Source organism: Pseudophryne corroboree, chromosome 12 (genome assembly GCF_028390025.1).
Source record: "Pseudophryne corroboree isolate aPseCor3 chromosome 12, aPseCor3.hap2, whole genome shotgun sequence".
In the NCBI taxonomy this organism is placed as follows: domain Eukaryota; kingdom Metazoa; phylum Chordata; class Amphibia; order Anura; family Myobatrachidae; genus Pseudophryne; species Pseudophryne corroboree.
The window spans coordinates 3,287,885-3,339,121 of record NC_086455.1 but is presented as its reverse complement, the minus strand read 5'-3'; the positions used below and the strand labels follow the sequence as shown (position 1 = coordinate 3,339,121).

The 51,237-nt window shown below is 47.2% G+C and overlaps 2 protein-coding genes across 5 annotated transcripts in view; one reads left to right on the top strand and one right to left on the bottom strand.

Annotated features, from left to right (window-relative positions):
• The window catches only part of CGN (cingulin), a 48,220-nt gene extending 37,842 nt beyond the window's left edge, over positions 1 to 10,378 (bottom strand). For 2 of the 3 annotated variants that reach the window (XM_063946682.1, XM_063946688.1), the window contains exon 1: positions 10,275 to 10,378. The gene's annotated coding sequence lies outside the window, so the exon portion shown is untranslated. The remainder of the gene's footprint in view (positions 1 to 10,274) is intronic. The other variant, XM_063946687.1, reaches the window with a different exon arrangement.
• An 18,912-nt stretch (positions 10,379 to 29,290) lies between these two features.
• Positions 29,291 to 50,815, top strand: POGZ (pogo transposable element derived with ZNF domain). 2 transcript variants are annotated; one of them, XM_063946681.1, is made up of 20 exons: positions 29,291 to 29,441; positions 30,062 to 30,115; positions 41,212 to 41,336; positions 41,644 to 41,787; positions 41,950 to 42,125; positions 42,294 to 42,411; positions 42,522 to 42,833; positions 43,193 to 43,396; positions 43,491 to 43,600; positions 43,680 to 43,999; positions 44,082 to 44,236; positions 44,362 to 44,462; positions 44,871 to 45,017; positions 45,189 to 45,320; positions 45,406 to 45,548; positions 45,947 to 46,087; positions 46,232 to 46,291; positions 46,377 to 46,492; positions 47,333 to 47,357; positions 48,080 to 50,815. In XM_063946681.1, the coding sequence occupies exons 3-20, from the start codon at positions 41,216 to 41,218 to the stop codon at positions 49,605 to 49,607; spliced, it is 4,053 nt and encodes a 1,350-aa protein (XP_063802751.1). In that variant the 5' UTR covers positions 29,291 to 29,441; positions 30,062 to 30,115; positions 41,212 to 41,215; the 3' UTR covers positions 49,608 to 50,815. The 2 variants fall into 2 exon arrangements, with proteins under 2 accessions (XP_063802751.1, XP_063802750.1); XM_063946680.1 differs by lacking the exon at positions 29,291 to 29,441 and adding an exon at positions 29,480 to 29,607.
• Positions 50,816 to 51,237: the final 422 nt, after the last annotated feature.

Genomic DNA, 51,237 nt, shown 5'->3' with positions numbered 1-51,237 from the left:
AGCAGCCAGAGAACGGACTGACCTGGGTTGGGCAAGTTTCACTGCACAGCAATTAGTTTCACTGTCAGAACAAACAGAATAGGAAGAGCCTGTTCAGCAGCCGCATGGGGCGACAATTACCCCCTCCATGCTGGTGCCAGCTCAGGCGGGACTCTGAGAAAGCACTGGGAACAATCCTGCAAAATAGGAAACCATACCTATCATGCTCATTTCTTTTTGTGTGGTGAGCTACAGAAAAATAAAAACGTCTTTGTAAGCAGCCGCTCATTGGAGCGTCTTTAAAAGTTCTTTTTATCTTCATGATGAAGCTCTTGCTTGTAAGTACGCTCACTGAAAGGCCTCACACAGACACCTGTATTTATTGCACAAACAAATGGACTGCACTAAATTATGAAACATGTTAGGATATCCGATTGCACCAGCTTAGGAGTTATCTGAGCAAAAAGTACAAATACTTGTAATCAATCACTGTGAACATACGCCAAAGAGGTGCAAACTTTTATAGCCACTGTCCCCAACTCACAAGTGGCAGAACCCCTGCATTTGTCAGGCAAAAACAGATAATGAGTCGCATGGTACCCCCACCCATGACAAACGTACAAGCGTTTTATACTAACTGGGTCCATATAATAACTGCCAGTTGTAATGTTATACAGACATGTATGCATATAACTGTCAGGTGTAATGTATACACGTGTCCATATAATAACTGTCAGGTGTAATGTAATGTATACGTGTGTCCATATAATAACTGTCAGGGGTAGTGTAATGTATACATGTGTCCATATAATAATTGTCAGGTGTAATGTATACATGTGTCTATATAATAACTGTCAGGTGTAATGTATACATGTGTCCATATAACAACTGTCAGGTGTAATGTAGTGTATACATGTGTCCATATAATAACTGTCAGGTGTAATGTATACGTGTGTCCATATAAGAACTGTCAGGTGTAATGTAATGTATACATGTGTCCATATAACAACTGTCAGGTGTAATGTATACATGTGTCCATATAACAACTGTCAGGTGTAATGTAATGTATACATAGTGTTCATTCTAGCACCCTGCACCTTTCAAAATCCATGCAGTTCTCCTTTCCTACCTGGGGTGTCGCTCTCTGCTCTGGTGCTTCTCAGAACGCTCTGGTCTGTATCTCGGCACTGAAATACAGACCTGAGTGTGCTGAGAAGCACCAAAGGAGAGAGCGACACCCCAGGCAGGAAAGAGGAACTGCACGTGTTTTGAAAGGTGCAGGGTGCTAGAATGAACACTATATACATGTGTCCATATAATAACTGTCAGGTGTAATGTATACATGTATCCATATAATAACTGGCAGGTGTAATGTATACATGTGTCCATATAATAACTGGCAGGTGTAATGTATACATGTGTCCATATAATAACTGTCAGGTGTAGTGTAACGTATACATGTGTCCATATAATAACTGTCAGGTGTAATGTAACGTATACATGTGTCCATATAATAACTGGCAGGTGTAATGTATACATGTGTCCATATAATAACTGTCAGGTGTAATGTAATGTATACATGTGTCCATATAATAACTGTCAGGTGTAATGTATACGTGTGTCCATATAATAACTGTCAGGTGTAATGTATACGTGTGTCCATATAATAACTGGCAGGTGCAATGTAATGTATACGTGTGTCCATATAATAACTGTCAGGTGTAATGTAATGTATACGTGTGTCCATATCATAACTGTCAGGTGAAATGTAATGTATACGTGTGTCCTTATAATAACGGTCAGGTGTAATGTAATGTATACGTGTGTCCATATAATAACTGTCAGGTGTAATCTATACGTGCATCCATATAATAACTGTCAGGTGTAATGTATACGTGTGTCCATATAATAACTGGCAGGTGCAATGTAATGTATACGTGTGTCCATATAATAACTGGCAGGTGTAATGTATACATGTGTCCATATAATAACTGTCAGGTGTAATGTATACATGTGTAAATATAATAACTGTCAGGTGTAATGTATACGTGTGTCCATATAATAACTAGCAGGTGTAATGTATACATGTGTCCATATAATAACTGTCAGGTGTAATGTATACGTGTGTCCATATAATAACTGTCAGGTGTAATGTATACGTGTGTCCATATAATAACTGTCAGGTGTAATGTAATGTATACATGTGTCCATATAATAACTGTCAGGTGTAATGTAATGTATACATGTGTCCATATAATAGCTGTCAGGTGTAATGTAATGTATACGTGTGTCCATATAATAACTGTCAGGTGTAATGTTATGTATACGTGTGTCCATATAATAACTGTCAGGTGTAATGTAACGTATACATGTGTCCATATAATAACTGGCAGGTGTAATGTATACATGTGTCCATATAATAACTGTCAGGTGTAATGTAATGTAATGTATACATGTGCCATATAATAACTGTCAGGTGTAATGTATACATGTGTCCATATAATAACTGTCAGGTGTAATGTAATGTATACGTGTGTCCATATAATAACTGTCAGGTGTAATGTATACATGTGTCCATATAATAACTGTCAGGTGTAATGTAATGTATACGTGTGTCCATATAATAACTGTCAGGTGTAATGTATACGTGTGTCCATATAATAACTGTCAGGTGTAATGTATACGTGTGTCCATATAATAACTGTCAGGTGTAATCTATACGTGCGTCCATATAATAACTGTCAGGTGTAATGTAATGTACACATGTGTCCATATAATAACTGTCAGGTGTAGTGTAACGTATACATGTGTCCATATAATAACTGTCAGGTGTAATGTAACGTATACATGTGTCCATATAATAACTGGCAGGTGTAATGTATACGTGTGTCCATATAATAACTGTCAGATGTAATGTATACATGTGTCCATATAATAACTGGCAGGTGTAATGTAATGTATACATTGAGTCCAGCTAATAACTGTCAGGTGTAATGTAATATATACGTGTCCATATAATAACTGTCAAGTGTAATGTAATGTATAGCAGGTACGTGCGGTGAGCTAAATAGCTCAGGAGGCACTGGCTAGCACAAGAGCCAGATTTACATGTAATATATGAGCCAAAGCGTACATCTGGGCATTATACACAGGTGCAGCAGTATATACATCTGGGCATTATACACAGGTGCAGCAATATACACTCCAGGAAATTTGGTGAGTTTTGATCAGAGATATACGGAAAAGATAGCCAGGTGAGACACTGCCTCCCCTGCCATAGACTTTTTACTCCAGAGTTTTGGCTATAATAATTAATAGAATAATGCAAAGAAGATATTTCAACCCTATTCTTTGTATTATTCATATACTTTACGCAGTCAAAACTCTGGCACAAAGATTATGACAGGAAAGGCTCTGCCTCACCTTACCACACGTCACTGATGTATACATGTGTCCATATAATAACTGGCAGGTGTAATGTATACATGTGTCCATATAATAACTGTCAGGTGTAATGTATACATGTGTCCATATAATAACTGTCAGGTGTAATGTATACATGTGTCCATATAATAACTGTCAGGTGTAATGTATACATGTGTCCATATAATAACTGGCAGGTGTAATGTATACATGTGTACATATAATAACTGTCAGGTGTAATGTATACATGTGTCCATATAATAACTGTCAGGTGTAATGTATACATGTGTCCATATAATAACTGTCAGGTGTAATGTATACATGTGTACATATAATAACTGGCAGGTGTAATGTATACATGTGTCCATATAATAACTGGCAGGTGTAATGTATACATGTGTACATATAATAACTGGCAGGTGTAATGTATACATGTGTCCATATAATAACTGGCAGGTGTAATGTATACATGTGTACATATAATAACTGGCAGGTGTAATGTATACATGTGTCCATATAATAACTGTCAGGTGTAATGTATACATGTGTCCATATAATAACTGTCAGGTGTAATGTATACATGTGTCCATATAATAACTGTCAGGTGTAATGTATACATGTGTCCATATAATAACTGTCAGGTGTAATGTATACATGTGTCCATATAATAACTGTCAGGTGTAATGTATACATGTGTACATATAATAACTGGCAGGTGTAATGTATACATGTGTACATATAATACCACCCCCCCCCCCCCCCCCTACCCCCAGTGACAGCTGTGAGGGAAGGAATATGCATTTATAATACCAGTGTAATACAGGGGATATATAATAATGCACACAGTATATATATATAATACCCTTAGTGACAGGTGTAATACAGGGAATATATAATAATGCACACAGTATATAATAACCCCCAGTGACCAGTGTAATACAGGGAATATGCATTTATAATACCGGTGTAATACAGGGAATATATTATAATGCACACAGTATATATAATAACAAACCCGAGTGACGGGTGTAATACAGGGAATATGCATTTATAATACCAGTCTAATACAAGGAATATATAATAATGCACACAGTAAATATAATACCACCCAGTGACAGGTGTGATGGGGGGAATGTGTATATATAATACAGGTGTAATACAGGGAATATATAATAATGCACACGATATTTTATATATATATAATAACCCCCAGTGACAGATGTCATACAGGGAATGTGTATCTATGATATACAAGTGCAATGCAGGGAAGGTATATATATATATATATATATATATATATATATATATATATATATATATATATATATATATATAATACAGGTAATATATAATAATGCACACAGAATATATGTAATACCACCAGTGACAGGTGTAATACAGGTAATACACAGGTTGAGTATCCCATATCCAAATATTCCGAAATACGGAATATTCCAAAATACGGACTTTTTTGAGTGAGATAGTGAAACCTTTGTTTTTTGATGGCTCAATGTACACAAACTTTGTTTAATACACAAAGTTATTACAAATACAGGTAGAGTATCTCATATCCAAATATTCCGAAATACGGAATATTCCGAAATACGGACTTTTTTGAGTGAGAGTGAGATAGTGAAACCTTTGTTTTTTGATGGCTTAGTGTACACAACCTTTGTTTAATACACAAAGTTATTAAAAATATTGTATTAAATGACCTTCAGGCTGTGTGTATAAGGTGTATATGAAACAAATGAATTGTGTGAATGTAGACACTCTATGTTTAATGCACAAAGTTAAAGAAAATATTGGCTAAAATGACCTTCAGGCTGTGTGTATAAGGTGTATATGTAACATAAATACATTCTGTGCTTAGACTTGGGTCCCATCACCATGATAACTAATTATGGTATGCAATTATTCTAAAATACGGAAAAATCCGATATCCAAAATACCTCTGGTCCCAAGCATTTTGGATAAGGGATACTCAACCTGTATAATGATGCACACAGTATATATAGCACACCCAGTGACAGGTGTAATACAGGTAATATATAATAATGCACACAGTATATATAGCACCCCCCAGTGACAAGTTTGATACAGGTAATATATAATGATGCACACAGTATATATAGCACCCCCCAGTGACAGGTGTGATACAGGTAATATATAATGATGCACACAGTATATTTAGCATCCCCCAGTGACAGGTGTGATACAGGTAATATATAATGATGCACACAGTATATATAGCACCCCCCAGTGACAGGTGCGATACAGGAAATATATAATGATGCACACAGTATATTTAGCATCCCCCAGTGACAGGTGTGATACAGGTAATATATAATGATGCACACAGTATATATAGCACCCCCCAGTGACAGGTGTGATACAGGTAATATATAATGATGCACACAGTATATATAGCACCCCCCAGTGACAGGTGTGATACAGGTAATATATAATGATGCACACAATGTATATATAGCACCCCCAGTGACAGGTGTGATACAGGTAATATATAATGATGCACACAGTATATATAGCACCCCCCAGTGACAGGTGTGATACAGGTAATATATAATGATGCGCACAGTATATTTAGCATCCCCCAGTGACAGGTGTGATACAGGTAATATATAATGATGCACACAGTATATATAGCACCCCCCAGTGACAGGTGCGATACAGGTAATATATAATAATGCACACAGTATATATAGCACCCCCCAGTGACAAGTTTGATACAGGTAATATATAATGATGCACACAGTATATATAGCACCCCCCAGTGACAGGTGTGATACAGGTAATATATAATGATGCACACAGTATATATAGCACCCCCCAGTGACAGGTGCGATACAGGTAATATATAATGATGCACACAGTATATTTAGCATCCCCCAGTGACAGGTGTGATACAGGTAATATATAATGATGCACACAGTATATATAGCACCCCCCAGTGACAGGTGTGATACAGGTAATATATAATGATGTGCACAGTATATATAGCACCACCCAGTGACAGGTGTGATACAGGTAATATATAATGATGCACACAGTATATATAGCACCCCCCAGTGACAGGTGTGATACAGGTAATATATAATGATGCACACAATGTATATATAGCACCCCCAGTGACAGGTGTGATACAGGTAATATATAATGATGCACACAGTATATATAGCACCCCCCAGTGACAGGTGTGATACAGGTAATATATAATGATGCGCACAGTATATATAGCACCACCCAGTGACAGGTGTGATACAGGTAATATATAATGATGTGCACAGTATATATAGCAGCACCCAGTGACAGGTGTGATACAGGTAATATATAATGATGTGCACAGTATATATAGCACCACCCAGTGACAGGTGTGATACAGGTAATATATAATGATGTGCACAGTATATATAGCACCACCCAGTGACAGGTGCGATACAGGTAATATATAATGATGCGCACAGTATATATAGCACCCAGGGGTGTATCTTCCTATTGGCCAGGATGGCACTCGCCAGGGGCGCCAGGCAAGGAGGGGGCGCCGCCTGGCTGTGCCACCCAAGTCCAAAGGATAGAAAAGCAGTACTGTCAGACTGTACCTGGTGAGAGTCTGTTACTACTGTTACTACTACTACTACTACTACTACTACTACTACTACTACTACTACTACTACTACTACTACTACTACAGTAACAGACTCTCACCAGGTACACAGCAATTATTAGATATTGTTAAGATAATAATAAAGTGTCAGTGTTTGGGAGAAGGGACTGTAGTACCTGGAAAACTACACGATTTTCATGTATGTTAGATGTACGTAAGTAGAAAGTAAATGAAAACTTTAACTTGTTGCGTGTAATAAAGAAAATACATATCTTACCTATTTCAAGGCCAGGTTCAAGGAAATGTATATCACTTAATTGTATAATTGATCATTTTATCTTGGAAGTGATGGCACCCTGATGTTTTTTTCTAACAGGAAACACTTCTACCACCCAACTAATGGTGTTTGGTTAATGGCTGGGTCAATTTGAGGCTCCTCTCACAGCATCTCATTAGCATTTCATTCAGGATGCAGTCAAGATGCCGGCATTTGGCATCCCGGCGGTCGGAAAGCTGACGCCAGCATCCCGAAACTGCTCAGAATGCTGATGCTGGCATCCCAACATAGATAGCGATGCAGAATGCCAAAATCCGGATCGAGTTGGTGCCAAAGTATCCACTGGCAAGCTACGTGGGAGGGTTAGGGTTAGGCTGCAAGGGCGGAAGGGCTAGGCTGCAGGGAGGGAGATTAGGAAGGGTGGGTTAGGGTTAGGCACCACTGAAGAAGCTTTTGGGGGAGGGGGGCAGGTTAAGGTCAGGCTGTGGGAAAGGTGGGTTAGGGGGGAGGGATGGTGTAACGTGAATACGAGACACTACTGCGGTGTAATGTGAATAAGGGACACTACTGTGTGGCATAATTTGAATTGTAAGTACTATTGTATCCACGTCCTTCCCCACAAGACCATGCCCCATTTCCAATACTCACACCTTATTCCAAATGTGTGTAGGGAGGGCGCCAGCTCCCTACTTTGCCAGGGGCGCTCGGACCCCTAGATACACCCCTGATAGCACCCCCCAGTGACAGGTGCGATACAGGTAATATATAATGATGTGCACAGTATATATAGCACCCCCCAGTGACAGGTGCGATACAGGTAATATATAATGATGCGCACAGTATATATAGCACCCCCCAGTGACAGGTGTGATACAGGTAATAAATAATAATGCACACAGTATATATAGCACCCCCAGTGACAGGTGCGATACAGGTAACATATAATGATGCGCACAGTATATATAGCACCCCCCAGTGACAGGTGTGATACAGGTAATATATAATGATGCGCACAGTATATATAGCACCACCACCCCCCCTCCCAGTGACAGGTGTGATACAGGTAATATATAATGATGCGCACAGTATATATAGCACCCCCTAGTGACAGGTGCGATACAGGTAATATATAATGATGCACACAGTATATATAGCACCCCCCAGTGACAGGTGCGATACAGGTAATATATAATGATGCACACAGTATATATAGCACCCCCAGTGACAGGTGTGATACAGGTAATATATAATGATGCGCACAGTATATATAGCACCCCCCAGTGACAGGTGCGATACAGGTAATATATAATGATGCGCACAGTATATATAGCACCCCCCAGTGACAGGTGTGATACAGGTAATATATAATGATGCACACAGTATATATAGCACCCCCCAGTGACAGGTGTGATACAGGTAATATATAATGATGCACACAGTATATATAGCACCCCCAGTGACAGGTGTGATACCGGTGATTTATAATCATGCACACAGTATATATAGCACCCCCATCGACAGGTGCGATACAGGTAATATATAATGATGCACACAGTATATATAGCACCCCCCAGTGACAGTTGCGATACAGGTAATATATAATAATGCACACAGTATATATAGCACCCCCCAGTGACAGGTGTGATACAGGTAATATATAATGATGCACACAGTATATATAGCACCCCCCAGTGACAGGTGCGATACAGGTAATATATAATGATGCACACAGTATATATAGCACCCCCAGTGACAGGTGTGATACAGGTAATATATAATGATGCGCACAGTATATATAGCACCCCCCAGTGACAGGTGCGATACAGGTAATATATAATGATGCGCACAGTATATATAGCACCCCCCAGTGACAGGTGTGATACAGGTAATATATAATGATGCACACAGTATATATAGCACCCCCAGTGACAGGTGTGATACCGGTGATTTATAATCATGCACACAGTATATATAGCACCCCCATCGACAGGTGCGATACAGGTAATATATAATGATGCACACAGTATATATAGCACCCCCCAGTGACAGTTGCGATACAGGTAATATATAATAATGCACACAGTATATATAGCACCCCCCAGTGACAGGTGTGATACAGGTAATATATAATGATGCATAGTGTATATATATAGCACCCCCCATTGACAGGTGTGATACAGGTAATATATAATGATGCGCACAGTATATATAGCACCCCCCAGTGACAGGTGTAATACAGGTAATATATAATGATGCATAGTGTATATATATATATATATATATATAGCACCCCCAGTGACAGGTGTAATACAGGTAATATATAATGATGCATAGTGTATATATATATATATATATATATATATCACCCCCAGTGACAGGTGTAATACAGGTAATATATAATGATGCATAGTGTATGTATATATATATATATATATATATATATATATATATATATATATACATACACTATGCATCATTATATATTACCTGTATCACACCTGTCACTGGGGGTGCTATATATACTGTGCGCATCATTATATATTACCTGTATCACACATGTCACTGGGGGTGCTATATATACTGTGTGCACCATTATATATTACCTGTATCACACCTGTCACTGGGGGTGCTATATATATATATATATATATATATATATATATATATATATATATATATATAGCACCCCCAGTGACAGGTGTGATACAGGTAATATATAATGATGCGCACAGTATATATAGCACCCCCAGTGACAGGTGTGATACAGGTAATATATAATGATGCATACAGTATATATATATATATATATATATATATATATATATATATATATACCCCCCAGTGCCAGGTGCGATACAGGGAATGGTTACATACTAGTAAGGCGCACATAATGCATACAATTACCACCTCCTTCCCCGGAGCAAGCGTCCACCCTCCGCCTCCCCAGTCCCGCTCCTCCCCGGTTCTCACCTCCGGAGCGCAGTCCCGTCTCCTGTACAGTCCAACCTGACACTGAGCGGCACCTCCAGCTGCATGCCGCACCTCCCTGTCACCCCGCCCCCTAGCTGCACCTTCACCAATCACACGCCCCCATCCCGCACACCGCTCTGCCTCCCCTGCGTCTCACTGGCTGCTGGTAGAAGGGGGCGGGGGCAGAAGGTGAGCACAGGCTCAACCTGGAAGGGAGCTGGTTTCTGTCACGTGATGGCTGACGAGCCGCCGCCATGTTTTTGGTTGTTAAGCAACTAGGACCGGTGACACCTGTACATGCATATATACAATGAGCCCCTATGGGTTGTCACTGACCCCTCTGTCCTGCCTTACACTGTGCTGGGGCAGTGCTGGTGCTAGCAGCTGTCAGTAAGTTACTGACAGGGAGAATGAGGCCAGTCAGTGTCACTTTCTGTGCAGCAGGAGTCACTTCATATTCTGTATGTAACCAATGCCCTGGTGGCTGCTGTCATATAGCCTCAGACCACAACATGGCCACCAATGCCCTGCGCACTTCCGCAACCATTATCCATTATTTTGTCGGTCGGCGACAAACATTGTAAAAATTCTGTCATCTCAGTGGAATAAAACATTTCTGTTTTCAGAAGAAAAAAATATATATATATCTATTTTACAGTTTATTTCTTTTTTGAGTCAGAGGGACTGTGCCCAATGGCAGAGAATGCCATGGCGGAGCTACGTCTGCCATCGCCGGTCCAGTATCGCTTCAGCTAAGATGCAGCAATCGGGGATATTGCTGCGGTAATAAAAAAAATCAATTACAGACATAAAAGAGGTACAGTAACAACAAAGAAGCACGTACAGGTTTTATGAATATGAGTGCCGGGCGGTTTAATGTTTTACCAGGGCACGAAGAGCTCTAGCGGGTCACCGAGCGGATTACTGCGCAGTCATATACTCCTGGCCGGCCGCTGGTAGGGATCGTCACTGGGATGGCATCTAGGTGTCACTGATAAATCAGAATTACTGGGAGATTATAGAAAGCGCACTGACTGACACAGAGATAGGCCTCAGAGGAAGCGTTCTGCCACACAAGCCATACTAATATCATATAGGGTGTGACAGTGGTAAAGGTCAGCATATAGTATTCAGCAATAAATTCATTCCAAAGAGGCAAAATCCACACTCTGTACAGGAAAACTTATAACATTGTATGTTACTGACTGCAAATCCACACTCTGTACAGGAAAACATATAACATTGTATGTTACTGACTGCAAATCCACACTCTGTACAGGAAAACATATAACATTGTATGTTACTGACTGAAAATCCACACACTGTACAGGAAAACATATAACATTGTATGTTACTGATTGCAAATCCACACACTGTACAGGAAACATATAACATTGTATGTTACTGACTGCAAATCCACACACTGTACAGGAAAACAAATAACATTGTATGTTACTGACTGCAAATCCACACAATGTACAGGAAAACATATAACATTGTATGTTACTGACTGCAAATCCACACAATGTACAGGAAAACATATAACATTGTATGTTACTGACTGCAGAGCTACACACTGTACAGGAAAACATAACATTGTATGTTACTGACTGCAAATCCACACACTGTAGAGGAAAACATATAACATTGTATGTTACTGACTGCAGAGCTACACACTGTACAGGAAAACATTTAACATTGTATGTTACTGACTGCAAATCCACACACTGTAGAGGAAAACATATAACATTGTATGTTACTGACTGCAGAGCTACACACTGTACAGGAAAACATTTAACATTGTATGTTACTGACTGCAGAGCTACACTCTGTACAGGAAAACATATAACATTGTATGTTACTGACTGCAAATCCACACACTGTACAGGAAACATATAACATTGTATGTTACTGACTGCAAATCCACACACTGTACAGGAAAACATAACATTGTATGTTACTGACTGCAAATCCACACACTGTACAGGAAAACATATAACATTGTATGTTACTGACTGCAGAGCTACACACTGTACAGGAAAACATATAACATTGTATGTTACTGACTGCAGAGCTACACTCTGTACAGGAAAACATATAACATTGTATGTTACTGACTGCAAATCCACACACTGTACAGGAAAACATATAACATTGTATGTTACTGACTGCAAATCCACACACTGTACAGGAAAACTTATAACATTGTATGTTACTGACTGCAAATCCACACACTGACTGTACAGGAAAACTTATAACATTGTATGTTACTGACTGCAGAGCTACACTCTGTACAGGAAAACATATAACATTGTATGTTACTGACTGCAAATCCACACGCTGTACAGGAAAAATTATAACATTGTATGTTACTGACTGCAAATCCACACTCTGTACAGGAAAACATATAACATTGTATGTTATTGACTGCAAATCCACACACTGTACAGGAAAACATATAACATTGTATGTTACTGACTGCAAATCCACACACTGTACAGGAAACATATAACATTGTATGTTACTGACTGCAAATCCACACACTGTACAGGAAAACATATAACATTGTATGTTACTGACTGCAAATCCACACACTGTAGAGGAAACATATAACATTGTATGTTACTGACTGCAGAGCTACACTCTGTACAGGAAAACATATAACATTGTATGTTACTGACTGCAAATCCACACGCTGTAGAGGAAAACATATAACATTGTATGTTACTGACTGCAGAGCTACACACTGTACAGGAAACATATAACATTGTATGTTACTGACTGCAAATCCACACACTGTACAGGAAAACATATAACATTGTATGTTACTGACTGCAAATCCACACACTGTACAGGAAAACATATAACATTGTATGTTACTGACTGCAAATCCACACACTGTACAGGAAAACATATAACATTGTATGTTACTGACTGCAAATCCACACACTGTACAGGAAAACATATAACATTGTATGTTACTGACTGCTAATTCACACACTGTACAGGAAAACATATAACATTTTATGTTACTGACTGCAAATCCACACACTGTACAGGAAAACATATAACATTGTATGTTACTGACTGCAAATTCACACACTGTACAGGAAAACATATAACATTGTATGTTACTGACTGCAAATCCACACACTGTACAGGAAACATATAACATTGTATGTTACTGACTGCAAATCCACACACTGTACAGGAAAACATATAACATTGTATGTTACTGACTGCAAATCCACACACTGTACAGGAAAACACATAACATTGTATGTTACTGACTGCAAATCCACACACTGTACAGGAAAACATATAACATTGTATGTTACTGACTGCAAATCCACACTCTGTACAGGAAACATATAACATTGTATGTTACTGACTGCAAATCCACGCACTGTACATGAAAACATATAACATTGTATGTTGCTGACTGCAGAGCTACACACTGTACAGGAAAACATATAACATTGTATGTTACTGACTGCAAATCCACACACTGTACACAAAACATATAACATTGTATGTTACTGACTGCAGAGCTACACACTGTACAGGAAAACATATAACATTGTATGTTACTGACTGCAAATCCACACACTGTACACAAAACATATAACATTGTATGTTACTGACTGCAGAGCTACACACTGTACAGGAAAACATATAACATTGTATGTTACTGACTGCAAATCCACACACTGTACAGGAAAACATATAACATTGTATGTTACTGACTGCAAATTCACACACTGTACAGGAAAACATATAACATTGCATGTTACTGACTGCAAATCCACACACTGTACAGGAAAACATATAACATTGTATGTTACTGACTGCAAATTCACACACTGTACAGGAAAACATATAACATTTTATGTTACTGACTGCAAATCCACACACTGTACAGGAAAACATATAACATTGTATGTTACTGACTGCAAATTCACACACTGTACAGGAAAACATATAACATTTTATGTTACTGACTGCAAATCCACACACTGTACAGGAAAACATATAACATTGTATGTTACTGACTGCAAATTCACACACTGTACAGGAAAACATATAACATTGTATGTTACTGACTGCAAATCCACACACTGTACATGAAAACATATAACATTGTATGTTACTGACTGCAAATTCACACACTGTACAGGAAAACATATAACATTGTATGTTACTGACTGCAAATCCACACACTGTACAGGAAAACATATAACATTGTATGTTACTGACTGCAAATCCACACACTGTACAGGAAACATATAACATTGTATGTTACTGACTGCAGAGCTACACACTGTACAGGAAAACATATAACATTGTATGTTACTGACTGCAAATCCACACACTGTACACAAAACATATAACATTGTATGTTACTGACTGCAGAGCTACACACTGTACAGGAAAACATATAACATTGTATGTTACTGACTGCAAATTCACACACTGTACAGGAAAACATATAACATTGCATGTTACTGACTGCAAATCCACACACTGTACAGGAAAACATATAACATTGTATGTTACTGACTGCAAATTCACACACTGTACAGGAAAACATATAACATTGCATGTTACTGACTGCAAATCCACACACTGTACAGGAAAACATATAACATTGTATGTTACTGACTGCTAATTCACACACTGTACAGGAAAACATATAACATTTTATGTTACTGACTGCAAATCCACACACTGTACAGGAAAACATATAACATTGTATGTTACTGACTGCAAATTCACACACTGTACAGGAAAACATATAACATTGTATGTTACTGACTGCAAATCCACACACTGTACAGGAAACATATAACATTGTATGTTACTGACTGCAAATCCACACACTGTACAGGAAAACATATAACATTGTATGTTACTGACTGCAAATCCACACACTGTACAGGAAAACATATAACATTGTATGTTACTGACTGCAAATCCACACACTGTACAGGAAAACATATAACATTGTATGTTACTGACTGCAAATCCACACTCTGTACAGGAAACATATAACATTGTATGTTACTGACTGCAAATCCACGCACTGTACATGAAAACATATAACATTGTATGTTGCTGACTGCAGAGCTACACACTGTACAGGAAAACATATAACATTGTATGTTACTGACTGCAAATCCACACACTGTACACAAAACATATAACATTGTATGTTACTGACTGCAGAGCTACACACTGTACAGGAAAACATATAACATTGTATGTTACTGACTGCAAATCCACACACTGTACACAAAACATATAACATTGTATGTTACTGACTGCAGAGCTACACACTGTACAGGAAAACATATAACATTGTATGTTACTGACTGCAAATCCACACACTGTACAGGAAAACATATAACATTGTATGTTACTGACTGCAAATTCACACACTGTACAGGAAAACATATAACATTGCATGTTACTGACTGCAAATCCACACACTGTACAGGAAAACATATAACATTGTATGTTACTGACTGCAAATTCACACACTGTACAGGAAAACATATAACATTTTATGTTACTGACTGCAAATCCACACACTGTACAGGAAAACATATAACATTGTATGTTACTGACTGCAGAGCTACACACTGTACAGGAAAACATATAATATTGTATGTTACTGACTGCAGAGCTACACTCTGTACAGGAAAACATATAACATTGTATGTTACTGACTGCAAATTCACACACTGTACAGGAAAACATATAACATTGTATGTTACTGACTGCAAATCCACACACTGTACAGGAAAACATATAAAATTGTATGTTACTGACTGCAAATCCACACACTGTACAGGAAACATATAACATTGTATGTTACTGACTGCAAATCCACACACTGTACAGGAAAACATATAACATTGTATGTTACTGACTGCAAATCCACACACTGTACAGGAAAACATATAACATTGTATGTTACTGACTGCAGAGCTACACACTGTACAGGAAAACATATAACATTGTATGTTACTGACTGCAGAGCTACACACTGTACAGGAAAACATATAACATTGTATGTTACTGACTGCAGAGCTACACACTGTACAGGAAAACGTATAACATTGTATGTTACTGACTGCAAATCCACACACTGTACAGGAAACATATAACATTGTATGTTACTGACTGCAAATCCACACACTGTACAGGAAAACATATAACATTGTATGTTACTGACTGCAAATCCACACACTGTACAGGAAACATATAACATTGTATGTTACTGACTGCAAATCCACACACTGTACAGGAAAACATATAACATTGTATGTTACTGACTGCAAATCCAGGATATATCACTATGTACCTGTCAGGGGGTAGATGGGACAGAGCAATGTTCTGCAGATCACTAGAGAGGTCAGTAATGTAATAATCTGCAGGATATATCACTATGTAGCTGTCAGGGGTTAGATGGGACAGAGCAATGCTCTGCAGATCACTAGAGAGGTCAGTAATGTAATAATCTGCAGGATATATCACTATGTAGCTGTCAGGGGGTAGATGGGACAGAGCAATGTTCTGCAGACCACTAGAGGGGTCAGTAATGTAATAATCTGCAGAATATATCACTATGTACCTGTCAGGGGGTAGATGGGACAGAGCAATGTTCTGCAGGTCAGTAGAGAGGTCAGTGATGTAATAATCTGCAGGATATATCACTAAGTACCTGTCGGGGTAGATGGGACAGAGCAATGCTCTGCAGGTCACCAGAGAGGTCAGTAATGTAATAATTTGCAGTATATATCAGTATGTACCTGTCAGGGGGTAGATGGGACAGAGCAATGTTCTGCAGATCACTAGAGAGGTCAGTAATGTAATAATCTGCAGGATATATCAGTATGTACCTGTCAGGGGGTAGATGGGACAGAGCAATGTTCTGCAGATCACTAGAGAGGTCAGTAATGTAATAATCTGCAGGATATATCAGTATGTACCTGTCAGGGGGTAGATGGGACAGAGCAATGTTCTGCAGATCACTAGAGGGGTCAGTAATGTAATAATCTGCAGAATATATCACTATGTACCTGTCAGGGGGTAGATGGGACAGAGCAATGTTCTGCAGATCACTAGAGAGGTCAGTAATGTAATAATCTGCAGGATATATCACTAAGTACCTGTCAGGGGGTAGATGGGACAGAGCAATGTTCTGCAGACCACTAGAGGGGTCAGTAATGTAATAATCTGCAGAATATATCACTATGTACCTGTCAGGGGGTAGATGGGACAGAGCAATGTTCTGCAGGTCACTAGAGAGGTCAGTAATGTAATAATCTGCAGGATATATCACTATGTAGCTGTCAGGGGTTAGATGGGACAGAGCAATGTTCTGCAGATCACTAGAGAGATCAGTAATGTAATAATCTGCAGGATATATCACTATGTACCTGTCAGGGGATAGATGGGACAGAGCAATGTTCTGCAGATCACTAGAGAGGTCAGTAATGTAATAATCTGCAGGATATATCACTATGTGGCTGTCAGGGGGTAGATGGGACAGAGCAATGTTCTGCAGATCACTAGAGAGGTCAGTAATGTAATAATCTGCAGGATATATCACTATGTGGCTGTCAGGGGGTAGATGGGACAGAGCAATGTTCTGCAGATCACTAGAGAGGTCAGTAATGTAATAATCTGCAGGATATATCACTATGTACCTGTCAGGGGGTAGATGGGACAGAGCAATGTTCTGCAGATCACTAGAGAGGTCAGTAATGTAATAATCTGCAGGATATATCGCTATGAACCTGTCAGGGGGTAGATGGGACAGAGCAATGTTCTGCAGATCACTAGAGAGGTCAGTAATGTAATAATCTGCAGGATATATCACTATGTGGCTGTCAGGGGGTAGATGGGACAGAGCAATGTTCTGCAGACCACTAGAGGGGTCAGTAATGTAATTTTCTGCAGAATACATCCTTATGAATCCAGGGGTAAGGGGCGGGTATTGCTTACATGGGCCTGGTCTTGCAGGAGTACCGCACGAGAATCTGAGCCACACGTCCAGGCTGCGGAGAGGTGACATCATACAGAGCGGCTGCATCACGCTGGGGGTGACAGCAGCCTGTATTAGCAGGTGATCTCCTATCTCAGGTTTCTCAGTGTGATTCCTTGTTTCACAGCCCTGTAAATGTAATTACTTGTACGGCTGATGGGCTATTAATCCTGTGAAATGAGATGAGTGAACCAACACTACAGCAGCATCATAATTAAGGTATTATAAAGTACCCTGTCTTATTTATTTCTGCAACAATTAATTGAAGGATCTAGTGTAATTTATAGCATCTCGTAATGTCTGTGCAGCCAGGTGTGGCAGCGTCATTCAATTACATCTCATTTAAATACAATAGAATATTTTAGGTCAAACAATATGAAGTGAATTTATATAACAATGGACATTAAAGGTGGTTGTATCAACCTAAGTTTCTGCTATTCCTGCAGAAGGTAACATACACATAGTGGAGGCAGGACTGGTGTGAGCTCAACCAGTGCTCATAAGTATTAATTCAGTGATGTCACTGGCTCCTAGTGACTGGATAGGCTGCACTCTCAGTGATGTCACTGGTTCCTAGTGACTGGATAGGCTGCACTCTCAGTGATGTCACTGGCACCTAGTGACTGGATAGGCCGCACTCTCAGTGATGTCACTGGTTCCTAGAGACTGGATAGGTTGCACTCTCAGTGATGTCACTGGTTCCTAGTGACTGGATAGGCTGCACTCTCAGTGATGTCACTGGCTCCTAGTGACTGGATAGGCTGCAATCTCAGTGATGTCACTGGTTCCTAGTGACTGGATAGGCTGCACCCTCAGTGATGTCACTGGTTCCTAGTGACTGGATAGGTTGCACTCTCAGTGATGTCACTGGTTCCTAGTGACTGGATAGGCTGCACTCTCAGTGATGTCACTGGCTCCTAGTGACTGGATAGGCTGCACTCTCAGTGATGTCACTGGTTCCTAGTGACTGGATAGGCTGCATCCTCAGTGATGTCACTGGTTCCTAGTGACTGGATAGGCTGCACTCTCAGTGATGTCACTGGCTCCTAGTGACTGGATAGGCTGTACTCTCAGTGATGTCACCTGGTTCCTAGTGACTGGATAGGCTGCACTCTCAGCGATGTCACCTGGTTCCTAGTGACTGGATAGGCCGCATTCTCAGTGACGTTACTGGTTCCTAGTGACTGGATAGGCTGCACTCTCAGCGATGTCACCTGGTTCCTAGTGACTGGATAGGCTGTACTCTCAGTGATGTCACCTGGTTCCTAGTGACTGGATAGGCTGCACTCTCAGCGATGTCACCTGGTTTCTAGTGACAGGATAGGCCGCACTCTCAGTGACGTTACTGGTTCCTAGTGACTGGATAGGCTGCACTCTCAGCGATGTCACCTGGTTCCTAGTGACTGGATAGGCTGCACTCTCAGTGATGTCACTGGCTCCTAGTGACTGGATAGGCTGCACTCTCAGTGACGTTACTGGCTCCTAGTGACTGGATAGGCCGCACTCTCAGTGACGTTACTTGTTCCTAGTGACTGGATAGGCTGCACTCTCAGTGATCTCACTGGCTCCTAGTGATTGGATAGGCTGCACTCTCAGTGATGTCACCTGGTTCCTAGTGACTGGATAGGCTGCACTCTCAGTGATGTCACCTGGTTCCTAGTGCCTGGATAGGCCGCACTCTCAGTGATGTCACTGGTTCCTAGTGACTGGATAGGCTGCACTCTCAGTGACGTTACTGGCTCCTAGTGACTGGATAGACTGCACTCTCAGTGATGTCACTGTCTCCTAGTGACTGGATAGGCCAGACTCTCAGTGATGTCACTGGCTCCTAGTGTTTGGATAGGCTGCACTCTCAGTGATGTCACTGGCTCCTAGTGACTGAATAGGCCGCACACTCAGTGATGTCACTAGTTCCTAGTGACTGGATAGGCCGCACTCTCAGTGATGTAACTGGTTCCTAGTGACTGGATAGGCCGCACTCTCAGTGACGTCACTGGCTCCTAGTGACTGGATAGGCCGCACTCTCCGTGATGTCACTGGTTCCTAGTGTTTGGATAGGCTACATTCTAAGGGAAGTCAGTTCCAGTTGCCTTCATGTAGGGGGCGCTATTCTTGCATTGTCTCCTATTTTAGTTTATCCTCTTTTTTTGCGCTCTTTTCTATACTCTCCAAACCACTTCACTGCTGATGACAACAAGGGAATGGTCCCAGCCATCCGTACAAATATGTAGTGAGGAAATTGCTGTGATCTGTGTGGCGTTTGGAGATCTGTAAATGATCGGAATGAAGAGAAAGGAGCGAGATCTTTGATGAATTAACTAACTATCAAAGCTGTTCCACTATGCATATGAAGAAAAAAAAGAACTATTATGCCCTTTAACTCCTTCACACAACTCACCAATGACAGGACTGCGCCTCTGGAAGCCCCGCCCTCTTTGGGTGTTTTGGTTGAAATTGGGGATTGTTCCCCCTGTGACAGACCCTCCTTCTCTCAGCTCATTTACTAAATGATTTCTCCACACTGCAGGTGCCTCTTATACCCTTCTGGAACTTATAAGGGTCACATAGAGACATGTACGCAATGTGTGGCCTGTGTGAGGTGCCGGAATAGAAAGTGATTCATTAAGGACTATATAAATATGTGTAACGTGCCTGTGTTGCTGTGGTTACCACTTATTTCCCTATTTTTATTTCCTGTCCTAGCACTTTAGTCCTTGTTGTTAATTAAACTTTTTATTTCATGCATATTATATATTTTCTTGTCCGGCCTGTTGGCCTGGCTCTGAGTTGGACACGCTGGAGATGCGGACGGATGTTGTGTATATACGCATACTGGGGGTCATTCCGAGTTGTTCGCTCGCAAGCTGCTTTTAGCAGCTTTGCACACGCTAAGCCGCCGCCTACTGGGAGTGAATCTTAGCTTCTTAAAATTGCGAACGAAAGATTCGCAATATTGCGATAAGACATCTCTGTGCAGTTTCTGAGTAACTCGAGACTTACTCGGCATCTGCGAACAGTTCAGTGCTTGTCGTTCCTGGTTTGACGTCACAAACACACCCAGCGTTCGCCCAGACACTCCTCCGTTTCTCCAGCCACTCCCGCATTTTTCCCAGAAACGGTAGCGTTTTTTCACACACCCATAAAACGGCCAGTTTCCGCCCAGAAACACCCACTTCCTGTCAATCACATTACGATCACCAGAACGAGGAAAAAAACGTGAGTAAATTTCCTAACTGCATAGCACATTTACTTGGCGCAGTCGCAGTGCGGACATTGCGCATGCGCACTAAGTGGAAAATCGCTGCAATGCGAAGAAATTTACAAAGCGAACAACTCGGAATGACCCCCACTGTGCAGGTGCTGTAATTTGTGATTGCTCCTGCGCGGACGGAGATTAGAAGTGCGCACGGCGGAGCACTCTTTTAGTGGGAGTTTGTGGGTGGTAACAGGCCGGTAACCACGTGGAGGCACGGGACTGTTTCGCCAGCTCGGAGTGTTATGGCAATGTAGGCTGACTCCCCTGCCCAGCCACAGCGTGTGGACGGAGATGGGGCGCCTGGTGCTGACAGATAATAATGGCGGCTGCAGCTGCGGATGTAACAAAACTGGGCGTGATAGGCTATCACATACCGGCGCACCGGGCTTTACATTACACAGGTAAGCAGGCTGTCGCAGTTCTATACAAAACTGAGGTTCCGGAGACCTCTAGGTTGACCAATGAATTAAACCTTAATTAAGTATACTCAGAGGGCCGTCACAGTACCTAGATATTAGAGAATAATTCTTTAATAGCTATTTAGCTATATGGAGTTTCTTGCCCAGATGTAAAAAGACACAAGAGTACTTGGCACAATTGTGCATGTGGGTGTCCTCACATTATATATTAGATTCCAATTAGGAAAGAGTTCATCACTTGCCGATTTTAGTATAAACGGTGCAGAGGTAGGCAGTAGAAAGATAGCTGTTACTCACAGACTGGACGGTGTTTTATTTTATTGTACCGCAATGGTACCGGCGTGCATAGCCGCTCTCTATCACCCTTAGCACGGGTGAGACATCCGTCAGCGGCAGGACTCGTCCGTGGCGTGAGCAGTTTGTAGCGTCAGCTGAAAGACCGCTCTCTCCTCCGTCAGAGTGTGAGTGTACCGGTACAGCGTGCTCCACCCCCAGTGCTGGTGGAATGATGTTCACCACAATAAATCACTAGGCGTTCCCAGTGTGATCCAAGGGACTAAATAAATCGGTCACGCTGAAGATGTAACAAATGCCGGCAGTAGTTTAGATGAGCTGCTGGGAGGACACACTTAAGTTCTTGTTGGCAATAGGTACTGGGGCTCCTTCTCTCTGTACCCTCAACGCGTTTCTCCGCACCCCAGGCGGCTTCTTCAAGAGGCAGAGTGTTCTGCCTCTTGAAGAAGCCGCCTGGGGTGCGGAGAAACGCGTTGAGGGTACAGAGAGAAGGAGCCCCAGTACCTATTGCCAACAAGAACTTAAGTGTGTCCTCCCAGCAGCTCATCTAAACTACTGCCGGCATTTGTTACATCTTCAGCGTGACCGATTTATTTAGTCCCTTGGATCACACTGGGAACGCCTAGTGATTTATTGTGGTGAACATCATTCCACCAGCACTGGGGGTGGAGCACGCTGTACCGGTACACTCACACTCTGACGGAGGAGAGAGCGGTCTTTCAGCTGACGCTACAAACTGCTCACGCCACGGACGAGTCCTGCCGCTGACGGATGTCTCACCCGTGCTAAGGGTGATAGAGAGCGGCTATGCACGCCGGTACCATTGTGGTACAATAAAATAAAACACCGTCCAGTCTGTGAGTAACAGCTATCTTTCTACTGCCTACCTCTGCACCGTTTATACTAAAATCGGCAAGTGATGAACTCTTTCCTAATTGGAATCTAATATATAATGTGAGGACACCCACATGCACAATTGTGCCAAGTACTCTTGTGTCTTTTTACATCTGGGCAAGAAACTCCATATAGCTAAATAGCTATTAAAGAATTATTCTCTAATATCTAGGTACTGTGACGGCCCTCTGAGTATACTTAATTAAGGTTTAATTCATTGGTCAACCTAGAGGTCTCCGGAACCTCAGTTTTATATTATAATTATTGTATTGTGGTCTTGTTTATTTTTATTTACTTTTATGTGTTTTTTGTTATCTGTTGTTAAATTATTTAATAAATTGGTTTAATTTTTTATCATTGTGTCCACCAATTGGTATTAAGCGCCTACCTGGTAATTTTTCCTAATTGCTCTGTTTGCTGAGGAGGCCGGCTACCTCCTCACCAGGTGGCAGCTAATCCCAGGGTGCACACACACACAGGCCTGCCAGCGCCATCATTACCTCTCTTTCCATTTTTGCTGTCGCAGTTCTATGGTAGATAGGCCTCGGATGCGTCCGACCCAAGAGCACGTCCTACATAAATACATTCTCTATCACTAGAGGTAACTGTGGGTGTGCGAGCGGCGCCGTCACACATGGCGCAGGGGGCGGTAGTGTCCACAGGGCCGTCTTAACAGCATTGTAGGCCCCTGGGCACAGCAATGCATTGGGCCCTTACCCATCCTCCAGCTTTGATGGGCCGCAGGCGGGAGGGGGTGTTCTATCTTCCGCTTAGCATGTAGGACCTGGAGCAGTAATTCTGCTAATTACTCCTTTACTGCACAGATGGGGCTAAACTCTCTCCTCATACAGACACTGCAATCCCTAGATCTTCAGGACGCAGCCCTCTCCATTGGGTCGGGTCACTGAATGCCTTTCTGCCATTTCATCCTGGATGACATCTCGCCACCTCAAACTTAATATTTCCAAACAGAATTAATGATATTTCCACCGGCCAATAGCAGTTACCAACCTGATATCTCTATCACTGTTGAGAACTCTACAATCACCCCTACCCCACAAGCTCGCTGCCTAGGTGACACCCTGACTCAGAATTGTCCTTTGCTCCCCACATTCAATCTGTCTCAAGATCATGTTACATACATCTAAAGGGCCCTACACATTGAGCGATCCGCCGCCGAGCTGCCCGACGGCGGATACGGCCGACCCAGCGGCAGGGAGGCAGTGACGGGGGGAGTGAAGTTTCTTCACTCCCCCCGTCACCCGACTCCATAGAAGTGCCGGCAAATATGGACGAGATCATCCATATTGGCCTGCATGCACAGGTGAGGGGGCACCAGCGATGAACCAGCGCGGGGACGCGTATCGTTCATCGCTGGTGCCTCCACACTCAAAGATATGAACGGTATCTCGTTCATTAATGAAAGAGATCGTTCATATATTTGAGTATTATCTGCCAGTGTGTAGGGCCTATAAGAAACATATCCAAAATGCAATCATATTTTACACAAGACACAGCAAACACTCTAATCCACGCTCTCATGATCTCCCGCATTGATTATTGCAATAGTCTTCTTACTGGTCTTACTAAGAAGAGACTCTCATCAGGAGGTGCTGGGGACACCTTTCAGGAGGTGCTGTGGACACCTTTCAGGAGGTATTGGGGACACCTTTCAGGAGGTACTGGGGACACCTTTCAGGAGGTGCTGTGGACACCTTTCAGGAGGTACTGGGGACACCTTTCAGGAGGTGCTGTGGACACCTTTCAGGAGGTACTGGGGACACCTTTCAGGAGGTGCTGTAGACACCTTTCAGGAGGTACTGGGGACACCTTTCAGGAGGTGCTGTGGACACCTTTCAGGAGGTACTGGGGACACCTTTCAGGAGGTGCTGTGGACACCTTTCAGGAGGTACTGGGGACACCTTTCAGGAGATACTGGGGACATCTGTCAGGAGGCACTGGGGACACCTTTCAGGAGGTACTGGAGACACCTTTCAGGAGGTGCTGTGGACACCTTTCAGGAGGTGCTGTGGACACCTTTCAGGAGGTACTGGGGACACCTGTCAGGAGGCACTGGGGACACCTTTCAGGAGGTATTGGGGACACCTTTCAGGAGGTACTGGGGACACCTGTCAGGAGGTACTGGGGACACATTTCAGGAGGTGCTGTGGACACCTTTCAGGAGGTACTGGGGACACCTTTCAGGAGGTGCTGTGGACACCTTTCAGGAGGTACTGGGGACACCTTTCAGGAGGTGCTGGGGACATCTTTCAGGAGGTGCTGTGGACACCTTTCAGGAGGTATTGGGGACACCTTTCAGGAGGTACTGGGGACACCTTTCAGGAGATACTGGGGACATCTATCAGGAGGCACTGGGGACACCTTTCAGGAGGTACTGGAGACACCTTTCAGGAGGTGCTGTGGACACCTTTCAGGAGGTGCTGTGGACACCTTTCAGGAGGTACTGGGGACACCTGTCAGGAGGCACTGGGGACACCTTTCAGGAGGTATTGGGGACACCTTTCAGGAGGTACTGGGGACACCTGTCAGGAGGTACTGGGGACACCTTTCAGGAGGTGCTGTGGACACCTTTCAGGAGGTGCTGTGGACACCTTTCAGGAGGTACTGGGGACACCTGTCAGGAGGCACTGGGGACACCTTTCAGGAGGTATTGGGGACACCTTTCAGGAGGTACTGGGGACACCTTTCAGGAGGTGCTGTGGACACCTTTCAGGAGGTACTGGGGACACCTTTCAGGAGATACTGGGGACATCTGTCAGGAGGCACTGGGGACACCTTTCAGGAGGTACTGGAGACACCTTTCAGGAGGTGCTGTGGACACCTTTCAGGAGGTGCTGTGGACACCTTTCAGGAGGTACTGGGGACACCTGTCAGGAGGCACTGGGGACACCTTTCAGGAGGTATTGGGGACACCTTTCAGGAGGTACTGGGGACACCTTTCAGGAGGTACTGGGTACACCTTTCAGGAGGTGCTGTGGACACCTGTCAGGAGGTGCTGGGGACACCTTTCAGGAGGTGCTGGGGACACCTTTCAGGAGATACTGGGGACACCTGTCAGGAGGTACTGGGTACACCTTTCAGGAGGTACTGGGGACACCTGTCAGGAGGTGCTGGAGACACCTTTCAGGAGACACTGGGGACACCTGTCAGGAGATACTGGGGACACCTTTCAGGAGGTACTGGGTACACCTTTCAGGAGGTACTGGGGACACCTGTCAGGAAGTGCTGGGGACACCTTTCAGGAGGTACTGGGTACACCTTTCAGGAGGTACTGGGGACACCTGTCAGGAAGTGCTGGGGACACCTGTCAGGAGGTACTGGGGACACCTGTCAGGAGGTGCTGGGGACACCTGTCAGGAGGTACGCAGGCTCAATCAGGCATAGGTAACAGCAATGTTTCAGTGCCCCCCTTTATTACTGGCACGGGCACGGAAATGTTGCCTGTTTGAGCCTGCGTTACTTAAGACACCAGGAGTGCTGCACCTGTCTGTATGTGTATATTCTTCCATTGTGCAGGTACCCGGCGCATTGTGACTTATACAGGGAGAGCCGGTCCTGCTCTATCTATCTATCTATCTATCTATCTATCTATCTATCTATCTATCTATCTATCTATCTATCTATCTACTGTATGTTTTACAGGTACACGGGATGCTGTCAGAATACCGATAGCAGCATCCTGTCTGTTGGAAGAGAGGCAGCGAGTCACCTGCGCTCGCAACGCCTTGGGTCCAGTGGCTCACTTCGCTCGTCACATGTTATATTCACACTCGGTTGGTGGCTTGGACCCACCAACCGAGTGGAATACCCTGTGGATGTCGGGATTCTGGCGTCGGTCTCCTGAACGGCAGGATCCCAACAGCCGGCATTTTAACTGCATCCCATACATATATAGAGAGAGACCCCCCACCCTGGATAAATCCTGCTTTTGCCCTTGCATACTATACATCTCCTCATTAGTACTGTCCTGAGAGGCCCACTGGTGAGGGTGTAATGTGAGACTGGGCCACTAGGGGGTGCCATGCAGACACTGCAGCTTTGTGTCCCTCTTACTTCCTGTGTGCACGCAGTACATCAGGAGAGGAAACAAGGGGGGGGGGCTCTTTATTGGTGTTCTGAATATGCCGTAAGGGGGCGGGTCAGTTGTTTTTGCGCGCTCAATCTCTTGTCTAAAATGACGGGAGATCACAGGGTGCAATTATAATTTTTTTTATGTGCGAATCGCACCCAGACAGATCTGGTGAAACCGCCGCGTAAAATGGCTAAACCCGACCAAAGTGTTGAGGGCGCAATGCAGAAAGTGCTCCAAACGGGTCACTTAGCACGTCTGCTCGCCAGCTCGGGGGGCTACAAGCAGAAATGCTGGCAGCGGGGGCTGTCCGAGCGGAGCAACAAATGAATTGCTTCATTGGGCGCCATCTAGTGTCAGCCGGCAACGATAAACAATTGAATTCACCCCATGACTGTATGAAATACTGGGATAATAAGCAATGATATAGTAACGTGGCTGGAGGTGGTATATACCTGACAGCACGGCACTGCCCACTGTGCCAGAGGCATCCCTGGTGGGGAACTGGGGGACACACAGATACCAATGCTCGCTCCACAGAACCCCGGTGATTTAGGGGGAACACCTGTTATATGAGCACTGGGGGGCATTGACCCCCCCCCCCCCCAGCACACAGACACCAGGCACATGTGAGCAGGACAGGGGGGTGACCTGGGGTTTAGGGGGCACCCCTATGCTGTTAGGGACAGTGACCCACCTGTGATTTGGGGGTACACCTGTTGTATGGGCACTGGGGGGTAGTGACCCCCCCACCCCCTGCAGCACAGACACCAGGCACATGTGATCAGGGCTGGGTGGGGTGAGCTGGGGTTTGGGGTCACGCCTATGCTGTTAGGGGCAGTGACCCCCCATGTGATTTGGGGGTACACCTCTTATATGGGCACTGGGGGGCAGGAGACCACACCCCCTGCAGCACACAGACACCAGGCACATGTGATCAGGGCTGGGTGGGGTGAGTTGGGGTTTTAATGGTCACTCATATGCTGTTAGTGACAGTGACCCCCCCCCTGTGATGTGGGGGTACACCTGTTATATGAGCACTGGGGGGCAGGTGACCCCCACCCCCTGCAGCACACAGGCACATGTGATCAGGGCTGGGTGGGGTGAGATGGGGTTTGGGGTCACTCCTATGCTGTTAGGGGCAGTGACCCCCCCCCCCCTGTGATTTGGGGGTACACCTGTTATATGAGCACTGGGGGGCCCCACACCCTGCAGCACACAGACACATGTGATCAGGGCTGGGTGGGGTGAGCTGGGGTTTGGGGTCACTCCTATGCTGTTAGGGGCAGTGACCCCCCTGTGATTTGGGGGTACACCTGTTATATGAGCACTGGGGGGGCCCGGGGGGGCCCCACCCCCTGCAGCACACAGACACCAGGCACATGTGAGCAGGGCTGGGTGGGGTGAGTTGGGGTTTAATGGTCACTCATATGCTGTTAGGGACAGTGTCCGCCCCCCCCCCCCCCCCCTGTGATTTGGGGGTACACCTGTTATATGAGCACTGGGGGGCCCCACACCCTGCAGCACACAGACACATGTGATCAGGGCTGGGTGGGGTGAGCTGGGGTTTGGGGTCACTCATATGCTGTTAGGGACAGTGACCCCCCCCCTGTGATTTGGGGGTACACCTGTTATATGAGCACTGGAGGGCAGTGACCCCCTCCCCTGCAGCACACAGACACCAGGCACATGTGAGCAGGGCTGGGTGGGGTGAGTTGGGGTTTAATGGTCACTCATATGCTGTTAGGGACAGTGCCCCCCCCCCCTGTGATTTGGGGGTACACCTGTTATATGAGCAATGGGGGGCAGGTGACCCCCACCCCCTGCAGCACACAGACAGCACATGTGAGCAGGGTGCTGGGGGATCAGCACTGGGGGATTATTTCCCAGGCACCGCCTTAATGGGGAGGAGCAACATACACAAGATGGCTGCCAGGGACGGACCATCAGTCCATGACGCCAGAGACCGCCCCCTCCGCTCGGCCAATGCGTGTCCGCCAAGGAAATTACGTCACTGTATCCATCCGCGCGAGTGTGTGCTGTGTCCCTCCGCTCGCCCCTCTTTGTACGCATCGCGCTCGGCAGCTGCTGTGATCCTGGGAGGGATCCCGGGGCGTGACCGGGCCTGTGACCGAGAGGGGTGATCCCGCGTCTAGAGGAGGTGAGCCGCCGGGACGGGTGCGGGGCTGGCGCCGCGCTCCACAAGGAGCATCCTGGGGGCTGAGGGAGACGGCCCGGCATGTAACCCTCCGCCCCTGCCGCCATGTTGCTCCTGGGGACTATTTTGTGTGGAGGAGCATGGTCGGGGGGGCCCCTGGGGTAGGAAGGTAAGGGCCCCATGTGTGAAGCATCCACAGACACCTTCTAAGCCTCAGCAGCACCTGATGGGGGACAGCAACCCCTGGTGGAGGGGATGGTGGGAGGGGACAGAACAATGGCATGGACTATAGACTGCTCATCTCTGTGTCAGGGGCCCCTGTGTCTCATTGTCACATGCTGGGGCCCCCAGAGTTATAGTGTTATATATAACACATACATATTACTCATATAGCGCCAGCAGCACTGTATATAGCGGGCACTGGAATGCCAGAGCCCCCATCCGGGGTGGTACCCAGCGCTAGCTCCTGCGATGCCTCCGCACCGCCTAGGATTGCAGCTGTTCCGCGCTGCGGAGACCCCGGTGCCGCCGACCCGCGTGCAGCGACCTGACGTTCCGTATACTGTACCTGTCACATAGTGATGCCGCTGCACTGACATTACTGTCACTTCTTCCTTTAACAGGTGTCTGAGAACCAGCATAACAGGCAGGGACGCCAGCGAGCGGCGACCAGAGAGGTAACGTACTAGTGCCACATTACACTATACATGGCGCCCACATTCCCCGGCGCGCTGCTCCCAAACATCCAACGCAGTAAGGAAGAGCAACTGATGGCGCTGACATAGGTCACCAATGTCACCGTGCAATTCAGCCATGACCTGGGTGAGGGGAGGAGTCATGTCAGGGGCAGGGAGGAATGTAGTGGGTGAGGGGAGGAGTCATGTCAGAGGCAGGGCGGAATGTACTGGGTGAGGGGAGGAGTCATGTCAGAGGCAGGGTGGAATATACTGGGTGAGGGGTGGAGTTATGTCAGGGGGCAGGGCGTAATGTACTGGGTGAGGGGAGGCGTTATATTAGGGGGCAGGGCATAATGTACTGGGTGGGGGAGGAGTCATGCCAAGGGGCAGGCGTAATGTACTGGGTGAGGGGAAGCGTCACGTCAGGGGGCAGGGCGCAGTGTACTGGGTGAGGGGAGGAGTCATGTCAGGGCGTAATGTACTGGGTGAGGGGAGGAGTCATGTCGGGGCAGGGCGTAATGTGCTGGGTGAGGGGAGGAGTCATTTAATGGGGCAGGGCGTAATGTGCTGGGTGGGGGGAGGAGTCGTGTCAGGGGACAAGGCATTGTGTACTGGGTGGGGGGGGGGGAGTCATATCAGGGGGCAGGGTGTAATTTAGTGGGGGGGGGGGTCATATCGGGGGGTGGGGGGGAAGGGCGCAGTGTGCTTTAATGAGAAGTCATGTTGAGAGGCTGGGCGTAATTTAGTGGGTGCAAGGGGAGGCAGGGCGCAGTGTACTGGGTGAGGGGAGGAGTCATGTCGGGACAGGGCAGAATGTACTGGGTGAGGGGAGGAGTCATGTCAGGGGTCAGGGCGGAATGTACTGGGTGAGGGGTGGAGTCATGTCACGGGGCAGGGCATAATGTACTGGGTGGGGGGGAGGAGTCATGTCAGGGGACAGGGCATAATGTACTGGGTGGGGTGGAGTCATGTCAGGGGGCAGGGCATAATGTACTGGGTGAGGGGAGGAGTCATGTAAGGGCATAATGTACTGGGTGGGGTGGAGTCATGTCAGGGGGCAGGGCATAATGTACTAGGTGGGGGGAGGAGTCATGCCAGGGTATAATGTACTGGGTGGGGAGGAGTCATGTCACGGGGCAGGGCGGAATGTACTGGGTGAGGGGAGGAGTCATGTCAGGGTGCAGGGCATAATGTACTGGGTGAGGGGAGGAGTCATGTCACGGGGCAGGGCGGAATGTACTGGGTGAGGGGAGGAGTCATGTCAGGGTGCAGGGCATAATGTACTGGGTGGGGGGAGGAGTCATGTCAGGGGGCAGGGTGTAATTTGGTGGGTGGGGGAAGTAAAGTCGGGGGGCAGGGCGCAATGTGCGTGAATGAGAAGTCATGTTGAGAAGCATGGGGTAATGTAGTAGGTGGGGGATGGGTCATGTTTAGAGTCAGGGTGTAGTGTAATGGCTGGAGGATGGGTTGTGTAGGAAGGCAGGGTGTAATGTAATGCCTGGAGGATGAGTTATGTAGGAAGGCAGGGTGTAGTGTAATGGCTGGAGGATGAGTTGTGTAGGAAGGCAGGGTGTAATGTAATGGCTGGAGGATGAGTTATGTAGGAAGGCAGGGTGTAGTGTAATGGCTGGAGGATGAGTTATGTAGGAAGGCAGGGTGTAATTTAATGGCTGGAGGATGAGTTATGTAGGAAGGCAGGGTGTAGTGTAATGGCTGGAGGATGAGTTGTGTAGGAAGGCAGGGTGTAATGTAATGGCTGGAGGATGAGTTGTGTAGGAAGGCAGGGTGTAATGTAATGGCTGGAGGATGAGTTATGTAGGAAGGCAGGGTGTAGTGTAATGGCTGGAGGATGAGTTATGTAGGAAGGCAGGGTGTAATGTAATGGCTGGAGGATGAGTTATGTAGGAAGGCAGGGTGTAATATAATGGCTGGAGGATGAGATATGTAGGAAGGCAGGGTGTAATGTAATGGCTGGAGGATGAGTTGTGTAGGAAGGCAGGGTGTAATGTAATGCCTGGAGGATGAGTTATGTAGGAAGGCAGGGTGTAGTGTAATGGCTGGAGGATGAGTTATGTAGGAAGGCAGGGTGTAGTAATATGGCTGGAGGATGAGTTGTGTAGGAAGGCAGGGTGTAATGTAATGGCTGGAGGATGAGTTATGTAGGAAGGCAGGGTGTAATGTAATGGCTGGAGGATGAGTTGTGTAGGAAGGCAGGGTGTAATGTAATGGCTGGAGGATGAGTTGTGTAGGAAGGCAGGGTGTAATGTAATGGCTGAAGGATGAGTTATGTAGGAAGGCAGGGTGTAATGTAATGGCTGGAGGATGAGTTGTGTAGGAAGGCAGGGTGTAATGTAATGGCTGGAGGATGAGTTATGTAGGAAGGCAGGGTGTAGTGTAATGGCTGGAGGATGAGTTATGTAGGAAGGCAGGGTGTAATGTAATGGCTGGAGGATGAGTTATGTAGGAAGGCAGGGTGTAGTGTAATGGCTGGAGGATGAGTTATGTAGGAAGGCAGGGTGTAGTGTAATGGCTGGAGGATGAGTTATGTAGGAAGGCAGGGTGTAGTGTAATGGCTGGAGGATGAGTTATGTAGGAAGGCAGGGTGTAGTGTAATGGCTGGAGGATGGGTTGTGTAGGAAGGCAGGGTGTAGTGTAATGGCTGGAGGATGAGTTATGTAGGAAGGCAGGGTGTAGTGTAATGGCTGGAGGATGAGTTATGTAGGAAGGCAGGGTGTAATGTAATGGCTGGAGGATGAGTTATGTAGGAAGGCAGGGTGTAGTGTAATGGCTGGAGGATGAGTTATGTAGGAAGGCAGGGTGTAATGTAATGGCTGGAGGATGAGTTATGTAGGAAGGCAGGGTGTAGTGTAATGGCTGGAGGATGAGTTATGTAGGAAGGCAGGGTGTAATGTAATAGCTGGAGGATGAGTTGTGTAGGAAGGCAGGGTGTAGTGTAATGGCTGGAGGATGAGTTATGTAGGAAGGCAGGGTGTAGTGTAATGGCTGGAGGATGAGTTATGTAGGAAGGCAGGGTGTAATGTAATGGCTGGAGGATGAGTTATGTAGGAAGGCAGGGTGTAATGTAATGGCTGGAGGATGAGTTATGTAGGAAGGCAAGGTGTAATGTAATGGCTGGAGGATGAGTTGTGTAGGAAGGCAGGGTGTAATGTAATGGCTGGAGGATGAGTTGTGTAGGAAGGCAGGGTGTAATGTAATGGCTGGAGGATGAGTTGTGTAGGAAGGCAAGGTATAATGTAATGGCTGGAGGATGAGTTATTTAGGAAGGCAGGGTGTTATGTAATGGCTGGAGGATGAGTTATGTAGGAAGGCAGGGTGTAATGTAATGGCTGGAGGATGAGTTGTGTAGGAAGGCAGGGTGTAATGTAATGGCTGGAGGATGAGTTGTGTAGGAAGGCAGGGTATAATGTAATGGCTGGAGGATGAGTTATTTAGGAAGGCAGGGTGTAATGTAATGGCTGGAGGATGAGTTATGTAGGAAGGCAGGGTGTAATGTAATGGCTGGAGGATGAGTTATGTAGGAAGGCAGGGTGTAATGTAATGGCTGGAGGATGAGTTATGTAGGAAGGCAGGGTGTAGTGTAATGGCTGGAGGATGAGTTATGTAGGAAGGCAGGGTGTAGTGTAATGGCTGGAGGATGAGTTATGTAGGAAGGCAGGGTGTAATTTAGTAGTAGGGACATGGTTGAAAGGAGTCATGACCGGAGGCAGGGCGTAAATCAGTGGGTGAGGGGAGGAGTCATGTTGGGAGGCAGGGCATTGTGTACTGGGTGGGGAGGAGTCATGTTGGGAGGCGGGGCATAGTGTATTGGCTGAGAGGAGGCGTCATGTTGGAAGTTAGAGCATAGTGTACATGGTGAGGGGAGGAGTCATGTCGGGAGGCTAGGCATAGTGTACAGGGTGAGAGGAGGAGTCATGTTGGGAGACAGGGCATAGTGTACAGGGTGAGGGGAGGAGTCATGTTGGGAGTTAGAGCATAGTGTACTGGGTGAGGGGAGGAGTCATGTTGGTAGGCAGGGTATATTGTACTGGGTAAGGGGAGGAGTCATGTTGGGAGCCAGGGCATAGTGTTCACGGTGAGAGGAGGAGTCATGTTGGGAGGCAGGGCATAGTGTACAGGGTGAGGGGAGAAGTCATGTTGGGAGTTAGAGCATAGTGTACTGGGTGAGGGGAGGAGTCATGTTGGGAGGCTGGGCATTGTGTACAGTGTGAGGGGAGGAGTCATGTTGGGAGGCAGGGCATAGTGTATTGGCTGAGGGGAGGAGTCATGTTGGGAGTTAGAGCATAATGTACTGGGTGAGGGGAGGAGTCATGTTGGGAGGCAGGGCATTGTGTACAGGGTGAGGGGAGGAGTCATGTTGGGAGGCAGGGCATTGTGTACAGGGTGAGGGGAGGAGTCATGTTGGGAGGCGGGGCATTGTGTACAGGGTGAGGGGAGGAGTCATGTTGGGAAGCAGGGCATTGTGTACTGGGTGAGGAGAGGAGTCATGTTGGAAATTAGATCATAGTGTACAGGGTGAGGGGAGGAGTAATGTTGGGAGGCAGGGCATTGTGTAGTGGGTGGGGAGGAGTCATGTTGGGAGGCGGGGCATTGTGTAGTGGGTGGGGAGGAGTCATGTAGGGAGGCAGGGCATGGTGTACTGGGTGAGCGGAGGAGTTATGTTGGGAGGCGGTTAATTGTGTACTGTGTGTGGAGAGTTATATTCCCTGGGTGGGAGGGGCCATGTTGGTGTGATGCATTGTGTCCTGGATGGGGAGGGACACTATGTATTGGGTGGGGACATTATATCCTGGTTGGGGGGAGGAGACTTGCTGAATGGGTGGGGGAAGCTCTGTAATTAGGATGATTACCTGTTGATAAATGAAGCTGATGCATTGTAGACCTGGCAGTGTCACCTGTATACGGCTAGTAGGAGGCGGCTACTGGAAACGGTTACTGTACTGTACTAGTTCCACCTCTGCAGACGGTTATGCGGTCCTGCCTGGCTAGAGACCACTCAGCCCTCGCTGCGTCATTGGTTCCAGCGCAGGTTATTTGCCACGCCTGAGCTAGTGACTTCAGCGCGGTCACACAGTACGGGGTTGGAAGAGAAATCTATGCAGATACCTAACGTGCGGGGGCTCCTGGCTGTGAGAAGTTATAGGTTACAATATATAGGATTTGCGCGCATGAAACGGTTTCAGAAACAGATTGCGGATTTATATCGTTGGACCAAAAGGACTCGTGCATGAAATTTAGCGATTGTGTCTCTTGCGGATCTCCCCTTGGCTGCAGCTCCGTCCCATTGTCGTACCTGGCTGAGAGGCGTCAGGATAGTGACTGGAGGCTCTATGGAGAGAACATAAGAAGTAGCGTGGCACACACTGGGAACAATGAATGAGTCAATAGCCGGATAGGGCGGATTGCTGCGTCAGTAATGATAACGGGTATGATGCGGTAACTGCACGTCAGGAGTGTTGCAGTATTTCCCGTCTTACAGTCTGAGGTCGCTGGATAAACATATCCTGTGATGGATCCACAAAGCTTGGAGAGAAGTCCTACCACCCCAATCTGTGCTGATCGCCTGGCACTGTCCTGCTGTCCGCCTACACCACAGCCGCTGCTGGCTGGTCCTGCCCTGTTCCTCCCTCTACCTGCCGGATGGTTTGTGCCCTTGTGGGGACGGAGTAAGACGTTCAGCCAGGAACAGCGGGGCCCTTCGGCTAAGCTCCCGTGATAGGGGTATAAGAAACGGGGGTGGGTTCTGGAGCTGCTTTTCAATTTCAGACCTGATGGTCGCTTTGGTGGTCTCCAGCCAGACGTCCTGAAAGTGTATAAAAGAGAAGAAAATGACAAAATAGATTGTAACCGCTTCACAGAATCCGTGCGGAAGAGATTCAGGGGAGACTCTAGAGGTCTGGCAGCGGACCGCGCTGGGAGGGAAACGCGGATCTGCTGCTGCTCCAGCTGTAGTAAGGGTCCTCAATTGTCAGACGGCCCAAACACAGGAAGGAGCTGTCCCCGTAGTGCACATCAGGGGGCAGGAATACCGCCTGTCCATTAGCGAGGCTCCTCTATAGACGTGCTGGAGCTCTGGAGAAATGAAATGACCAGAGGACAGCATGGAAAGACGCCACCTGCTGGGAAATACAGGAACTACGTTCTAGCATGTTATGTGTTCCAGTGGTTCTTAGTCCCTCCCCCCACTCCCGAAACTCCCAAGTCGCAGCGTTGTCATTGTTCTGGCACTCACAAGGTGATGGTTTTCCCTAGGCTATTAGCGTGTCGGACAGTTACATGACCCCAGCAAGAGTTGGTGGCGTCCTGGTGGACGGTGGATACTGCCCACTGGCCTAGTGACTGTAGGAGGCCTCCCCGGGGCCAGGTGATTACGTATCATCCAATTTGGTGACGTAGAGGGAGGAGCTTCACATAAGGCAGCAAAACAGGTGGCGTCAGGAACATTCCTGGTGGTTGTGTCCTCTTACAGCTCTCATCTGGATGGCTAGTGATCATTTAGCGACATCACTCTGGGGGGGGATTCAATTAGCCACAATAACCCATTTTCACTTTTTGCCCAAATCACCTGCAGGTAACCCACAATAGTTCTCCTTATGGTTTAACGCAAACATTTTCACCACCTCCTGAGCGGGTGAAAAGTTGGGGAAAATCTCAGTTTTAAGGTAAAATGTTGTGACTTGGTTCAGAACCACTGGAACACCCTCCCTAATGATTAAATGGCCACTTAGGGGGATATTCAGTTAGCCACAGGGTGTTGAGTGCCAACAAAGGCTATTCAATTAAACCGCTTTCTTCCCTCACCGAAAAAACTGCGGAATCAATGTTATTTTTTGTTTCCCGCACACGATCTGTTTTTGAATTCCTCCCTTAGAATTTTCTTTTAATTGCCTTAATTTAGCTAATAATGACGTGATTTTGGGGGGTGAATATGTGCATGCTTTACATGGGTTTATTGAAGTGGGAGAGGTATATGGTGGTGCTGTATGTATGGGACAGGTGAATGTTAGAGGTGTGGCCTCTCTACCGCATTATGAGCCATTGGCAGGTGGTAGCAAGTTTCTGTCACTGGCTGCGATTGGCTGGACGGCCTGCCCAGACTCCTCTGGGTGGAGGGCTATGCTAGCCTGTTACTCACAAATGGCGGCCTGTCAGGGACTGTGAGCCCCCCGGACATGTACATCCAGGTGTGTATCCGCCCTCTCAGCCAAGGCTTGTTCCGTTATTACTATTGGTTATGATCTCAGTGATTATATTCAGGCTCTGGCTGTACACGTGTATCAATGTGGACGTATCTCCGCTCCTTCCTGCCTTACCTCACATGAGGTGACTGGTGGCGCCACTTACATACACTGCTTGTGGAAGTGTTCTGACCATTGTCTGTCCCTGACATAGCGCTGCGTTCTCTTCCTGGCCTGAGGGACAATTGTTATACTGACCGTGTTGTTCTAGGACCAAGCTTTGTGTAGAAAATAAAATGTATAAAGCGCCACACCCTGTGTAGCCCCCCCCCTTTATGAGCTCCACCCTGTGTGTAGGCTCCACCTTTTTATGAACTCCACCTGCGTATAGGCCCCACCCCTTCATGAGCCCCACCCTGTGTATAGGCCTCACCTCTGTGAGCTCCACCCTGTGTATAGACCCCACCCCTTTATGAGCTCCACCTCGTGTATAGGCCCCACCCCTTTATGAGCTCCACCTCGTGTATAGACCCCACCCCTTTGTGAGCTCCACCTCGTGTATAGACCCCACCCCTTTGTGAGCTCCACCTCGTGTATAGACCCCACCCCTTTGTGAGCTCCACCTCGTGTATAGACCCCACCCCTTTATTAGCACCCTGCATATAGACCCCACCCCTTTATGAGCTCCACCTCGTGTAGACTCCACCCCTTTTTTAGCTCCACCTCGTGTATAGACCCCACCCCTTTGTGAGCTCCACCTCTTGTATAGACCCCACCCCTTTATGAGCACCCTGGGTATAGACCCCACCCCTTTGTGAACTCCACCTTGTGTATAGACCCCACCCCTTTGTGACCTCCACCTCATGTATAGACCCCACCTCTTTGTGAGCGCCACCTCGTGTATAGGCCCCACCCCTTTATGAGCACCCTGTGTATAGACCCCACCCCTTTATGAGCTCCATCTCGTTTGTAGACCCCACCCCTTTGTCTGCTCCACCTCGTGTATAGACCTCACCCCTTTGTGAGCTCCACCTCTTGTATAGACCCCACCCCTTTATAAGCTGTAATCCCTGTTGCGCTGATAGTGGTTTGGGTACAGCTCGTGTATAACATGGCGGAGTATTGCTGTACCAGTAACACTGCGGGTAGTGCCAGCTGAATATCATAACATGGAATGCCCCCGGTGGATGCCAGTAGCGGCTTGGCCTTGGAGACTTGGACATTTGGGTGAGGTTGGGCGGGTGGGAGCTGCTCCTGAGACGGCAGAGATCGGGTGCTTGGTGGCAGTGACAGCCACACAGGACACATGTCACTGTAGAGGATTTATATATGAGGGGTGATCAGACAGCAGTAAGTCAGGGGGCTGTTAGGCTGGGGGAACGTGCTCCGGGCAGCTCTGAGCAACCTCTCCATCCCTCCAGCTGTAAGGACGGGAGCCCAGGCACTAAGGTTCTCAATGACTCTTTGCAAATTGTGACCTCCGCTCAGTCCTGTTGGTGGCAGGCTTTCATATTATACATGGTCTGGTCACCGACTACTCAAGATTGCTGGATCCGCAGTATCCACAGCATGTGGTACAAGATCCTGCTCCAGGTGATACCCAATGGAGATACTTGTGTGATGTCCCAGACCCCCTAGTGGAACTGCAGCTCTTCCTGCTGGACAAATGGGACCAACCCCGACTGACGAAGGCTAAGTCCTTTTGGTCACAACGCGGCCTTTCCCTATAGAGTCCGGAGTCATGTGATAGAGGAAGGCTCAGTCCTTTTGGTCACAACATGCCCTTTCCCCATAGAGTCTGGAGTAATGTGATAGAGGAAGGCTCAGTCCTTCTGGTCACAACATGCCCTTTCCCTATAGAGTCCGGAGTCATGTGATAGAGGAAGGCTCAGTCCTTCTGGTCACAACATGCCCTTTCCCCATAGAGTCTGGAGTAATGTGATAGAGGAAGGCTCAGTCCTTCTGGTCACAACATGCCCTTTCCCCATAGAGTCTAAAGTCATGTGATAGAGGAAGGCTCAGTCCTTCTGGTCACAACGCGGCCTTTCCCTATAGAGTCTGGAGTCATGTGATAGAGGAAGGCTCAGTCCTTCTGGTCACAATGCGACCTTTCCCTATAGAGTCTGGAGTCATGTGATAGAGGAAGGCTCAGTCCTTCTGGTCACATTGCGACCTTTCCCTATAGAGTCTGGAGTCATGTGATAGAGGAAGGCTCAGTCCTTCTGGTCACAATGTGGCCTTTCCCTATAGAGTCCGGAGTCATGTGATAGAGGAAGGCTCAGTCCTTCTGGTCACAACGCGGCCTTTTCCTATAGAATCTGGAGTCATGTGATAGAGGAAGGCTCAGTCCTTCTGGCCACAACGCGGCCTTTCCCTATAGAATCTGGAGTCGTGATAGAGGAAGGCTCAGTCCTTCTGGTCACAACGTGGCCTTTCCCTATAGAGTCCGGAGTCATGTGATAGAGGAAGGCTCAGTCCTTCTGGTCACAACGTGGCCTTTCCCTATAGAATCTGGAGTCGTGATAGAGGAAGGCTCAGTCCTTCTGGCCACAACGCGGCCTTTCCCTATAGAGTCTGGAGTCATGTGATAGAGAGTCTTGAGTCTTCCTTACCTCCATAGCTATTTGCTAAGCTTATCTGCACATGTCCTCCATTCCTCATCGTATGTCCTGGGCTGTCACTGCCAGTGCACCAGTCTTCCATTCTACATCTACGTGTTCAACAAGGTCCTGGTGGTCCTTATGGCAGGAAGCGGTTATGGCTGCTGTCTGGTTTGTAGTGATGATGGTTACATGTTACCAGCCTTAGAGGTGGGCTTCTGCCAGGAACGGTAATACTTCTCTTGTTCCTTAGTCTGACCGAAAGCTTAGATATTTTATTTTCCTATTGGACAAGATAGGTGTTCCCAGCCAGGTGTCTGTAACATGGGGCCATCGGTCTGGTGTGTATAGCGTAATCACACACCATAGCCTCAGTAGACTTCTGCCTGATGAGGAGCGTAGGTACCGGACGCAAGTCTGCTCCAGTAACGAGGGCTGGCTTCCTCGCCCAGGAGGGGGGTCGTTAAGGGCGGTACCTTCCCAATTAATGTATGCAAACGTATATTATGCATGCATTAGTGCTCTGTTAGCATCAAATCTCGTTATTAACAAAGGGTTGATACTCTGGCTGGACTTGTACCTGTCAGCTGAAAGCTTTGGCTTTGGTATTTGCTTATTCAGCGGCTTGAGACTAAGTGACCATTGTTCTGAGCGTGAGAACACGCGGATAGCAGTAATTGATACAATATATGATATTCTAAGGCTTTTGCCTTTGGTAAAATGAAGCTCGCACTACTCCGCACAGCGGCCACAGTATGGGACGGAAGGCACGTCTCATGGTACATACATTAGGTAGACTACTTCTATTACCTATAGATTATGGGCATTAGATGGAGAGATGGGTAAAATCTCTGATTCCTGGATTCCTTCTGTGGGAGCGCCCTGAACATACCCCCAGTTCTCCTGTGTATTGGGGTGTCCGATCTCAGGGGGTGATGTAGTTATAAAGCCTGTATGGATTTGGGAACGGCACCATAGATTAGCCGCACCCCTGCCCTTTATGTCCAGCAGACAGAGTTGTTGCCCCCTGGAGAGTGACGCAGCTCCGCCTTGGGCGCAGCAGCGGTGGTTTTGTGGCATCCATGACTAACTGGAAATAGTCTACGCTGCGTGAGGTTGAGGCTTGGCCAGTAAAGTGCAGGTAGTGAAAGATGAAGAAGGGGACTGTGCAAGTCAGTAAAACCCCATGTTCTAGTCCTAGATAAATGAACTCTAATCCCCAGTGTCAGCAGAACAGTGCCTCCAAGTGGCCATACCCTAGTAAGCATGCCGACACTGACGCCATCACTCTCTGTTGCAGCATCATGGACACGGACCTGTTCATGGAGTGTGAGGAGGAGGAGCTGGAGCCGTGGCAGAAGCTGAGCGATGTCATAGAGGACTCAGCGGTGGAGGACTACAGCTATCTGGATAAAACCGCCACAGGTAACCGCCCGAGCCAATGGCTGTCCTGGTATCTCGCTGTAACAGGGCAACCCGCCAATTGCTGTTGATCTACACATTACAGCACTCCCTGTTACAATTTTAGCATGCAGTAATAGCAGAATTGTGTCAGGGCATGCTGGGATTTGTAGTCCCAAAGCAGGTGGAGGGCTGCTTATCGCCCACCCCTGCCCTTGGAAGCTTATGAACCATATTGTCACCGCCACCCGGAGGCTGAAAGTACTAGGGGGCGGTGAGAAGGGACAGTGCAGGAAGGTGACCTGATCTCCGCTTTCTCTCCCTGTCGCAGTCTCCGTCAGCCTCCAGCCTGTCAGTACGCCTCTGCCCGTGGTCGCCCACCAGACGCTGGGCAGCCATTACACCACCGCCACCACAATGACCAACGCCGACAACACAAAGAAAACCGTTGTGACTCTGTTCGCAAATAACAGCGGTAAGTAGCCGTCTGGTGACAATATCTACCTCCCGCACCACTCGCTGGTCGCCCCGGGGTGAGATCTGATCTATTTGTGATGGAACGGGAATGTGGCATTTATGTACCTGTAGTCCGTACTAGAACGCAATGTCTGATATTGTCCTCTTCTTCCCTGGTTAGGACCAACGCCCATCATGCAGTCCGGGCATCAGCCACTCATCCTGACGCAGAACCCCGGCTCCGGGCTGGGCACCATGATGACTCAGCCCATGCTACGCCCGGTGCAGGTCATGCAGAATGCCAACCATGCCAGCAGTAACTCCATGGCTGCACAGCCTATCTTCATCACCACACAGGTGGGTGAAATGAACGGTGATGGAACCAGGGGTGGGACGCTGTACCCGCAGAACTGTCTGCGGACACAGGCAAACGTTAGGGGTGACGATAGACCAGTCTCTGGCGCTGGACACGTCTGTGGCTTCATCTCCCTCAGTAGTTTTCTTCTATCATGTTCCTTCCCCCAGGGCTTCCCCGTAAGGAACGTCAGACCTGTTCAGAATGCTGTCAATACCATGAATCAGGTGGGAATCGTTCTGAATGTCCAGCAAGGACAGACCGTCAGACCCATCACTATTGTACCAGGTGAGCCTACATATAAACAATGACTGAGTACGGACATTACGCCGTACGTTATGTGACTGTTACGGTACTGCCTGCACCATGCCCCAAGTCCTTCTCTGTTCTTCCTCCAGCCCCGGGCACCCAGTTCATGAAGCCAGCTGTGGGCGTTCCCCAGGTCTTCTCCCAAGTGACACAGGTCAGGCCGGCACCTACTGTCCCCGTGCGTCCAGCCACCAACACTTTCACCACTGTCATCCCAGCCACTCTGACCATACGCAGTTCGGTGCCTCAGTCCCAGGCTCAGGTCCACAAGCCCATCTCCAACGTGTCCACCACCACTGCGCCCAGCCAACCGCCGCTCCGGCAGATCGCAATACAGCAGCCGCCGCAGGCTCTGACCATCTCGCAAAACCAGAACAATCCCAGTATGAACACCAAGCTAAGTAAGTGATCTAGGCCATGAAAACCCAACATCAACCATCGTCCAATATGTCCTTTATCTCTGGGGGAAATGTAGCAAACGTTTTAAACACCGGAGAGATGGAGAGGATGTCCATGGCAACCAAGCAGCTTCCACCTATCAAGTACATTCTGTAAAATGATAGGTAGAAGATGATTGGTCTCTAGGGGCAGCTTCTCCACCTGTCTACTTGAAGACTTGATGTCTCTCCTCCATGGTGAGGTTTGTGATTGGACAATGAGCTCCTCCGCTGTACCCCAAGAAATGGAGAGAGGAGGAGGGATCACTAGCTCCCCCTTCTCTTCCCGATATGCTTTCAGCAGGTCCTGTGTTGTCTTTCAGTGAGTATCGCCAATTTGGTGGCGGTGAAGCGACCTGGAGAGACCAATGATGTGGTGAAGTTTGTGAACGCGGTCAGTGGCAGCCAGACCACCACCCAAAACTCCACCCAGCTGATTCTCTCCAACACCATCAATAACAACGGCACCAGCCCCAACCTGGGTGTCCTACAGAGGGGCATTCAGATAGAGAATCTGGGGCTGAAAGGTAATTGGGTTCTAGGCCTGTGCTCTAGGTCCATACAGCATTCACCGCTAGCTATATAGCACTATAACGAGTTCCTGTCCCCTCTCTTCTCCAGCACCGTCCCCCTCTGTGATCCAGTTGGAGAATCCCGAGCCGTCCAGGAAGTTCTGTCCTAGATGTCGCACACCGTTCCGGATTTTGGAGGCTCTCAGAGGACATATGTGTGTAAGTCCCTGCCTGTGTTTGATGTAAAGGTGGAGTAGTGGTAATGGCCACTGACCATCTCTTCTTGCTTGTCGCACAGTACTGCTGTCCCGACCTCGTGGACTTCTCCAAGAAGACCAAGCCGCTGGATTCCGAGGTACCCCTACAGACACCGAATCCACCCACGCCAGACAAAGCTATCTCTGCAGCTGCCCCAGCACCTAGTGCCACAGCGCCGCCTGCTGTCAAGAACCAGGAGAGCGCTGCCGATGATGGGTCACAGGGCAAACTCATCATGCTTGTGGACGACTTCTACTACGGGCGGGACGTTGGACAAACATACCAGATGCAGGGGTACCCAAAGGTGGCCACGACGTTCCGCTGTCCGCACTGTTCCAAGAGGCTGAAGAATAACATTAGGTACGACAGTAACCATATGAGTAACTGATTCCCTAATCCGCCTCCTTCCTATGCCGTGACCACCTCTGCTTCTTTCCTGTAGGTTCATGAACCACATGAAGCACCACGTGGAGCTGGACCAGCAGAACGGAGAGGTGGACGGGCATACCACCTGCCAGCATTGCTACCGCCAGTTCTCCACCCCCTTCCAACTGCAGTGCCACTTAGAAAACGTACACAGCTCCTACGAGTCCACGAGTGAGTTATTGGAGAGCATTGCTGTATGTTCCTCGGAGCGCCCCCTGCTGTGTATACGGGGCGATGGCACCGGGTGAGGGGTAATCTGAGGCTTGTGGAATAAATAACTCTTATTCACTTTGCAGCAAAGTGCAAGATCTGCGAATGGGCCTTTGACAGCGAACCTCTCTTTCTGCAACATATGAAGGACACCCACAAACCTGGGGAGATGCCCTACGTGTGCCAGGTACTTCTGTGGGCATTACACCCTAGGGATATCCATCGATGGTCACCATTGATGGATAACCTCGATTTGTATGGATACATCTGCAAGGTAACCATCAATGGTTTCACCCACTGATGGTCACCTGTGCTTTAGTATGCCTTGAGCTGTGGGCCAATCAGAGCCCAGGGGCGGGATCACAGGTGTTGAGGGGCGGGGCTAGGGCCCATGTACCGACACCCTGGAAGAAGGAAAGATATATATTCGGTAGCTCAGTATCATCGACCATCTGGTTCTTCCCCATCGTTGGTAAAAGTAGTTACCATCGGTCATAGACCATTGATGATTTCAAATCATCGTTCATCCCATTACAATCCCCCCTCCCCACTACCTGCCCTTCCCATCGTGTGACGTGGCCTCACTCTCTTCCAGGTTTGCTCATACCGCTCCTCGATCTATGCTGAGGTGGAGACTCACTTCAGACTGAACCACGAGGACACGCGGCACCTCCTGTGCGTCTATTGTCTCAAGGTGTTTAAAAACGGGAACGCCTTCCAGCAACATTTCATGCGGCACCAGGTAACGTGTTCCTTCTCTCGTGTGTGTGTGTGTGTGTGTGTGGATCGCTGCAGTGATTCTGGGTCACACCCGCGTGCACTTCTGTGTATAAACTCTAAAGTCTTCCTCCTCCTCTCTTACCCTCGCTGCATCGCTGTACAATGACCTGTTCCTCCACGTTGCGCCCAGAAGAAGAGCGTCTACCACTGCAATAAGTGCCGCCTGCAGTTCCTTTTCGCAAAAGACAAGATCGAGCACAAGTTGCAGCATCACAAGACGTTCCGCAAGCCGCGGCAGCTGGAGGGGCTGAAGCCCGGCACGAAGGTGAGTCGTCGCACTTACACTCAGCGTCCGGATACCTGTGCTGTATTGTGTGGCGCACTGACACCTCCTGCGTCTCCACCTACAGGTTACCATCCGAGCCTCCCGAGCGCCTCCACGTGCCCTTCCTGTGCCACCCTCAGACCCCCCCTCCATGCCGCTCCCAGATAAGACACCCGATGTCCTTTCGCAGTCTAAGGACACCCCGCAGCACGGAGACTTCCTGAAACGGTCAGTCAGAGCGTTCCCAACTTCCGCACAGGTCCACAATGCTATTAACCGGTCTTGTACAGCGACCGTAATTTATTTCCTCCTAACCGGCTCTGACAGTGCCTCGTACCTCTCTAACCCATCTAATATGGTCGCTGTGCTGTAATCCTACATCTTCTACAAAGTGTTACTCAGGAGACCGCAAGACTTTCCAATCTCTGAAGCTTTAGGCTTGTGTACTCCAAGCCCTTCCCTTCTATTCCAGGCTGCTGCAGGAAATTGTGCCTTCCCTTCCTCTGCCTTATTCCATGTGCCCGGCTTCTGCAGAGATGTTACATTATTGTAGTTTGCTGTGTGATATTGTCCTGCGTCGGTTCACGTGCCCTGTCCTATAACAAGTGCCTCGTGTCTCGTTACAGAGTTGCTGTGGGTAAGCAGACCTGCCTGGAGTGCAGCTTTGACATCCCGGATTTCCATAATCATTACCCCACCTATGTGCACTGTTCCCTCTGCCGCTACGGTACCTGCTGCTCCCGCGCCTATGCCAATCACATGATCAAGTGAGTTGTGGCGTCTGTTCTCCTCATTCTGCCGCGGTCAGATGTACAGTATACCGCATACACATTTATAACGTTAGGTGCTAAGTGAGAGCTACTATACAGCCACAGGAGGTTCCACTAAACGCTCTCCCCCTCCTCTTCCAGCAACCACGTCCCGAGGAAGAGTCCCAAATACCGGTCACTGTTTTCTAGCTGTAAACCCAGGTAAGTGCATTGCTCGTGGGCCCGGTGTTCTAAGGGGTTGGATTGTTATCAGTCCTCTGATCTAAAGCCACGGTCTTCCTCCTAGTGATGTGTTGGTGCTGACGTGTTCGTGCTGTCCTTTCGTCACACGGATTGGCGATGCCATGGCTAAACACCTGGTTTTCAACCCATCTCATGGTTCCAGCTCTGTCATGGGCTCAGGTAAGTGTCTCTGTGTCCTCTGACGACTCAGTCTACCTTATAGGGCTGCCCAGTTGTTTTCTTTTTCCCAGTGTGTACACGTGTCCTCCTGCAACTCCCCCATACATAGGACTTCCCATCTGTCATCTTCTGTGTCCTCCACCATACATAGGGCTACCCATCTGTCATCTTCTTTGTTCTCTGCCATACATAGGGCTACCCATCTGTCGTCTTCTGTGTCCTCCACCATACATAGGGCTACCCATCTGTCATCTTCTGTGTCCTCCACCATACATAGGGCTTCCCATCTGTCATCTTCTGTGTCCTCCACCATACATAGGGCTTCCCATCTGTCATCTTCTGTGTCCTCCACCATACATAGGGCTTCCCATCTGTCATCTTCTGTGTCCTCCACCATACATAGGGCTACCCATCTGTCATCTTCTGTGTCCTCCGCCATACATAGGGCTACCCTTCTGTCATCTTCTGTGTCCTCCGCCATACATAGGGCTACCCTTCTGTCATCTTCTGTGTCCTCCGCCATACATAGGGCTACCCATCTGTCATCTTCTGTGTCCTCCGCCATACATAGGGCTACCCTTCTGTCATCTTCTGTGTCCTCCGCCATACATAGGGCTACCCATCTGTCATCTTCTGTGTCCTCCGCCATACATAGGGCTACCCATCTGTCATCTTCTGTGTCCTCCACCATACACAGGGCTACCCATCTGTCATCTTCTGTGTCCTCCGCCCATACTTACCACTGCAGGTCCCTTTCCTGTCTCCCAGTTTCATCATGAAGACCCAGTTCTAGCAGGTGCCTCATACTGATATGTCTCTTCTTGTGTTTTGTTGCCGCAGGTTCTACCTCACCAGACCAGTCCTGGTAATTATGTATTTTATTTCATTTCTATGTTTTCTCCAGTACAGAATAATTCCAGAATAATTGTTACTTCTGTCAATGTCAGATATTTAACCTGGTTATATAAGAAGCCGGGGCTCTGCTCCGCGTTAGTAATATAGTGCCGGAACGCCCAGCTGCTGCGTGACGGAGGATAGTTCTTTGTACATCCCTCCCAGGACTGAGGGCATCTTGCTCTGGTCACTGTCACCTTATATCCCTGTGTGCTGCACCAAGTGACACAGGAGTAGTGGGGACAGGCTCTGCCTCCAGGAGGCTGGTCACTAAGGCTCTGATCTAGAGGTTGATATAATACAGCTGTATATCATTAAGGATCTCGCACTATAATTGTGTCACTGCGCCCGTGCACAGTACAGGCCAGTCTTATCAGCCACGTATGACTGACACGGAGACGCACCATATAGCACTTGCCCCCTCTGATGTGTCTGCACTATGGTATTAATCTTTGAAAAGGTAACTAAAGAACGTAATTAGGCACCTACGTAAGACAGATGCAGAATTTGTGCCCTTTAACCTCAGGGTGGTGCGTTTATTTAAGGTTCCGTCTTTATGTGCCGACACACGTGTTTTAGTCAGACGCAAGAGGACATCTCTTGTGCTCCACTCACAATAAAGCCGTAAGTAAGAGAAACTTGACTCCTCTTGCTCCTTACTTGTTGACCAACTTACTTTTATCCTCTTTTTAGGTCCTTGGCACCTCAGAGGAACATTGGCAATACCACCAGCCCATTGCATGAAGAGAAAAAGGAGCTGACGGATGTTCAAAAGCCAAAGGAGTCTTCCGTGCCCGATGTCCCCAGCCCGGAGAAGGACAACAAGACAATTGATGTTGATGAGCTTGAAGAGCTGGAGGATGTTGAACCAGGGGACCCGGAGACCGAGAACAAACAGGAACAGCTCAGTGTCAAGAAGCTTCGAGTCGTGTTGTATGCTCTGTGTTGCAGCATGCAGCAAGCGGCGGATCACTTCCACAACTCCCCCCGGCGTATCCGAAGGTGGCTGCAGAGGTTTCAGACCATCCAGGAGGAGAACCAAGACAACCTGGCTGAAGGCAAGTACCTGGGCAACGCTGCAGAGGAGAAGCTGGCGGAGTGGGTGCTGACCCAGAGGGAACAGCAGCTTTCTGTCAACGAGGAGACTCTGTTCCAAAAAGCCACCAAGATCGGACGTTCTTTGGAAGGTGGCTTCAAAATCTCCTATGAATGGGCGGTGAGGTTCATGTTGCGGCACAATCTAAGCACACACTCCAAAGTCGCGGTGGCTAACCGTCTGCCCAAGGAAATGGAGGAGAACGCCCAGATCTCTATCGGCTTTGTGCAGCGGCAGATCCATAGCCAGGATCTCCCGTTGTCCATGATCGCTGCTTTAGATGAAGTCTCCCTCTTCCTCGACCTGGAACTGCTGTGCAGCGATGAGAGGAAAGAGAGCGCCCTGCAGACTGTAGGCACAGGAGAGCCTTGGTGTGACATCGTGCTCACCATCTTAGCGGACGGCAGTCTGCTGCCCACACTCGTGTGTTCTCGAGGCAACTGTAGAAATGCTGGAGGTGTTCCGGACTCAATCATACTGGAAAATAGAGACCATGGTTTCAAAGACGATGAGATAATGAAGCTGTGGTCTTCCCAGATCTGGCAGAAACACGTGGACGGGCCGAATAACAAAGGCATGGCCGTGCTGGACTGTCACCGATCGCACATGTCAGACGAGGTCCTAGCTCTGCTGAGCTCCACCTGCACCTTGCCTGCGGTGGTGCCTTCTGGCTGCAGCTCTAAGATCCAACCCCTGGATGTCTGCATCAAGAGAGCCGTCACCAGCTTCCTGCACAAGAAGTGGAGAGAGCAGGCCCAGGAGATGGCAGAGACCAGCTCTAGCCCAGGGATGTTGCTCCAGCTGGTCCTCTGTTGGCTGACTGAGGTTCTGGAGGTGGTCACTGAACACCCAGAACTGGTCCAACAGTCCTTCCTGGTGGCCAGCCTCCTCCCGGGGCCTGATGGTACTGCCAACACCACCAAACGTAATGCAGAGATGCAGGAGGAGCTTATAAACCTGCTGGAGGGCCAGCTAAAGCTTAACGATGATGAACAGGACGAAGACACTGACCACTGTAACGACAGCCAACCCGATGAGTACGCAGACCCTGAGGTTCTCCATCAGCTCTTTGAGGGAGAGAGCGACGCGGAATCATTCTACGGTTTTGATGAAACTGATCTCTAAGCCACGGAACTGTCAGTCGGGTAAAACATTCCACCGACCACCATGGGCCAGGAATTAAAAGCCTCACCTACATGGCATCCACTTTGTTTTTGTTTCTGGAATTACGGTTACTTTCTTAAGGACATTTTTTTTTCTGTTTGGTAACTTTCTTGGTCTGTATTCCGTCACCGTGATGCTGCCTCCCCTGTACATGTAACCCCCCCTTCCCAGAACTGTAGCAGCTGACCAGGTTCTCCAGACTTTTCTCTTATTTAGAATTAATGAGGTCATTGTGATTTTTTTATTTGAATTTTTTTTCCTCCTTTCTTTCTCCAACCTCGGCCATGGATTATGTATAGAGCAGATTCCCTGTACAGAGTGGCTGGTCGGGAAGAGCAGCGCTGAATTATGAACGCAGTTTGCATACGTACAGATTGCAGGACACATTCCTGGCTGCACGCCGGACGGTCCTGTCCGGAGCTTGCGGCTGAGGATGGATCATGCACCGCCAGCTACCGCACTACATCTCGCATGGTTTTTATAAAGGCTGGGGTTTTTCTGACCCCCCCCTTCATCATCATCCTCCCTTGAGACAGTTTACTTTGGTGTAGTAACCAGCAACGAGTAGGGGCATATGTGTAAATTATCTAAATATATAGCTTGTATATAAGGAAATGCAGAATAAAGACAGGCAAGAGGCAATCTTGTGTTTCTATTAGGTTAAGATGTGAATTTTGTTTCTTTTTTATAAATATATATATATAAAGTGTTCTGTTACTACACCCCTTGCTGTTTTCCACTTTTTAAAAGTCTGGTACTAAGCGAAATAAAACAGATTTTACGTGATAATTTACGCGGCCCGTACAGAGGTGTACGCATATGGAACTGGGTCTTACTCTGTATTTAATTTAAAGACCTCTCTTCTGTTCCGCAGCCTGAGAGCGTCACTCCTTGTGTCATAAATACCTGTGTGTACATCGCGTGGCTTCCTGCACACTCCCTAAACCGGGCGGAGGTGACCTGTGGGAGTGGCTACATGTCCCAGCGCACCCTGGGACATGTAGCTCCCCAAGCCTGGTTTAGGAGGTGGCGGCGCAGAGTTGGAGGACAGGATACGCTAGTGTTAGATATTTAGGCCCCAGGCTGCCTAATATGGGAGGGAGGGGAGACCAGCATGGGACACCTAGATTTTTAAATGCATTTTGTTTCCAATAAAATAGTATAAACAATGCTTATTGTATGTCTTGACTTTACCCCATTGTGCCCCAGTAAAGGACTCAGGAATGTATTGGGTGTTCTGGACGGTGGCTAAACAGATGCCATGTTATGGATGTGCCGCCGACTCAGGAGTAGATGTATGACTGTGCCTTAGGGGATTATGGGTAACTGCGCAATTTTTGTGCTGCAGTTACTGGTAATCCCCCTGTATCTATGTGGAGAAGTTTGCAAATTTCTCGCCATTATCTGCATTCCTGTCTTCAAAATAGGGCGTCAGTGTGTCATTAAATGTATGAACGGTCCGAGGCACTGACCATACCGGCAACTGCGGCTATCGATTTTGACGGCTGCAGCCGGCGTTGTCCGGCGCACAGCGCTGTCCAACCGCCAAAGATTGTGGTTTAAAAAAACAATATATATATTTCTCTGACGT

What these genes read in the sequence shown, in the direction of transcription:
- POGZ (XM_063946680.1), top strand. Translation starts at nt 29,579, where the DNA reads ATGGTCGGGGGGGCCCCTGGGGTAGGAAG. An exon ending in CTATCTTCATCACCACACAG is followed by an intron (nt 42,126 to 42,293) that starts GTGGGTGAAATG and finishes TCCTTCCCCCAG; the next exon opens with GGCTTCCCCGTAAGGAACGT. An exon ending in TATGCCAATCACATGATCAA is followed by an intron (nt 46,088 to 46,231) that starts GTGAGTTGTGGC and finishes CTCCTCTTCCAG; the next exon opens with CAACCACGTCCCGAGGAAGA.